General features: G+C 41.3%; 3 protein-coding genes across 4 annotated transcripts in view; 2 read left to right on the top strand and 1 right to left on the bottom strand.

The window, feature by feature from the left end:
- Positions 1-2754, top strand: part of CDKN2AIP (CDKN2A interacting protein) — a 4302-nt gene extending 1548 nt beyond the window's left edge. The window contains exon 3 of one of the 2 annotated variants that reach the window (XM_055567447.1): positions 1-2754. This exon is cut by the window's left edge and continues 113 nt beyond it. In XM_055567447.1, coding sequence (XP_055423422.1) covers positions 1-1227 — 1227 coding nt within the window. In that variant the 3' untranslated portion in view covers positions 1228-2754. The other variant, XM_055567448.1, reaches the window with a different exon arrangement.
- Positions 2755-20967: 18213 nt separating this feature from the next.
- Positions 20968-22196, bottom strand: LOC129643187 (non-histone chromosomal protein HMG-14). The gene has a single exon (XM_055567445.1). It carries the CDS (start codon positions 22065-22067, stop codon positions 21762-21764), a length of 306 nt encoding a protein of 101 aa, XP_055423420.1. The 5' UTR covers positions 22068-22196; the 3' UTR covers positions 20968-21761.
- Positions 22197-37565: 15369 nt separating this feature from the next.
- Positions 37566-44816, top strand: ING2 (inhibitor of growth family member 2). Its single transcript, XM_055567444.1, has 2 exons — positions 37566-38201; positions 42782-44816. The coding sequence occupies exons 1-2, from the start codon at positions 38024-38026 to the stop codon at positions 43450-43452; spliced, it is 849 nt and encodes a 282-aa protein (XP_055423419.1). The 5' UTR covers positions 37566-38023; the 3' UTR covers positions 43453-44816.
- The last annotated feature ends 27273 nt before the right edge of the window (positions 44817-72089 follow it).

Here is a 72089-nt window from a genome sequence, read left to right as displayed (position 1 = left end):
TCAACCTGTTCGGGTTCCTCTTCCAAATCACAGAGTAGTGGGAACTCAGCTCCGAGCTCCAGCACCCCGAGTCAGAATAGCAGCGCCACAAGTGATGGAGAGCGCGCAGTTGCCAGCCAAAGCAGCAGCAGCACTGCCTCTCAGGTGACAGCGGTAGGGTCTGGAAAAGCTTCTGAACCAGAAGTTCCAGAGAAACATGGTTCAGCATCATTTGTTTCTTCATTGTTGAAATCCAGTGTGAATAGTCATGTAACCCAGTCCACTGATTCCAGACAACAAAGTGGATCGCCGAAAAAGAGTGCTTTGGAAGGCTCGTCCACCTCAGCCTCTCAGAGCGTCTCAGAGATTGAGGTACCCTTGTTGGGCTCCTCAGGAAGCTCAGAAGTAGAGTTGCCACTGTTGTCTTCTAAACCTAGTTCAGAGACAGCTTCCAGCGGGTTAACTTCTAAAGCCAGTTCAGAGGCAAGTGTTTCATCATCGGTTTCTAAAAACAGTTCGTCATCAGGCACATCTTCACTAACCCCCAAGAGCAACACCTCAGTGAACACAATGCTGACTTCCAAAAGCGCTTCACAGGTAGCTGCGTCACTGTTAGCTTCCAAGAACAGCTCCCAGACCAGTGGCTCTCTGGTCTCCAAAAACACTGCCATGGCAAGTGTGTCCCAGCTGGCTTCTAAGAGTAGTTCTCAGACCAGCACGGCACAGCTGCCTTCCAAAAGTACTTCACAGTCGAGTGAGAGTTCTGTCAAGTTCTCTTGTTGCAAGTTAACCAACGAAGATGTGAAACAGAAACAACCATTTTTCAATAGACTGTATAAAACAGTGGCATGGAAGTTGGTGGCTGTCGGTGGCTTTAGTCCCAATGTGAATCATGGCGAGCTCTTAAATGCAGCTATCGAGGCTCTGAAAGCCACACTGGATGTGTTTTTTGTCCCGCTAAAAGAACTGGCAGATCTGCCTCAAAACAAGAGTTCTCAAGAAAGTATTGTTTGTGAATTGAGATGTAAGTCTGTGTACTTGGGCACTGGCTGTGGAAAAAGCAAAGAAAATGCTAAAGCAGTTGCATCAAGAGAAGCCTTGAAGTTATTTCTCAAGAAAAAGGTAGTGGTAAAAATATGTAAAAGGAAATATAGAGGCAGTGAAATAGAAGACTTAGTACTCCTCGATGAAGAATCAAGGCCTGTAAACTTGCCTCCGGCATTAAAACATCCTCAAGAATTACTGTAATATGTCCAAAATAGTGTGTACATTATCTGGTATTTGAAGAGACAAACTGGCTTACTTTTGTATATGAAACACAAGCTTTCACAAATTTTGTATTGCTTTTTTCCAGTTTTGCAGAAAATTTACATTCTAGTTCTCTTCACACAGTGGAAGTTGTAAATAATTTGTGAATGACAGTATACATTAAAAGGTTTATGCATTACCGGCATACCAGTATGCTGTTTTATTTGCTGAAGAAAATACCGTCTTCTATTTTTAATGACACATTAGGTACGATGTGTAGTTCTGTAGTCTTGAAATTTTTGTACTACTTTCAATTTGGTGAAAAATGTATAAGTTGTCTACCATGCTTTTTCTTTTCCTAGCTGAATAAACTTTAACATCAAAGAAAAGGGGACCATAGTATTTGAATGTCTGAAAGTGTGTGAAGCTTAAGGTTTTAAGAATGTTGCCCATAATACTGAACGTCTGTTAAAGAATAAGAGAAAATAGTTGCCTCAGACTATTTTTATGAGAAGTTGTAAGCATTTTTAAGATATAAAGCAGTGTAAAATACTTGTTTATTTTATTCTGAAGTTGTTTGAAATTCACCATGATTTTGACCTCTGCAGATTCTTTAAGTGGGTTAATTTATGTTTTGAGGTAAACTACAATTTACCCTTTTTCTTAAAGACATAAATGTGGGTTTCTATATTAAGCATATTTTGTGACTACTATAATTAACGGATTGATTTGTTTAGATATTAAATGCTTTAAGCTATTTTACCTTTTCAAGAAGTTGTGGTTTTGTTTTGTTTTTTTTTTTTCAGCCCCGAAGTCAGAACCAATTCTTACGAATAGGCTTCATGTTACTAGTCATTGTAAGTTACAACTGGGTAATTTTTCACAGCTTGATGCAGTTTTCTATGGATAGTGAGGTTAACAGTTTGCAAATCTAGAAGCAGAACTAGGTGTTGTATTTTTGTTTACAAATCTCAGAAAAACACTGGGCAGGCAGTAGAAAAGCTAAGCTCAGCTCTTTAATGAGCCTATTCAATTGAATTATATTTGTTGGTAATGAAATGAAGTCCTGCTTCTGTGTCCTAAGTGATTCAGACTGGATTACTCTCTGGCCTTCTGGCTTTCTAAAATTGCTGCACTTTGACCATTGATGTGATAATGTACCGAGAAAAACCAGGACATGACCTTTTACATGGCAGTTGGGTTGGAGTAGGAAAATTGGACATAAATAGTAGAATTTAAGTATGCAGAAGTTATTTCTAAATTTTATATTTTAGAAATAATAGAAGACAGTACATATACTTGAAATAATAATTTTTATTTCACTGGATAACTTAAAAATGATTCATTTTTGAGCATGTTAAATTGGATACCAAAGTTTAAAATCTATATTCTGTGAATGGGTTGCTTTTATATATTGTGAGGAGCATTAACATGAGTGTTGTGAAAGCTGTTTTAATTACCTGTTTCCTCAGCCTTGTAATTTGTGGGTCAGTGATTACAAGAATAAATTTCTGTAATGTATCTAAATTAGATGGTTTAATAATTGCCTAAATTGGCTTAATTTCAAGTTAATATAAAAGCAATTGAAAATGTTTTAAATTACAGTAAACTTTATATGGTAGAACTGGAGGAAGCTGCTTAGTGTAAAAACACATCTAATTTATAAACACTTGCTATCACTATTAAAATTTAAAGAATCCCTGGTTTAAGAGAAACACATATTTTACAGTTCTTCATAATAGCATAGGGCAGAAGAAAAGCAGCTTTGGAATCTTATTCTTGAGATAGAATCTTGGCTCTGCCCCTTTAAGTAGGCATGTAACTGGGATTTCAACCTTTTAACGTCATCTGTAAAATAGATGAGCTGCCTCAGAACTTAGGGGAACAAACAAGGTAATACCTGCAAAGCGCACCATAACTGAGGAATTGCCTGGATATGTGTTCTCATTTTCTCAGATTCTGATGAGTAGCTTTTATCATTTGGCCCATTTTCAGATAAACTGAAAAAGTAATGTGGTCAAAGATCAAATTCAAGATCCTATCTGATTCCAGAGTCCAAGCTCACTGTGTTTTATTGCTTAACAATCTTTCTCACTTCTCTAAAGGCCAACATTTCTGAAAATTCCTCAGACTGGTTTCCTACTAGTTTTAAGTGACCACATTATTCCAAAGGCTCATTTCCTTGAACTGAGTCACTTTCAGTTCAGCTCAGTCGACTGCTCAGTTGTGTCCGACTCTTTGCGACCCCATAAATCACAGCACACCAGGCCTCCCTGTCCATCACCAACTCCCGGAGTTCACTCAGACTCACGTCCATCGAGTCAGTGATGCCATCCAGCTATCTCATCCTCTGTCGTCCCCTTCTCCTCCTGCCCCCAATCCCTCCCAGCATCAGAGTCTTTTCCAATGAGTCAACTCTTCCCATGAGGTGGCCAAAGTACTGGAGTTTCAGCTTTAAGCATCACTCCTTCCAAAGAACACCCAGGGCTGATCTCCTTTAGAATGGACTGGTTGGATCTTCTTGCAGTCCAAGGGACTGTCAAGAGTCTTCTCCAACACCACAGTTCAAAAGCATCAATTCTTCAGCGCTCAGCTTTCTTCACACTCCAACTCTCATATCCATACATGACCACTGGAAAAACCATAGCCTTGACTAGACGGACCTTTGTTGGCAAAGTAATGTCTCCTTTTCAATATGCTATCTAGGTTGGTCATAACTTTCCTTCCAAGGAGTAAGCGTCTTTTAATTTCATGGCTGCAGTCACCATCTGCAGTGATTTTGGAGCCCCAAAAAGTAAAGTCTGACACTGTTTCCACTGTTTCTCCATCTATTTCCCATGAAGAGTCACTTTAGGAGCCCTAATATTTGTACTTTTTATACTGTTCATGGGGTTCTCAAGGCAAGAATACTGAAGTGGTTTGCCATTCCCTTCTCCAGTGGACCACATTCTGTCAGACCTCTCCACCATGACCCGCCTGTCTTGGGTGGCCCCACAGGGCATGGCTTAGTTTCATTGAGTTAGACAAGGCTGTGGTCCTAGTGTAATTAGATTGACTAGTTGGTGATGGCCAGGGAGGCCTGGCGTGCTGTGATTCATGGGGTCGCAAAGAGTCGGACATGACTGAGCGACTGAACTGAACTGAATATTTGTACTGCTTCTCCTTAGTACTTGCATGTCTTGAATATTCTTAACTAGGGAATTATCCCATATGGGTGCAGTTGAAGTTTGCTAATAAAATAATTTGCAATCAAATTTACTGAATAAAATGAGATATTGGGATGGGAAATTCTGGTTTTTCTTCTAAATCTGAGAGAAGATGCTGTCCTAAAACTAACTTCCCTCGATGGTGCTAAAGTCCAGGAATTTTTTTTTCTCCCCTGATAAAGTTGACTTTAAAAAATGGTATTGTTACGAGTTTTTAACCCAAATTTTGGGGGCCTTCCACTGCTGCCATTGGCTGAAATAATTGTCATGAGGATAACATGTAATTCCAAGGCTTTTGATACATTAGCAAAAGCATGCTCCATTTTTAATTAGATATAAAAGGGCCATCTATTTTCCTTGGCAAGTACAACTTTCCTTGGTACAGATTTCTCTTTTCTCTTTGATTTCCTGAGAAATGAAAAGGTAACCAAAGCAAGCAGCGGCTGGGAACCAGGCATCTTGTGTAGTTTGAGAGGAATTTGTCGACTTTGTCTTAAAAAGTGGTGCCATCTATTGACTCACTTCCTAGATGCTGACAAATCGATGGGTATCTGTTTAAGCATGACTTAAAAGAAATTTGTGTGGTTGATGATTAAAGGAATTCTTCGTAGCTTTCTGCGGTTTAAACAAATAGATAAAGGCAGGGTTGTCAAGTCACTAATGTTGCTACTCCCTCTGCAAAAGAAAATGGATAGAAATTTCAGTGAATGTAGCTTAGTTGCCATTCAGCTAGAACCATTCCTTTCTCCATTTCTTTCCTTACTACCAGCTTTACTCTCCACTTTTTTGTTTTTCTTTAAAAAGACTACTGGAGAAAGATCATTGTCTTAAAATACTAATTTTTAAATTTCTCTTTATTCCTTTGTGGTTTACACAGCAAGAAAAATAGTGTACTTAGTGGACAAGCTCCCAAACAAAACTGACTTAACTTGGTGGGGGGGGGGGGGGGGGCGGGGCTGGGGGAGGGGGTGGTGGTGCAGGGAGGTGGCAGAAGGTAATACCAAACAGGAAGGGTTAGATACAGGATATTCCTTTGAGTAAAAACTAGAGATTTCATATGCCAATCCTTAAACACTTTATGTGATCTTGAAATTTTCATGAGTAGTATCAGAATTCTTGGAAGGTGTTAGGAAAAACCAAACAGCATAAACAGTAAGCATACATAGCTATAAAGCTGTACTATGATATAGAAGTGGCACTGGTTTTTATATATATATAATATACATAAAACTTGAAGTATAAATACAACTGTGCGAGAAGATGATCACCTAGTGTTTTCCTTATGACTGTTTTCATGTTTGTCAGTTTAGCAGGGCTTGGATATTGAAATGATAAAATCCAAACTCTGAATATGCAATCAGTGGTTTTCAAACTTTTAGTCATATTTCTTAAAAGATGGAATCCTGTGTGTAAAATTGACAGGAGCCGACCTACTTAGAAAGAGGGCAGCCATACCCCATGGCTGAATTCCTCTACCTTCTGTTCTCAATTCCTTGGCATCTCCTTGGACTGAAAAGAAGGGGGTTTAGCAATAGATGAGACCTTGTGTAGATGCCAGCTTCCTTCTGTAACAGGTATTTCAATGGATGGAGCAGAAAGCCTCCAATTTACTCTGGAATTAATCTGTTTTAAAGTAATAATGTGATTAGAATTTGCAATTAGTAGAGACTCAGGCTAAAGGGACCATCACATAAATTAACATTTAGATAACTCCCAAAATAGCTATCATTTTTTTCTTTTTGTGAAATATAATGGCATAAGTTCATATATAAAGCCCAATAATTTATAAATGCCCACATAATGAGATCATCTAGCTCTAAAAAACAAAACTATGAGCACTGCAAGAATGCACCATGAGGACAGCTACCATTCACTGGGTGCCTGCAATACGCTGATGCTTTATGGACAACTTACTTAAGTCAGTCTCCTTACCCGTAGTTGGATTGCTGTTGTTGATCCTATTTCACGAATGAGAAAACTGATGACCATTTTGACTTGTCCTCCTCAAATCACAGGATGAGTAAATGTTGAAGTAGGAACTCAAATCCAGTGTTCTAGAAGACTAAACAATGTTCAGTTCAGTCACTCAGTCGTGTCCGACTCTTTGCGACCCCATGAACCACAGCATGCCAGGCCTCCCTGTCCATCACCAGCTCCCAGAGTTCACTGAGACTCACGTCCATTGAGTCAGTGATGCTATCCAGCCATCTCATCCTCTGTCGTCCCCTTCTCCTCCTGCCCTCAATCTTTCCCAGCATCAGGGTCTTTTCAAATGAGTCAGCTCTTCGCATCAGGTGGCCAAAGTTTTAGAGTTTCAGCTTCAACATCAGTCCTTCCAATGAACACCCAGGACTGATCTTTAGGATGGACTGGTTGGATCTCCTTGCAGTCCAAGGGACTCTCAAGAGTCTTATCCAACGCCAGAGTTCAAAACCATCAATTTTTCAGCACTCAGCTTTCTTTATAGTCCAACTCTCACATCCATACATGACTACTGGAAAAACCATAGCCTTGACTAGGCAGATCTTTGTTGACAAAATAATGTCTCTGCTTTTTAATATGCTGTCTAGGTTGGTAATAACTTTCGAGTTGGTTCTAATTTGAGGCACTGAATGTCAACCAGTGAGACATGCTGTCCCATGATACTTGTTTGTATCCTAGAAAATAGTAAGTGTAATCACACTTGGAAGGAAATTTGAAAAATTTTATTTAAAAATTTAAATTAGGAAGTTTCTAAAGAAGTAAACTTAAAAGGAAGTTGCTCATATGTATCTGAAATAATTGTTAGGAAATAGTTTCTAAACATTCTATTTGTAGAATTTTAAAGGCACAGTCTACAGAGGCAGTGGTGTATAATCAATGATGTAACCAATGGTTGAAACAAATTTCATATGTAATAAAACCCATCCCATTACACTTTACCATTTGTTTGTTAAATCTTTTTCTACACTAGCTGATAAAAAAAGAGGATTCTCATGAAATCAAATCTAACAGGTTCACAGAAGCATCTCTAGTCAATCTTAACCTGTGTGCACTGTGGTGGATTACTTAATGAACACACATGCTCAGTGGCCTCCAGTTTGGAAACCAACATGGGATAAAGTATGTGTACCTTTGTCATCACTTTTCATTTCAAAACATTGAATGAAATTAAGAAGAGAGATATGATACAGGTAAAATCAAAATACTATTTTGAAAACTCATTCCTTTCCCCTGAAATTGGCATTCTCTGGCAGTCATTCCACCATCATGGATCATATAGAAAAGGAGAGAAGGATAAGGGGACTTCAGCAAAGTCCATACAGGACTTTCAAGGAAGTGAAAATGCACCATTTCAGCCCTGGCAGATTTTGAGGAGGGTCAAAAGATAGAATTCCAGCTGAGCTAAAGATGATGCTGTTGAAGTGCTGCACTCAATATGCCAACAAATTTGGAAAACTCAGCAGTGGCCATAGGACTGGAAAAGGTCAGTTTTAATTCCAATGCCAAAGAAAGACAATGCCAAAGAATGTTCAAAATACTGTACAAGTGCAATCATTTCACACACTAGCAAAATAATGCTCAGAATTCTCCATGCTAGGCCTCAACCGTACATGAACTGAGAACTTCCAGATGTTCAAACTGAATTTATAAACAACAGAGGAATCAGAGATCAAATTGCCAACATCTGTTGAATCATAGAAAAAGCAAGAGAATTCCATAAAAATATTGGCTTCATTGACTATGCTAAATAAAGCCTTTGACTGTGTAGATCACAACAAACTGGAAAATTCTTAAAGAGATGGGAATACTAGACCACCTGACCTTCCTCTTGAGAAACTTGTGTGCAGGTCAAGAAGCAACAGTTAGAACCAGACACAGAACAATGGACTGGTTCAAAACGGGGGAAGGAGTACGTCAAGGTTGTATATTGTCACCCTGCTTATTTAACTTATATGCAGAGTACATCATGCGAAATGCTGGGTTGGATGAAGCACAAGCTGGAATCAAGATTGCCAGGAGAAATATCAATAACCTCAGATATGCAGATGACACCACCCTTATGGCAGAAAGTGAAGAGGAACTAAAGAGCCTCTTGATGAAAGTGAAAGAGGAGAGTGAAAAATCTGGCTTAAAACTCAGCACTCAAAAATGAATATCATGGCATCCGGTCCCATCACTTCATGGCAAATAAATGGGGAAATGAAACAGTGACAGACTTTACTTTCTTGGATTCCCAAATCACTGCAGACGGTGACTGCAGCCATGAAACTGCTCCTTTGAAGAAAAGCTATGACCAACCTAGACAGTGTATTCAAAAGCAGAGACCTTACTTTGCCAACAAAGGTCTGTCTAGTCAAAGCTATGGTTTTTCCAGTAGTCATGTATGGATGTGAGTGTTGGACCAAAGAGAAGGCTGAGCACTGAAGAATTGATGCTTTTGAACTGTAGTGTTGGAGAAGACTCTTGAGAGTCCCTTGAACTGCAAAGAGATCAAACTAGTCAATCCTAAAGGAAGTCAATCCTGAATATTCATTCAGTTCAGTTCAGTTCAGTTCAGTCGCTCAGTTGTGTCCGACTCTTTGTGACCCCATGAATCGCAGCACGCCAGGCCTCCCTTTCCATCACCAACTCCCGGAGTTCACTCAAACTCACATCCATCGAGTCGGTGATGCCATCCAGCTATCTCATCCTCTGTCATCCCCTTCTCCTCCTGCCCCCAATCCCTCCCAGCATCAGAGTCTTTTCCAATGAGTCAACTCTTCGCATGAGGTGGCCAAAGTACTGGAGTTTCAGCTTTAGCATCATTCCTTCCAAAGAATACCCAGGACTGATCTCCTTTAGAATGGACTGGTTGGATCTCCTTGCAGTCCAAGGGACTCTCAAGAGTCTTCTCCAACACCACAGTTCAAAAGCATCAACTCTACACCTCTCAGCCTTCTTCACAGTCCAACTCTCACATCCATACATGACCACTGGAAAAACCATAGCCTTGACTAGACGGACCTTTGTTGGCAAAGTAACGTCTCTGCTTTTCAATATGCTATCTAGGTTGGTCATAACTTACTTCCAAGGAGTAAGCGTCTTTTAATTTCGTGGCTGCAGTCACCATCTGCAGTGATTTTGGAGCCCCAAAAAGTAAAGTCTGACACTGTTTCCACTGTTTCCCCACCTATTTCCCATGAAGTGATGGGACCAGATGCCATGATCTTAGTTTTCTGAATGTTGAGCTTTAAGCCAACTTTTTCACTCTCCTCTTTCACTTTCATCAAGAGGCTTTTGAGTTCCTCTTCACTTTCTGCCATAAGGGTGGTATCATCTGTATATCTGAGGTTATTGATGTTTCTCCCAGCAATCTTGATTCCAGCTTGTGCTTCTTCCAGCCCAGTGTTTCTCATGATATACTCTGCATAGAAGTTAAATAGGCAGGGTGACAATATACAGCCTTAACGGACCCCTTTTCCTATTTGGAACCAGTCTGTTGTTCCATGTCCCATTCTAACTATTGCTTCCTGACCTGCATATAGGTTTCTCAAGAGGCAGGTCAGGTGGTCTGGTATTCCCATCTCTTGCAGAATTTTCCACAGTTTATTGTGATCCACACAGTCAAAGGCTTTGGCATAGTCAATAAAGCAGAAATACATGCTTTTCTGGAACTCTCTTGCTTTTTCCATGATTCAGCGGATGTTGGCAATTTGATCTCTGATTCCTCTGCCTTTTCTAAAACCAGCTTGAACATCAGGAAGTTCACGGTTCATGTATTGCTGAAGCCTGGTTTGGAGAATTTTGAGCATTACTTTACTAGCGTGTGAGATGAGTGCAATTGTGTGGTAGTTTGAGCATTCTTTGGCATTGCCTTTCTTTGGGATTGCAATGAAAACTGACCATTTCCAGTCCCGTGGCCACTGCTGAGTTTTCCAGATTTGCTGGCATATTGAGTGCAGCACTTTCACAGCATCATCTTCCAGGATTTGAAATACCTCAACTGGAATTCCATAACCTCCACTGCTTTGTTTGTAGTGATGCTTTCTAAGGCCCACTTGACTTCACATTCCAGGATATCTGGCTCTAGGTGAGTGAGCACACCATCGTGATTATCTTGGTCGTGAAGATCTTTTTTTGTACAAGTCTTCTGTGTATTCTTGTCACCTCTTCTTAGTATCTTCTGCTTCTGTTAGCTCCATACCATTTCTGTCCTTTATCGAGCCCATCATGGTCAAGAAAAGAGTCCAAAATGCAGTACTCGGATGCAATCTCAAAAACTACAGAATGGTCTCTGTTCGTTTCCAAGGCAAACCATTCAATATCACAGTAATCCAAGTCTATGCCCCAAGCAGTAACACTGAAGAAGCTGAAGTTGAACAGTTCTATGAAAACCTACAAGACCTTTTAGAACTAACACCCCAAAAAGATGTCCTTTTCATTATAGGGGACTGGAATGCAAAAGTAGGAAGTCAAGAAACACCTGGAGTAACAGGCAGGCAAATTTGGCCTTGGAATACAGAATGAAGCGGGGCAAAGGCTAGTAGAGTTTTGCCAAGAGAACGCACTGGTCATAGCAAACACCCTCTTCCAACAACACAAGAGAGAAGACTCTACACATGGACATCACCAGATGGTCAACACCAAAATCAGATTGATTATATTCTTTGCAGCCAAAGATGGAGAAGCTCTATACAGTCAGCAAAAACAAGACCGGGAGCTGACTGTGGCTCAGATCATTAACTCCTTATTGCCAAATGCAGACTGAAATTGAAGAAAGTAGGGAAAACCACTAGACCATTCAGGTATGACCTAAATCAAATCCCTTATGATTTTACAGTGGAAGTGAGAAATAGATTTAAGGGCCTAGATCTGATAGATAGAGTGCCTGATGAACTATGGACAGAGGTTTGTGACATAGTACAGTAGACAGGGATCAAGACCATCCCCATGGAAAAGAAATGCAAAAAAGCAAAATGGCTGTCTGAGGAGGCCTTACAAATAGCTGTGAAAAGAAGAGCAGCGAAAAGCAAAGGAGAAAAGGAAAGATATAAGCATCTGAATGCAGAGTTCCAAAGAATAGCAAGAGATAAGAAAGCCTTCCTCAGCGATCAATGCAAAGAAATAGAGGAATATTCATTAGAAGGACTAAAGCTGAAGCTCCAGTACTTTGGCCACCTGATGCAAAGAGCCGTCTCATTTGAAAAGACCCTGATGCTGGGAAAGATTGAGGGCAGGAGGAGAAGGGGACGACAGAGGATGGACGAGATGGTTGGATGGCATCACCGACTCAATGGACAGGAGTTTGAGCAAGCTCCAGGAGATGGGGAAGTACAAGGAAGCCTGGCGTGCTGCAGTCCATGGGGTTGCAGAGTTGGACATGACTGAGTGACTGAACAACATCATCAAAAGAGGGGGAGCGGGAATTTGAGACAAGTGGATCCTGAGGGGCATGGACTTCACCTGTGTCAGTATCACAGCAGGGGAAGTAATGACAGTTTCCACGAGCCTGCCTCATCTATCCCCCGGCTGTAATCAGAGAATGCATCCTTCCTTAGGAGGGCCCAAGAGATTGAAACAAAGAGGGTTTGAGTAAGAAATCCCCATTATCTTATCCTGCCAGAGTTGCTTCGTTTTGGGGTGACTTTTCAAAGTCTGGGAAGACAGTATAGAAATACAGATAATAAAGTAAATTGAATTCATAGTATTAATACTTTGGTATGATTTAGGAATACGTTTTATGATCCTTGGGGTATTTTGTGTGTTTTTGTTTTTCAAGGTGTTCAAAATAAATATGGCATATTAGAGGCGGGGAAGAAATAAACCAAGAACCTTAAATCCAAAGCTGCTGAGTTGCACAACATCGGGGGGCAGCATTCAGGTGGAGTACTGTGGATGTTGTGCAGGACACTGATGTCCTTGGAGTGTGAAACAAGGTGGCCCTTTTTGGAATTTCTGAGATTGCTGTACAAGTAAACTTAGAAAACTCTTACTTAAAAAAAAAATAATTTGAAAGAAACATTGGTGGTTTTATGAAGATGAAAATCCCAACACACTGTTCTTGGGGGCAGCATATGCTAAAGTGACGATAATGCTGGGGGCACTATTTATACTTGGTCAGGTATTACATTGGCCAACACATTCTTCTATGGGAGAAATTATTTCAAGACAGTAGCCTAAAAGATCATACCAGGTGAAGTAAAGGCTACTTGAGTTATGATAAAGAATTGTGCCTTACCACTGAGCAAGACATTGTGTGGAAGGTTGTACAACTTAAAAATGAGTTCTGCAGAGCAGGTTGATAAATTAAGATGATTTACTTATTTAGTGATATTGGATCACAAGTACTTCCTCAACCATATAATCCCAAAAGTCTAATAAGGGAACCTCTTTTTACTCCATGAACCTTCAAATAAGAGACCGTAAGAGTCAAGTAATAGAAGCAAAATGGAAGCTTCAATGGCAAACCAGTTGTTGACAGTTTTTCAAGACTTTGTTTGGAGCATAATAGATAGGGGAGAATTGCAAGTTTGCCCTAAAGAGGCTGGAGGGTGTGGAAATGGATGGAAAGTAAGTGCTCTATGGCTGACTTCATTTACCTGTTGCCTGCTTGACCTCGAAATTGTTGAAAGTCAGCTTCTCACTGTTGAGCAAAATACACCTTAATGTTGTAGCTCTCAAGTAGAGCTGGACAAATGGTCAAAAGGCATGCATAACTATTCTAGCAATCATCTATACATTCTTTATAGTTATATAAGTATATAATAGTTAAATAATCATAGGCATTTGAAAAATCACGTTAACTTTAAACACCTAGAATGTCAGTGCAAGTATCTCAGGGTGTAAAAGGTTCACGAGGAACATGGCAACACACATCCTGCTGCAGATAATATGTAAACGTCTCAAATCAGTTCTGTTTAAAGAAAAAAAAAAAACAAATTTACAAATCCTGATTTTGTGTACTTCAAAGAAAAATTTTATTTGGAAAGACCATCTTTATTGCATTATACTACTACTTTCAAAACATTTTTAGGGCACCTCGTTTGGAATGGCCTTTTGTTCCAGAAGCATATTCTTTTGAATTGCCTTAGCGATTTAGTGGTAGAAAATATTTGTATTTTGTTGATTGACTTGTTTTTTATTTACTTGAGTTTATGGTACAAAGTACACTGATCAGACAGGTCCTCGAATATTCTCATCAAGTTAGAAGATTCCCAAGCCCTCACTTTCGAGTTTAGAGCTGTGGGACCAGAACAAAGGGGAGTTACTTCTGAGTTTCCAGAGCTGGCAATAGCTCTCAGACCAGCTAAAGAGGTGGTCTTGAGCTGGGCATGTTGATTGACATCTGAACTGAGACCATGAGGCTAGAGGGGAGAGAGGTGTGAGGGGAGGTTGGGGGTGGGGATAGTACAATAAAGTTCTCAGGGCCTCAGGGGTCATTCTCCAGAGGGATGTTTTAACCACAGAAAGGGGGGAAGGTATGCTGGTACAGATGTCCTGTAGGTCGACTTAAAGAAAAATTAGCTATTGTGATGCCCAGTGAGTTCTTCCCAGGGCCCACACTGAAAGAGGATGGTCACAGCCACCCAGCTACCCAGGTGGTGGAGAACACCCTCTTCCCATTCTCAGAGTCTTTTCCTCCAACAACATCTCAAATGATTATGCCCCGGAAAGAAAAGAGGGCAAGGGCTTTACCTTAGACACTTCCCCAGACAAGTGATGAGAACAGGCTGGTGCTTGAACCTTTCCCACAAAGCACTTACCTCTTGTTTTCCTTCCTCCTGGATGTCAAGCTGCTACTGCTCCCAGCTGAAGCGGCTCTCTGCTGTCCATGCTGTGGACACCTTTGCCACCAGATGTCTGCGGATTAAATCCACTGGGGAGTGGCTGCTGAACAGCGTTAACAATCTCACTTTGCCATCATCATTGGGTTACGATGAAGAGTTGTGCCTTACCACCGAGCAAGACGTTGTGTGGAAGGTAAGGAAGTAAGTGTTAGTCACTCAGTCATGTCCAACTCTTTGCGACCCCATGGACTGTAGCCCGCCAGTTGCCCCCGCCCATGGGATTCTCCAGGCAAGAATACTGGAGTGGGTTGCCATTTCCTAGTTTTTTGGTCATCACAGACTTCCTGGAGAAGACTGTTCTCATTAAAATAACCTCCAATGTTTTGTTCCATTCTGATAGTTAAGAGATGGCCATCACAAACACAGTACATGCTCTAAAATCTGACATGACCTATAAAAAGAATAAATCATTCAATCAATAAAATTGGCTAAATATCAGCAAAAAAAAAAAAAAGACTTGTGATGTAATAACCAGTGGATGTCACACTAATGAAAAGGGAGAGGAGAGAGCCAGTTCTTTTGGACAAAGTTCATCTTAGGAGAGTCTGATAGCAGCCTAGCTCTCTAAATCTTCTCCCTCCTTCCTTGAGAAGTCTTCGTATTGCACACAACCCTCTGCCTCCAGGAGGCAGCATTAGGGCACTGATTTCTCAGGGAATAAAAACGCAGGAAACACAGATAAACATGTCATTCATCAAACATGTACTGGGCATCTTATCTGCCAAACACCTAAGGAGTTTACATTGACTGGAGAATGGAATGGTGCTAACAGGTTTCAGGAGCAAAGCTGCCTACTTCCAATTCTGCCAGTAGTTCAAGCTGCAACAACATAATCTCTTCCAAATATGCCAGCCTTCGTGTTTTTCTCTTTATTTCTCACTTCCAGCCCCTCTTCCTGTGATCAGCCCTCCCTTTAGATGGATGATAGTTTAGGAAATGCTCTGATCACTTTCAAGTGAAGCAAAAGAATGGTTACTATTAGTTACACTATTTTCTTAAAATTACAGACAGCATGTCAGACTTTTCTCTTCCCAATGTCTTTGTAGGAATTTATTTGTTTTCCTCTGGGCTGCAATGCCTAAATTAGTCATTATCCGATCCTTTACAGAAGAAGTCTGCTGACCCTTCATCTTATTGGTCATTATCCTTGTGTCAGTTCAGTCGCTCAGCCGTGTCTGACTCTTTGCGACCCCATGAATTGCAGTACGCCAGGCCTCCCTGTCCATCACCAACTCCCAGAGTTCACTCAGACTCACATCCATGGAGTCAGTGATGCCATCCAGCCATCTCATCCTCTGTCGTCCCCTTCTCCTCCTGTTCCCAATCCCTTCCAGCATCAGAGTCTTTTCCAATGAGTCAACTCTTCGCATGAGGTGGCCAAAGTACTGGAGTTTCAGCTTCAGCATCATTCCTTCCAAAGAAATCCCAGGGCTGATCTCCTTCAGAATGGACTGGTTGGATCTCCTTGCAGTCCAAGGGACTCTCAAGAGTCTTCTCCAACACCACAGTTCAAAAGCATCAATTCTTCGGCACTCAGCCTTCTTCACAGTCCACCTCTCACATCCATACATGACCACTGGAAAAACCATAGCCTTGACTATCCTTGTTTGAACAAACTCAAAAGATTCCAGACAGTACATGAAAGGCTTCTGTCTGCTTCTTCGATCACCCTGCCTCATTCTCTTTTCCTCTTCAGGACTTTAACACTTGCTGCCTCCTTTCCCTGCAATGCCTCTAAAGGTTCATTCTCATCCTTTGGGTCTTATCTCAAATATCCCTAACTCTCTTTTTCACTGGAGTGGGTTGCCATTTCCTTCTCCAGGGGATCTTCCTGACTCAGGGATCAAACCTGGGTCTCCTGCATTGCAAGCAGACTCCTTACCGTCTGAGTGACCAGGGCATAAATATCACTAACTCTTAATAGAGTATCCCTTACCCCAAGGAATCACAGGTCCTTCTTTATCTTATTTTTTGCTTAGTCATTTTTTCCTCGACTAGTATGGAGCCTTCATGAGACTAGGCATCTTACTGTCTTGTTTATCAGCGACTGGCACTTAAATAGGTGCTTGGTAATTTTTTAAATTGTAGTAAAATACACATAACACACAATAAACCATTTTTAAGTGTATGGTTCGGTGGCATTAAGTACATTCATATTGTTGAGCCAACATCAATACCATCCATCTCCAGAACTTTGCCAGCCCCATGCCTTCTACCCCTGGCAACTATGGTATTCTACTTTCTGTCTTTATGAATTTGACTACTCTAGGTACTATATGTGGAAACCTATGTGTCCTTTTGTAACTTGCTTATTTCATTTAGCATGATACTTTCAGTACTGCCCCTACTGTAGCACATATCAGACTTGCCTACCTTTCCAAGACTTCCTTTTCCTTTCCTTTATATGTACATACCGCACACTTTGTTCATCCATTCACCCATCGATGAACACTAGGAATTTCTTAATTAGAAATCTAAATTAGGCTTAATTGAGTTTTAAAATCACAACAAGCTAACGAATGAACAATTAGTATGTGCTTAATTTTATAGCTAAAATCCCACTTGCAAAGCCAAGAAAGTAATAAGCATGTGCACTGAATTCTACTGGGGACAAGAAAAAGGGTAAGAATATATCACATGTTTTGGAAATATTCATAAGTCCTTTTGCATCAGACTACTTTTATTGTCAAAGAAGTGTTAACCCCTCAGTTGTGTCTGACTCATTGCAACTCCATGGACTGTAGCCCTCTAGGCTCTTCTGTCCATGGGATTCTCCAGGCAAGGATACTGAAGTGGGTTGCCATTCCCTTCTCCAGGGGATCTTTCCAACCCAGGGATCAAACCTGGGTCTCCTGCATTGCAGGCATATTCTTTACTATCTGAGCCACCAGGAAAGCCCATTGATTGTTAAAACAGCATACAAATGCAATTTCATTCCATTTTCTTAATTTAAAAACAGTACCTAGATCGGCAGGCAATGCTTTATTAATTAACAGCAATCTTCTTAAAAAATTATTTTGTGCTACCTAGATAAAATTTCAGTTTCACAGTTATGAAGCCAAGATTAAAGGAAGAACTGAAAGAACAAGTTGCCTGAACATAAGGAAAATGTAACAGAGGAAAACAAAGAGAAATCTGGATTTTATTTATCTAATTACACCAAGGGGAAGTGGAAAATTGAAGAGGATCAGAATATGCCACCCCCAAATATGCCACTTTGGCATAAGGATTGTTTTGAGTTGAGGGCAACTGAGAAGCAGCAGATGCAAGAAAAACTCTCTGCTCTCCCCTTTTCTGTCTAAAAGCAGAGCACAAGTTTCCTTTTGTGAGGCTGTCACCCTCTCCTGGACCAGGAAGGGAAAAACAACTTTTGTCATGGGTGACAGAGATGGCGCCGAGTCCACATAAATAAAACCTTTCTCAGTAACCCATCTACCATTACTATCCTCCTATATTTACTTTCCCACAACTTACCACCCACAGAAGTCCAAACCCCTTTCGCTTTGTCTTGTCACTTCTCTAGGACTTAGCACCCATTGTTAAGATGGTATATAAGCCCCCTGCATTTAATTGATTCTTTGGATATTCACTTTATATGAAGGTCTCCATGCATGTGAAAATATTAAAATATTAACATCAAACAGACAATAAAGAAGGCTGAGGGCCAAAGAACTGATGCTTTCAAACTGTAGTTTTGGAGAAGGCTTGAGAGTTCCTGGGACTTCAAGGAGAGCAAACCAGTTAATCCTAAAGGAAATCAACCCTGAATATTCATTGGAAAGACTGATGCTGAAGCTGAAGTTTCAATACTTTGGCCACTTGATGTGAAGAGTCCACGCATTGGAAAAGACCCTGATGCTGGGAAAGATTGAGGGCAAAAGGAGAAGGGGGCGACAGAGGATGAGATGGTTGGATGGCATCACCAACTAAATGGACATGAGATTGAGCAAACTCCAGGAGATAGTAAAGGACAGGGAAGCCTGGCATGATGCAGTTCATGGGATCGCGAAGAGTCAGAAATGACTTATTGACTGAACAACATCAAACAAAATTTGTATGCCTTTTCTCCTGTGAGTGTGTCTTTTGTCAGTCTTATTCACAGGCCCCAGGCACAAAAATTTAAATGAGAGTTTTCATCCTCTACATAATAATTTGAGAACTTAATCCACAAGGCATTTGCTCAATGAGTTTTCTTTTAATGAGGAAGGAACAGTGGTATAGTAGAAAGAATTTTGAAGCCAGATAAGCCTGGCTTGAAGTCTTAAATATACTGTTTAATATATGACCTTGGGCAAAATATTTAAATTCTGTGCCTCAATTTCTGCATCTATAAAACAGATAAGACCGACTCAGTGTAGTTGTTGTGAGGGTTACGTAAGATGAAATATGTAAAATATTTTAATTTGTATCTGTGTTGTTAAAGATGGATGGGAAGAGCTAAGAGTTTAGGAAGCAGGATAGATGAAAAGCGAACCTTAAGCTTTTCTCTCTTTCTCAACTTCGGGCTAATATGGAAACATAGAGAGGGCCCATTGGGTTAGCTGGCAGTTTTGTGCAAAGAACTTTGCAACTGAAATAGGTATTTGAGAAAAATCCAAGACCTCAAAGAGTACAACATAAAGCACAGAAGGGAAGCAGCTGCTGTGGGTATTGCTGAATGATTCACAGGAGGAAGGAAGAAAGGAAAGAAGAGACTGTCTGGCTGAATATCAATATGTAGCAAGAGCTTTTACCCGATAATTCTGTTTTAAGGGGCCTCTATTAAGGACATAATCCAAAATACATAAAAGCATACAGATGGTCATCTCAGTCTTATGAGATAGAAAACCCCAAAACAACCTGAATGGCCAAAAATTATAATATTTTTATATGGTAGAATATTACTAGGACTTCCCAGGTGGGCCGGTGGCTAAGACTTTGCACTCCCCATGCAGGGGCCTGGGTTCTATTCCTGGTCAGGGAACTATATCCCAAATGCCACAACTAAAGTTTCAGAGTGCCACAACTAAGACCCAACAGAACCAAAAAAAAAAAAAAAAAATTTAGTCATTATATACAAATGAGTATAAATAAATATTATCAGCTCAATTATGTAAAAAAAAAAAAAAGGAACAGGTAAAAAAAGACTGGAAGGACATATAAAAATAGTGTTAGAAGTACTTTGGGTGGTAGATTGTGAATGTGGAAATTCAATGTATTTCTTTTTAGTGTTGCCTATTTTGAAAATTTCTACCCTTAATTAGTGTTATTTTAGATTTTTCTTTAATGTGAACCATTTTTAAAGTTTTTACTAAATTTGTTACAATATTGCTTCTGTTTCATGTTTTGTTTTTTTGGCCTCAAGGCATGTGGTATCTCAGCTCAATTAGGCATCAAACCCTGACCCCCTGCAGTGGAAGATGAAGTCTTAACCATTGGATCACCAATGAAGCCCCCAGTGTCATTTCTATAACCTTCGCTCTCTAAAACAAACAAACAAACAAACAAACATCAGCACCACAACAAAAAAAATTATTCAAAAACTATACACAGAAAAATATCTGTAGTACAGGCGATCTTTGATATTGATTAAAAGGAGATCCAGTCCCTTCATGTTTCAGAATTGTAGGTGGCAAGATGGAACTTAAAGAGCCTCAGACCAGTGTTTCCTCCAGAGTAGGGGCATCTCTTCCCACTTCATAGAGAGAAGGCCCGCAAGAGAGAGTCTGCATACTTTCAACAGTAAATTGAGAGTCTCAACGGAAGCCTCAGAACTTTGTACTGTAAAGCATGGAAGAGAGAACCCTGGTGAGACTTTGGGGACTATAGTTCCCAATATTCCACATTACCATAAAAAGACCTCACCACAACTACTGGAGAACATTTGATCTGGAATAGGACCATGTGCGTATGTTTGATCACAAGAGATTTAAATCTGATAACTAAATCAGACAGCTTCCCATTCCCCGGTTACAGCAAGAGTTTAAGACTATGTTTTTATATCACAGGCGCTTTTGTCCTTCTGAGAAGGCGACTAGGAACAGATGACTGTACCGAGGCTCAGACAATGTATTTTCCTCTTGCTGACATTTCACTGCAAATAACATTTTCCATGGTCCATTCCACAGGGACTTTTTTCTTTTTGGAGTTCCATGGTTCTTTGAGGTCAGACTTTTCGACATTTATAGGCTCTGTGCCCCTCATCTGATTTGCAGGAAATATGTGAGCAACTTCAGGCCAAATGCCAAGGATACCAAGCTGATCCCAAAGTGTCAGCAAAGCTTCCTTCAATCCTACCTTCACAGGAGCTACTCATCTCTTCGTTTTTAAGATTTTCTAGGTGAGTCAGTTCGGAGAAAACAATGGCAACCCACTCAAGTATTCTTGCCTGGAAAATCCCATGGACGGAGGGGCCTGGTGGGCTGCAGTCCATGGGGTCGCTAGGAGTAGGACACAACTGAGCGACTTCCCTTTCACTTTTCACTTTCATGCATTGGAGAAGGAAATGGCAACCCACTCCAGTGTTCTTGCCTGGAGAATCCTGGGGACGGGGGCGCCTGGTGGGCTGCCATCTATGGGGTCCCACAGAGTCGGACACGACTGAAGCGACTTAGCAGCAGCAGCAGCAGGTGAGTCAGTTAATGAACTGTGTCTCCTTGGTTTATAAGCAAACATATTAGACCTTCTTGACAGTTCTCACTGAAATCACTCTTGACTTCCTTTTTTTTTTTTTTTTCTTTTATAACTGAGATTTTATTGGTTGTTTTGAGGATCACTACACAGACATTTCCATTTGTACACAATTCTTCACATATGTACCAAAAATCTAAAATATCATGTAGTTATTATTCTTAACAGTTATTCCAGTGACTTTCCAGCTTAAAATTTGGAGCAAACTTTTCTTAACAGGATATCAAGTACCAATATCTTCAAATATTGATACGTTGTTACATCATAAGTCCCACTGATTCACAATTTAATATCATATACACTACATACCCAAACTGTCAATCGTTCACAGCACATTAACCAAGTTACTAGGAAAACTGGACTACCACGACCAAAGATGTTATAGTATAGTGCACAAAATTCTGACCAGGAGAGCCAAGATCAAAAAGTGGTTTGCTGTAGGAAATAATTCTACCAAAACAATATGGGAAGAGAAGTAATTTAAAGTGTTCAAGACATTAAATGCACAACTGACTCCAACTGTCATTTAGTATGCTTTTGTGTTACAGGATATAAAAGCTACCCCCATCTATGGAATGTTAAGCTGACACCCAAGACAATCAAAGCCTCCCGTATCCAATATCCCACTATTTTCTGGTTGTACCAAAAAATAAACAACCAGCAAATGATTTCACCTCTTAAAAAAAAGCATTTACACTTAAAAAATGGGATGAGGTGGGATTCCCTCCTTTTTAAAAATGTTTCTAGAGCTACTAAAAAACTTGCATTTACAAAATAGTTGATAAAAATATTCCTCTGGATTGTACAAGAAGGGAAACAGGGACCACTGACAGGACTCGGTGTGTGGTTATTAATCAGACTTGGCTTCTTTCTCTTCTGCTTCATCAGAGGCTGGGCTCTCCTCGTTTTTAGTCTCTCCATTTTCTGCAGGTAAGTCTTCTTTAGTCTCCTGGTTGGCCACTTCCGCCTGTTTTCCCTTTGCTCCTCTTTTCCCTTTTGTTTGCACTTTTTTGTCTGAAGATTTATCCTTTCCCGCCGCCTTTTTTGGCTTCGTTTCCACTTTTACAGGAGCCGGTTTAGCTGACAACCTCGCCGACCTCCTCTTGGGCTCCTCCTTCGCTGCCCCCTCGGCGGAGCTGACCTTCCTCTTGGGCATCGTGGCGACGGGGCGGGCGAGAGCCGGGTGCCTGAGGGCCGCGGCGCGCCGAGAGCCTTCGCGAAGCGGAGTAGCCTGACCGCTGCCGCTCCTCCCGCCGCCCGAGCTGCTGGGACCCGCGGCGGGGGTGGTCCACTCTTGACTTTCTGAATGACTCCACAGCACAGCTAAGTTTAAAGTAATCTTCACATAGCTTCTTTCCTGTTTTTAATCTTTAATGTGGATAAGGGGTCAAGACTCATGTATTCACTCTGAAATTTTTGCATCGTGGTCTGTTTAGAATAAAACACGTAAAGAATTCTTCTCTCAGCTAAAATGTTATATTCTAACATACATATGCATAGAAAATCTCTGGGAAGACTGGTAAGAAATTGGCTTTCTTTGGGAAGAGGGGTGGGGAGACAGGCATGAGACTGTACATACTTACACCGTATATCCCTTTTTACTGTTTGGATTTATCATCTGCATGTATTTTTTAAAGATGTTTGAAAAAATTTAAAAAATCATAAATGAAAGATAAGAAATCCTGCTTAAATTGCCACTTATAGCATGTTCTTGGTTGGGACGACTCATCGTTGTAAAACTGTTTAGCCCCCCCACAATTATCGATGAATGTACTGCAATTCCAATAAAATTCTAGCAAGATTTTTTATGGGAATTTGACAAATGAAGGTCAAAATATCTACGAATAAATAAACCTCCGCAAACTCCCTAATTGAGAAAGAGGACGGATTCACCTATCAAATATTAAGACGTGGTATTGAGCCAACAAAACTTAAAAACTGTACTTCAGGTAAAGGACAGACAAAACAAGCAAGGAAACTCAATAGGAGTATGCATGAGGGTTGAGTCAAGTCATAGCGGAAAAGAAGGATTATTTAATGGATCATGGAAAAATGGTTTGCTTCAGGAAGAAAAAAATAAAACTTTGTCTCTACCATACACCATATACAAAAATAAATCCCAGTTGGATTAAAGGTGTAAAAGATTAGAAAATATTAAAAAGAGGAAAGTTTCTTTAAAATTTCTTAAAACAAGCCTCTCAATTCACAAACGGATACATGAATACACCAAAATTAAGTAGTTTTGTTCAAAGAAAACATACTGGCAATGTTTACACATAGCTAACAGACTGGTAAGAGATATTTATAGTATTTAAAATCAATAAGGGGAAAAATAGCTGCAGAGAAATTATGCAAACCAGTAAGAAAAAACAGGAAACCCTACAGGAAAATGGTCAAAGAATTTTCATAAAGAGATTCTCAACCTCACCAGTAATTAAATCCAAAGTGAAACAGTTATGTGTGTTTTTACCCAGTAAACTGACCAAGATTAGGAAGTTGGATAGAACCAAGTGATGGTGAGGATGTACAGAAGAAACACCCCAAATGTTGTTAAGTGGTGTTAACTGAGTGTCAACTGGTGAAGCCCTTTCCAAGATCAATTCGGAAGTATTACATGAAAGTGATAAAGTCCACATGCTATTACCTAGTAATTTCATTCCTAGATATACCCTAGAGAAAATTTTAAATGGTTCACAGGGTAACTTCACAAGTACTCACTGTTGTGTTGTTTGTGGTGGCAAGGTTGGCAGCAATTACTATTACCCAATAATGGAGAATACTAAACATTTCTCATAACTTGTAAAAATGCTGAATACATTGCAACAGTTAAGCAAACAAGTGTCACTTCAAGAAAAAGACTCTTCTCTAAAAATCTAAATTTATACAACAAATAACATGAGAATTTGTATTATTAAAATATTCTTTTAATTTATATCAGGATAATGGAAAAATTTTTATTAGAAACCAGAATACCTGACTCTACCATTCAGGAGCTATTTTACTTGGGGCTAGAATGTAGCCTAGATACTTAATCTATTCAAGCCAGTTCCTTCATCTGTGAAATGCTGTCTGCTTCAGTGTCAGTGTGAAGAATAAGCATGAAAATATTTTGTGAAATATGAAATGTTATAAACAAAAACCTAAGGATTCATTAAAATTACCCTTTTGATGTAAAGTAGCAACTCCTTTAATATATTTTTAAATGGGTTTATAAGAACAGAATTTACACATGACTCAAAAGGAAATGTGCGATAATACAGAAAACTCTATTTCTGGGTTAGTTACTCTCAAGCACAGTAGGAGGTAGAATATATATATATATATTAAAACATTCTGGATAAAGTAAAGATAGAATGAAAGTAGGCTATGGGAAGCTCCTATTTTCTCTTTAGAATAAACTCATTACTTCTTGAACAATTTTTAGAATTCCATTTTAATTGATTAATTTTAGCAAAACTTTTAGGATTTTGTGTGTGTGTGTGTGTGTGTGAGTGGTTGTCCTAGGGTTTACAATACACATCCTTAACTTTTAGGTGTTTCCTAAAAAATATTTACTTATTTATTTAGCTGTGTTGGGTCTTAGTTGCCACAACTCATGTAGGATCTTAGTTCCCAGACCAGAGATCAAACCTGCATCCTCTGCATTGCATGGCAAACTCTTAACCACTGGACCACTGGGGAAGTCCTAACTATCCGGTGTTTTTAAAGTTAATGTTGTAGCACTTTACATAAAATAGAACACTAAAAATTGCATGCCTCATTCTCTCTTTTCCTTCTAGAACCCTACATGTTAGATCTTTTGGTATTATCTTATATAATAGGTCCCTGAGGTACTGCTCATTATTTCATTTTATAGCAATTTTCCTCTCAGACCTTCAGAGTGAATTTCTATTGATCTGTTGTCAAATTCGCAAATACCTCCTTCTGTTCTTAAGGTTATGCAGTGTAAATTTTATTTCAGACATTATACTTCTCAGTACCATAATTACCGTTCAGTTCTTTTAAAATTTCTTTACTCTTCTGAGATTTTCCATATTTTCATTCATTACAAGTGTGCTTGGAGTCCTGAGCATAGTTGTGACAGCCACTTTGAAATCCTTGTGCTGAATTCCAACAACTGATTCACTGTGGGGCTAATTCACCATTGAACTAGGTTTAGAGGGTACATTTGCCTACTTCTGTGTATGTCTAGTAGTTTTAGATACTATCCTGGACGTAGAGAATGATGTACTTTAGAGCTCTCACTTCTGTTATGTTCTCTAAAGAGCAGCAATGTCTTTTTGTCTTCGTATACAGTGGACTTGACTGAACTCAAGTCAGTGCAGTGTTCTTGGGTTTATCTGGGCTGCTTGGAGTCCACCTTGCATTTGGGTAGTTTAGGAGTTACCTAGAGACTTGGGCAGTTTCTACACAGACTTTAAGGCTCCCTCTCTGTGGCTTTTCTCTTTCTGGGATTTCTCCTCCACTTTCCATTTTTTGTTGTTTTAATTGCCTCTTCTTCATCTCTTTGGTGAGGCAAGGATTCCCAACCTAGGGTTATGGCAAAGGCCTGACACATGACACCAAGCACTAGTCATGAGACTCATGGCAGTTTACAGTCACACATACTCAGCCTGGGGGAGGATACCAGACACCATTCAGGGCTTGCAGGGATGTACCTGGTCCTCAAAACAAGAAGGGTTGTTTGGCTACAGGACCTTTTAGGACCATGGGAGCAGAGTGGGGAAGGGAACTTGGAGTTAGGCCATTCATAGCCTTCCTGTTTCTACCCAGTGTCAAAGCAGCACATGATATTAACTCTAGGCCCTGTATCACACTGTGGTTGTGCTGGAATCCACTCTCTGGCTCTTCAAGCCAGTACATCTGCAAGTTTCCAAGTTTACATCATCCTACAGAACTGGGTGCTGCAGGCTAAAAGACATAAAAATAGGAAACTTCTGAGTGCCATTTCATTCTTTTAAGTATTGACTTCCCTCCAGAATTTGCCTTCTTTTGCTTGCTCTCCAGTGCCTCTTGGTATTTTTAAAATATCTTATCCAGAATTTATAGTTGTTATTTGCAGAAGAGTGATTTGATGGGAGCTCTCTGGTTAATACCAGAAGCAGAACTTTTGAAGTTCATTCTTACTCTTTGGCTGAAAGCAGTTTAACTAAATAGCTGAAGAAATGACCAGATACAATTTATTGATTATAAAAGGAATTGGGTGGAGTCTTTGGAATGATAATAGTAAAGCATATTAACTCATAGCTGTAGTTAATAACTGTAGGGCTCAAAAAGTATCATCCCATAAGATATGTACATTCTGATTTAGTGCAAATTTTGATTCCACACAGATAATTCCAAGTTTAGTTGGACTCAGCACTCATCAGATAAAATCCAAGAAAAAAAATGTGTTTTATTTCATATTTTTTTACATACTGCCATAATAGATATGAAGGGAAAAAAGCCATTATTTGACAACATAGTCCCATATTTCTTCTTGAATATGCACCATCTTCCATAAACCATGATTGACTTCTACCAATTTTCTCTTATTCTGCCTTGCTTCTACATTTATTCCTAATTTGATTTTATTTATACTTATAAGCAATTCCCTAACACTCTATATTCATTCTTCTGTATCCCTACAAGACTATAAATGTCTCCTGGACATGGATCAAAGATTTGATTCTGTTTAAATCCATACACAGCACATACTTGCATATGTCAATTATTCTTTTTTCAGTGAATCCTATCAAGACTTGAATGGATAAATTGGGTTTTAAATTTCTTCAGAACTCTGGATGTGGCTGTTGTCTTTGGTGAGCCCAGAACCACTCACAAGAGTCAACAGCAGATTACGAACACGGCTAAGACTTCTTATGGCAAAGGATAGAGAGCAAAGTAACCGGAAAAGATGAGCTGGGAAGTCCAGAGAAGTTACTACAGGCTTCCAATGTCCTTGGTCTGAAGCTGCAAAGAATCCTCTCTCTCTCTCTAGCAGCAAACTACAGGCATATGTTAAATACCTCTACCTGTGGAAGCCCATTTGAGTCTCAGGGTCCAAGATTTTTATGGGGAGCTGTTAAAGTACACACATTATGCAGTATAATCAGCTACAGCAGCTGAGACTCAGGTCCCCAGCCGTGAGACCAGGTGACCATGTTGTGCAAAGGAACCTGACAAGCCAGTATGGTGTGTTCCATTTCTCTGGGTTCACCACAAAATCGTCACTAAAAAAAACATTCCACAGGCCAAATTCCCAGGGCCTGCCAGGTCAGTCATGGTTTCCTTGGAGACATGCAAGAAATAAGCAACCAGACCCGCTGCAGAAACTTTTTCTCCCAAGGGTCTGTACGTCCTTGCTATCCGTTATTACCAACTCCCAGCTTACTGACAGAAGTAATACGAAGCTAGCTAAGTCCTGGCATGTGGGAAAATGTTTTTAAGACTACTGCACATCTAAATCATTTCCTCTAGTCTATCTACCCTTCCCAACACATTCCCAGACTCCAATTTCTACAGTGGGCTGTTCTTTACAAACAAGTAGGCTACATTTAGGAAGCAACAGTTAATGCTGTTTGGAAGAAGGATACGTGCTCAGTTGTGTCTGACGCTTTGCGACCCCATGGTCTGTAGCCCTACAGGCTTCTCGGTCCATGGGATTTCCCAGGCAAGAATACTGGAGTGGGTAGCCATGCCCTTCTCCAGGGGATCTTCCCAACCTAGGGATCAAACTTGGGGTCTCCTACATTGTAGGCAGATTCTTTACCATCTGAGCCACCAGGGAAGCCTACTAAACCCAATTGATATTACCACCTGGAAATTTTCTATATCTAGCTCCTTTATTTCCTATAACCTCACTTCCTTGTTAATTGCTCCTTCCTGGCTTCTCCATCTCTCTCTTCCCAGGTCATTATTCATTACAGAAGCGCTGTCAGCCCCATTCTTTCTAGAAAGCAACGTATCACACACCGAAGAATAGTTTCTGAAAAAGATCCCTTACATGAGGTATCATAACCACTCAAGTCACTATATTCAGTTATTTTCCTGTGTGTTATATATGTAACACATATAATATCAATTTTATTAAAAAATTAATTGATTCCTATCCCAAACTGAAAAATATGCCCAGTGGGATGGAATCTATCTCTTGGAACCCTTTGAACCATGGAACAGAAATAATAATAACTGCTTCCTGTACCTCATCCTCTCTTTGCTTTATGACATCTGGACTCTTCTCCCAATCTTTTTCCTTTTTCAGCTGCTATATTCAGAGTCCTCTTCATTAGGTACTTCTGCTTAAATTTCAATCATGTAAAGACCACAGCTCAGTAAGGGACAGCAGGGACGGACTCCTTCTGTGGTAGACACGGTTCATAGGTCCCTTCTGTGGTTGTAGGCACAACTTATACGTGGCATGAACACAGAACATCAGCCTGAATATGGACTTTCAAACATTTAACGCATAACAATGATAACCTAAGGTATTCAAGTAAGATTGCACAAAAATTAAGAAAGCTTTTAACAAGTTGAGGGCTATACTAATGAGGAAAAAGCTAACAGAACTTCTCCTAAACTGCTAAAAAAAACTTCACACACACAAAAAATGTACTTCTGAGTGAAAACTGTCTAGATCAGTTTCTAAAGGGTGATGTCTTCAAATTTTCAAACTTAGTAATTGTGGTATTTCTTAATGTTAACTTTGTATAACAATATGTGCACAATTAGAATGCTGGTATGCAAAGTACAGACATTACCAGCAATAGTAGTAGAAAAATCCTCATTAAAAGTGAACTGAAGCTAAACACTATGTGCTCCTTTTCCAGTGAATAGTATACATATACATTTTGTTATTGTAGGATGCACGGACATCTTTTTGCTTCTTTCATATTAAAAATAAAGTTTATATTTTGTTAAAGCAATAAATATATTTAAAAAATCAAATGTACAAAATAATATTTGTGAAAACAGTGCTCCCTCCGACTCCAGATCCCCAGGCTCTAAAGCCAAGGCAACTATTACTATAGATTAACACTGGACTATTCTTCCAGAGATACTTAATGTGAATGGTAAATAGTAATAATTCTAAAGCTAACATCAAGGAACTATATTCAGTATCCTTTAATAAACCATAATGGAAAAGAATATGAAAAAGAGTGTATATGTATAACTGAATCACTTTTCTGTAGAACAGAAATTAATATAGCACTGTAAATCAGCTATACTTCAGTAAAATAAACTTAAAATAATAATAAAGCTAACATGTAAGGAAGTCAGTAGGCTCTTTTGAAATTATTTTTGAATCAACATGCCACTTTTCAAAGATTACATTAGATAGACTATTAGTCCAACCCTGAATTACAACTGTATTTTTTGTTATACATAAGTGTTATGAATAGCTCCTACAGATATAATTTAAATGTCATGATCCCTAAATCTTAATTCTCATGTTATACCTACCACCATGAATGGCTCAAATAATCATTCCTTTCTCTGATTCTTCTATTTTTCCTATAACAGAAAGTTTTTCAGCCTCTAATACTTTCCACATAAATTTCCCCCCATATCTTTTATATCTTTGTTCTTTTAATCTAATTCTAGTATTTACTTTCAGCAGATAACAGGAAAAAATATTTCTACTGTCACTTCAGGCATTTCTTCAAGGTTGTCTCCCTGATGATGTCATTTCCATGACCAAAGGGTATTATGCTAAAGGATCTGGAATGTACACCAGAGTTAGAACATGCAAAAGATGCCACACCTCAGCTGCAGGTAGGTAATGAAGAACACAATCTTGTGTTTTCTCCAGCAGAATGGAAAAACTGAGGGCAGTCTAGAAGACAAAAGAAAATGAGATAAATTATTTGTTAAATAAATATTTCCAAAATGTGGCTATTTTATAGAACTAGCCCATTTAAAAACACTTGTAGCAAAATATGGTTATAATTTTCCAGAAACATATATACTGAGTAAATCTAGATACACTGGTTTCCATAGATTAAAGAATCAAGAGAACCCCAATTTATGGAAATAAATTAGATAAGCAATTTTTAAAAATCTGTTACCCTCAGAGGCTAAATCAATATTCACTGAAATGCTGCATTAAATTAACCATGCCAAGAGCAATTAATGAAACAATAGCTCCAATAAAGCCTCATTAAGTAATCAATTAGAATCATTACAAGGAACAAAAGATTTAGCAGAAAGCTCCTGGCCAGTAGCGTGAAAGTGAAGCCGCTCAGTTGTGTCCAACTCTTTGTGACCCCATGGACTGGAGCCTACCAGGCTCCTCCGTCCAAGGAATTTTCCAGGCAAGTGTACTGGAGTGGGTTGCCATTTCCTTCTCCAAGGGATTTTCCTGAGCCAGGGGTTGAACCCAGGTCTCCTGCATTGCAGGCAGATACTCTACCATCTGAGCCACCTGGGAAGCTGGGCCAGTAGCATAAGTTTTATTTTTAAAAGACCATTTTTATTTTAACCAGAGCTGAAGGCATGAGGCATTTGCCCTTGAAAATAAGTAACAGTCTAAAGGAATATAGGAGGATTTCTCATAATTTTGATTTTGTGATTATTTGGATAATTACCATTCAGGAAATTCTAATTTTCCTTTAGAGGTGATTTTGTCAAATTTGCTGCAAGACTTCTCAGAAAAAGTAATTTTATAATATCGCAAGTTCTTAATTTTTTACCCCCTCTATGGGTACTGTTCTCCTTTCCAAAGATTATGAGCCAAGATTAACTAATATTTGTTTTACTCTTAAATTTTTAGGTGTATACTTATTTCATGTATCACAGTGTGACCTTGGGCAAGTTACTTAACTTATCTGGGTCCCCATATTGAAGTGAAGTGAAGTGAAAGTCGCTCAGTTGTGTCCAACTCTTTGCAACCCCATGGACTAGCCCATGGAATTCTCCAGGCCAGAATACTGGAGTGGGCAGCCTTTCCCTTCTCCAGGGGATCTTCCCAACCCAGGGATCAAACCCAGGTCTCCCGCATTGCAGGTGGATTCTTTACCAGCTAAGCCACAAGGGAAGCCCGTGATCCCCATATTATCACCTGTAAAAAGAAGTTAGTCTAGAGTTGATCTTTAACAGGGATTCTCAACCTCTTCACCATCTTTCCCTACAGACATTGTTAGGGGAACCATTGGCTGAAACTGCCTGCCCTGGCCAGGCCACAAAGTAGCCATTTGCATGAGTTATCTTAAACAGGAAGTCCTACAAAGGAAGGCAGAACTAACAAGCTACCACCAACCCGAAGAATTCAGAAAAGTTCTAAAGCAGAGAAGAGAAGCCAGTCCCTGTCCTACCAACCTCCCAGAATCCCCCTTGCTGGAATCCATCTTGGCTGAGCAATGCTCACACACCCAGGGAGGACCCAGAGTCAGAATGATTGGCCAGAGACAACCAGGAAGCTAATCCCATCACCATAAGATCCAAGACTGTGGGCCATGCACGTAGCAGAGCTGGTCTCCTGGGTTCCCTTACCCCTTTGCTCTCCACTCGGGCCCCCCTTCCCAATAAATCCTCTTGCTTTGTCAGCATGTGTCTCCTTGGACAATTCATCTCCCAGTGTTAGACAGAGCCCACTCTCAGGACCCGGAAGAGGTGCCCCTTACTGCAACAACACAATGGTTACGATGAATTAACATCAGTAGTGGCTCACCCAGCTACTGGGTGAGGGCACCTGTTGCCTGTCCTGTCTTCCTTTGGGGGACATCACTGATCTAAGATTAGTGTTAACTATACAAGTCTGTGGAGAAGGAAATGGCATCCCACTCCAGTATTCTTACCTGGAAAATGGGGTTGCAAAGAGTCAGACATGACTGAATGACTTTTACTTATACAAGTCTATAGTGATCAGATTAAAAATGACCATCTGAAATTGTGTAACCTTGAGAGCAATTTTTTTGTTTTTCCTTCATTCAACCTATATTTACTCAGCACTGTGCAGGGCTCTGAGACAACAGGCAGTTCTTAAATAAAATCATCTTTTTTGAGGTACTTAGTAAAAAAGAAAAAAACCACATAATTTAAAGAGGGTTAAGCCTATGCTACCATGGCTTTCAATACATTACCTCTTCACCACACTTCTTTGTCCATTTGATGAAATTAATAGGAGAATCTCTACAACAAATTAAGCATAGCATATGTCAAGCACTGCCCCAAGCTTTAATCTCAAACTTGCAAAAGTAAGAGGTCAAAACTTCAGTTTACAGATTTTGGCTACTCTACGATTCTAGGCTATTGTTGGGTTTATTGCATATCTGCAAAAACATTTTAAGGTACGGTACCACTCACTGAGATAAAGGGGTATGGACAAGGACAAAATGTGCTGGCATCTCTTTTACCACACTTATGGATCAAGCTATTTCATTATTTGTACAGGTTAAATGATTTACACCTGCAATTATCAACCATTTAATTTTGGACAGATTTACTAAGTTTCCCCAGCAAAATTAGGCCAGAGTTTCAATTTTGAACATGAGTATAAATCTCTCTTCCCTAAATTTTAAACCCTTTCCCCTGCTTTTAGGAAACATAATTGCATAATTCAAACTCCTTCAATACTGTGACCTAGTTCCCCCTCTTGGTGTTATAAATGGCTTGTGTAACTATGGTAACTATCCAGGGAATATTGAATGTTTTTCTGGTCAGCAATATGCAAAGCATACCATATGTTTTATTTTTCTCTCTGGGATAACCAAAGTGGATAATACATGCTTGCTTTTCTTCTTAGTTATGGGAATGACATTTTATCATACTGAATTTTCTATGACGATAGACCAAGTCATTCACAGTAGCTCCGTTAAAAGGTTTTAGGATCGTCTCTTGCTGTTAGTGGTCATTCTAATTGCTGCACAGCACGATAACCCACAGCAGGATTGATTGTGTACACCAATCTGTGCTGTCTACCTCATAAACATACAGGATAACAATACTAACATTAGCAATATTCCATCCTGAGAATCTGGTATTTTCTTAACTTCGTCCTTTAGTCCTAGACAAAGTGTTTCCTTAAAGCAAAAAACTAAAATGGAATCATCTTGGGGGTCTGCTTAGATACCAAGAAGACTCATTTCCAGTTTTTAGTGATTTTATATGTCTTCTTTTTTGCTCTGTTTTCCTACAATTAAGGTGTGCTCTCGTGCTCTGTCGTGTCTGACTCTTTGTGACCCCATGGACTGTGTAGCCTGCCAGATTCCTCTGTCCATGGGATTCTCCAGGTAAGCATACTAGAGCTGGGTTGCCATTTCCTCCTCCAGGGCATCTTCCTGACTCAAGGATTGAAACTCCATCTCCTGTATCTCCTGCATTGGCAGGTGGATTCTTTACCACTGAGCTACCTGGGAAGCCCCACAATTAAGGTATGCTACTTACATAATAAAGCAATCAAAAATGCTTTAAAATTGAGCTCACTGGAGATGTAGATTCTTAGTATTTGCGGTTATTGTTGTTGCCTATTGTACTAATGAACTGATTTCAAGTTTTAGGTTTTTTTCAGTATAATTAAAATGCTTCATTTGGACTTCTAGGACAAATTATACTCTAAAACAAATGCCTAGATTTTTAGAAGATTTATTTGCAATAGATACAGGGGGCTATCAATTTGCATTTCTACAGGGGGCTATCAATTAGTAAACTTTCAATATGAAGATTTTGTTTAAAAGTGATTTCTTTGAATTTCACTATATTTTACATAATGCTTTCCAACAATCCAAACATCTTTAGAAAAACACTGCTATCTGCTTCACTGAATTAAATAGGGAATTAACTGCCTCTTAGTGGTTAGAATGGAGAAGGCAATGGCACCCCACTCCAGTACTCTTGCCTGGAAAATCCCATGGACGGAGCCTGGTAGGCTGCAGTCCATGGGGTCTCGAAGAGTTGGACACGACTGAGCGACTTCACTTTCACTTTTCACTTTCATGCATTGGAGAAGGAAATGGCAACCCACTCCAGTGTTCTTGCCTGGAGAATCCCAGGGACGGCAGAGCCTGGTGGACTGCCATCTATGGGGTCGCACAGAGTCGGACATGACTGAAGTGATTTAGCTTAGCTTTAGTGGTTTAAAAAAGGCCTCACTAACCAAATGCAGTGTGGAACAACTGTGCCAAGTACACTCGTCAAACAAACCAAGTGTGAAAGGCATCAATTAGACAATAGGGAAATTTCAATTGTCTGGATATTAAATGATAGATAACTTTTGAATACGATAATGATGTTGTAGATTGTGTTCATATTTAAAGTATTTATGGAGAAAAATAATAATGCATAAAGGATAAGGGAGTGAAATATTATGGTCCATATATTGATAAATGTTCAAGCTGGTGAATGGTATATTTGGATTTATTGTACTATTACCTCTATTTTTGTGTGTGCTTGAAATTTTCCAAAGTTTTTAAAAATATTAAAAAGTAGAAAAAAAGAAAAGGATTTCAAATTTAATTGGCCTAACTCAAGCAGTAGCTGAGTTTTCTCAAGAGGTGTCTTTAGGAAACCTTCAGCACTGCTTGCTAGTTAATAGTTTTCCATCAGTTTGCAGAGAGTTGTTTTTTGTTTTTTTTTAAGAAGAGTTGTGTGTGTTCAGTTGCTCAGTGGTGTTTTTAGTTGCTCAGTGTGTGTTTAGTTGCACCTTTTTGAGACTCCGTGGATTGTAGCCCACCAGGTTACCTGTCCACGGGATTTTCCAGGCAAGAATACTGGAGTGGGTTGCCATTTCCTTCTCCAGGGGATCTTCTTGACCCCAGGATTTGAACCTGTGCATCCCCTGCATTGGCAGGTGGGTTCTTTACCACTGTACTACCTGGGAACCCTCCTTCATAGTTTGAAGGGGCCTCCCGAATACCCTGCCAACCCTTTACAATATAAATAAGGGCCTCCAGGGACCTCCTGGGCTTCCCTTGTGGCTCAGCTGGTAAAGAATCCACCTGCAATGCAGGAGACCTGGGTTCGATCCCTGGGTTGGGAAGATCCCCTGGAGAAGGGAAGGAGTACCCATTCCATATTCTGGCCTAGAGAATTCCACATGGACTGTATAGTTCATGGGGTGGCAAAGAGTCGGACAGGACTGAGCAACTTTCACTTTCACTTTTTTCCAGGGACCTCTTAAAAATTTCCTACCAGGAACCTCTTACAGTAACAGATTTATAAATTAATGTTAACATCAGACAGTTCTACTAATTTGAAGGTGTCAGTAACTTATCTTTTTTAAGGTTACTTTTGTACTTTTTCACTTTCATACCGAAAAGCAAATAAGATGCCTTTTTTCTTTACTCATACAATTAAACGTCACCAATTAACTTCTATATTTTGGAGAATTGGGGACTTTTAAATATTGCATTTAGCAGGGTAAAGGAAAAGGCCCCAAATTTCCAGTTAAGTGACTATTGAGAAGAAAAGGACATGATAAATAACCAAGGTCAAGGGCTGAGTTTGGGGAGTAAGTGATTTTTTTTTAATCTCCCCCTACACTCTGCTTTCACAACTATGGTAGGAATAAATGTTGATTATCTTTTATAAATCAGCATAGCAAGAAAGCACATCTCTAACAATTCACATACACACATATATTACCATATCAGAGTGTTCTTTATAGGTTTAAAGCAACACAAGCTGAAAAGTCATTATTTAGATTTTTTGCTTCCTTTCAGCCTGTTCAACAGAATTGTGAAAGGTGAAACTAATGTTTTCATTTCCATATTCATCCTTCCTTCCTCGCATGCTGTTCATAGTTCCTGGAGGGAGTGCTTTAGGTATTATGAATCATTGCTTTCTCTCTCTCACTTCTAGTTTCTAACAATGTGTCATACCAGCCTGCAAATCACTTCTTAGGCTGAATAAAATCTATAGGCGCATTTTGTGTCAAATCTGAATCAGTAAATTATAGGGCATCTTGTATTATTTGGGTCCTTCATTAAAAACTGGCTGATTTAAATATATTAGTACACAAATTAGCAGAGTTTAAGAAAAAGGTGATTAAAATTCAATTCTTAGCAGTGACTTTTTTGACAAGACCTTGCCACTTAATCTGAAAGACTTCCAGAATGACAACAAGAAAATCCCTACGCAGTTCTCAAAAATATCAACACAATACACTGTACTGCCTAGGTTGACTTAATATTAGAGTGATCAAAACCTTGAAGCCTCACAGCACAAACACACGACAGTTTCTGAGTCCTGAGCCATGTTATCTTGTTTCCAAGACTCAAATTTCCAAGAGTGCTTTTTTTTCGGTTTGAAATTTAAAATATCCTCCAGATCAAGGTCTAGATTGCTCTTTGCATATCAGTGGTTATGTACTATTAACAGCTGTTTCAAAAAGGCTCTAAATAGGTCACCAGACAGGTGGCCCACCATTGCGAACCAACTGCATATAAGGAGAAATTCAAATTTATCGCCCATTCAGGTTTTCTTTTTAACGCAGAGGTACTACTCACAATAGTGCTTGTTTACACAGGCAATTGTTAAAGTTCCCCGTGTATTTGTTCTCTTTACACCCATTTCTTTGAAAAGATACACGCTGTTATATATACACCGAGTCCATACGGAATTCAAATCAACTCCTCTGCTGGACATTTCATTTAACACCAGACAGAAATTTAAACCGTGAGTGTCGATCACGTAAGACGAGGGTAAGTGCCTGACTCCTCATTAGGTTTATCCTGGCGTCTCCATCACCCCTTCAAGCTGGGCCCACAGTGGTTTTGTTTTAGGTCGAAATGTTAAGTTGACCGTGCCCCTCTCGCCGCCAGGAAGCTGTCACCTCCGATGTTTCAAGTTTAAACGTTCTGATCCCCGGGGGTAAAACATTAAAAAAAAAAAAAAGTTGTCTGTTGGACAAACAGGTACAGGGCAGAATCTGCCTAACATAAACGCGAGTCTTCAAAAGTTGGAGGGCGGACCAAACCTGCAGGTCCTGGGGCGGCGGGAGACCCCCCGCAAGGGCGGGCGCCGGACGAAGCCGAGAGGGAAGATCCCAAAGGCGGGCGGCCTAAGGCAGAAAGAGACGCAGGGGGGCCGCGGGGGCGCCACCGCCCACCTCCGCGATCGGCCCCCGGTGCGCCAGGAGCCTGAAGGCCGCGGCGGGAGGAGGACGGGGCCGGAGCGCTGCGCCGGCCCCGCGGACACACCGCCGCCGCCGCCGCCGCCGCCGCGCATGCCCGAGAGCCGCGCCCGCCGCGTCGTCCCCGCTAGCCGCCCTCAGGGTCGCGGCGGGAAGCGGCCGCCCGCTGCCGCTTTCTGAGGCTCTCCAGGAGCCGCGATAGGCCCCACCAGATGGGGGCGGGGGCGGGGCGGAAAGTCGGTAACACCGGGCCGAGGGAGCGGGACCCAGCTTCCCCCTCCCTGAGGGAAGGGCGGAAGGAAAGCAGTCGCCCGCCCTCGCGCTACTGTCCCATTCAGACACTGAGCGGAGAGAGGCGGGCCGGGCCGTGCTGCCCCTTTAAGAGGAGGCGGGGCGCAGCCTGCCGTTTGGCCGCCCTCCGCACCCTCCCCCCGCCCGGGCCGAGAGTTGACAGACCAATCGCCCGGGTGGCGGAGGGAAGGCGGGAGAATGCGAACCCTGCGGTAGGGCGGTAGGGGCGGGCCCCCGGGCCTCCTCTGGAGGGAGCCCTGCGCAGGCGCAGAGGCGGCCGCAGCCGGAGGGGCGGGGGCAGCCCAGCGAGAGACACTCTTCGGCAGGCGCGGGAGGGTGATTGGGGGAAAAGCGGGCAGCGAGAGGCTTGTCATAGGGATCCGAGTTACGGGGCGGCACTGGTAGCATCTGGGGCCTCCCGGGGGGACCGGAAGTGTCAACGCTCGGGACCCCGGCGCCAGCTCCGCTAAGGGAGATCGGGAGTGGGAGGGTCCCCGCTGCTCTAGTCCTGGGAAGGGAGGGGGGAAGGAGGGAGCCGCGATCTCGCCCCGCCCCTGGGCTTGTTACGGCGGGGGCGGGGAGTGAGGGCTTCTTTCGGGGGGGAGGGAGCGGAGATCGGGGGACTCAGCAGTGCCCTCCCGAGCGGCGGCCGGTGTCCCCGCGGCGCCGGGCTGCCGAGCCGAGGAGCCGCGGCGGCCGTGGCTGTTGCATGTGTGGCTGCTGGATGCGGAGGCGGCGGCGGCGGTGGCGGCGGCGGCGGCAGCAGCGGCAGGATGTTAGGGCAGCAGCAGCAGCAGCAGCAACTCTACTCGTCGGCCGCGCTCCTGACCGGCGAGCGGAGCCGGCTCCTCACCTGCTACGTGCAGGACTACCTCGAGTGTGTGGAGTCGCTGCCCCACGACATGCAGAGGAACGTGTCCGTGCTGCGGGAGCTGGACAACAAATATCAAGGTAGGGGCCGCGGGTCCTCCACCCCGACTCGGGGCCCGGGCACGGTCGCTCGGAGCCTGCCCCAGGGAAAGTGCCACTTTTCCAGCTCACCCCGAGTGTACACAGTGTGTGTGGGGGTCTGGCATGTGGGACCCGGGGCAGCGGGCCCCCGCAGGTGGGGTTCGCGGCCCTCCCCCTTCCCCCGCTGCGGACTTCTTGTGTGGGGGGGTCTTGAGGGTGGAAGGGAGCGGTGGCCGCTCGTCAGCCCCCGCTGCAGACCCAGCGGCTGTAGCCGCTGTGAAGACGAAATCAGCCATTTTTAAGCAGCAAGCTCATTTGTTCCGGGTGTTCGCCCGCCGGGTGCCGCAGACCCCTCGGCGCCCCGGCCCGGGGAGCGTGCAGCCGGGCGGTGGAGGGAGGGGTGCCGTGGGGAGTGAGCGGCCGGCCGCGGCCGGACTCCCGCGGGCCCACAGGGCCGGGCTTCCTTCAGCCCAGCCCGCCTCAGGCCCCCACCCCCTGAGCGCAGATGCACTGGAACGTGCTGGGGGGGAGGGGGCGAGGGCGGACTGCGAAGGCGGCCTCCGGGGAGGTCCCTCCCCCGGCGGTCCGGAGCTCCGGGCTCGGGAATCGAGTCTTCCCCCGTCTCCCGCCCCAGGGAAAGTTCCGGGCCGCAGCCTTTCCCGGCTGCTACAGCCGAATGGTTGAAAGGCTAGGGGGCGCCCCACGGGGGAGCCGAGGGGTGTGTGTATGTGTGTGTCTCTGTGTGTGGGGCGAGGAGGACCCCTACCCCCCGCCTGGGGGCGGGGCTTGCAAGGTGACGTAGATGTGGGCGGGGCGCGGGCACGCGCGCTCCCGCCCGTCCGGAAAATGGCTCGTCGCGGGCAGGCTCGGGCGGCTGTGCAGGACGTTAGCTCGCCCTCGGCGCAGTCAGCGTTGGGATTCGGGACACGTTTGTCTGTGAATTTTCGACCCCCACCCCCCACCCCACAATCACTCAAATCACGACAGAAACAGTCAGCCTCCGGGACCGTCGCCGATCCCGGCACCGCGTAGGTTCCGGGCCCTGCGTCACTTCCGGGTCCCCGAAGGGTGTGAGCTGGTTGACTGGGCAACCGCCTGGCGTCCCTCAACTCCTGGGTCCCTCCTACGCCGAGTTTAAATGCTGTGGCAAAAGCCGCCCTTTGTGGTCAGACCCAGACAGCTAGGACAGGGAATCGACCTTTCTTACAGAGCGTGTTATTTGTTATTTATCATTGGTGACCCTTTCGCCTACAACTGCAAGGGGAGGAGTTAACTTAAATGGGGAGCCGTTTGCGGTTAATAATCCCGAATCAAGCAACAGACCTTGGACCTGATGTGGAACCAGCTCTCTGAACTTTAAAAAGATAACTTCTTGGACCCATTCTCAGTTTTTCGACCCGTCGCTAATCCTACAATTTAGTGTCTTAACGCATTTCTGGGGTGGTATTTTAGGGCCTGCAGCCTGATAGAATATTTAGTTGTCTCTGTGTCTTGTTTTTTAACCTATTAAAAAACAGTTTAAAGGCAGTTTATTTCTGCCTTTTGAATCCATATTGATAGGACTGGTCTCTTTTGGGGTGGGGGGAGTGATTAATACAGATTACTTACTGGTTGTCAGTTGCTGCACTGCGTTCAGAACATTATCCCATTTAATCTTCACAGCTCAATGAAGTAAACATTCATTTTTCAGACAAATTTAAATTTACAAGGAGTTTGAGTAACTTGTCCAATTAAGCGGGGAATGTTTGACTCCACAGCGGGGCTTCTTCAGGTGCACATGGTCGTTTCTAAAGTATTTAAATCTTTTTTTTTTAATGCTCTCCAAAAGGTGTTTTCTATAGAAATGGAACACATACCTGAATTGTAACCTAAAAATATTACATGTGTGCTTAAGAGTTGTATGTGGAACCTTTTTAGTTTTTCAAATGATAACTCTGAAGTTTGTAAAACTTGGATGCTTTTACATTTCTTTAAAGACCTGTTTGAGTTCACAGAAGTTAAGATACTTTAATTTGAATTGGCGAGCGATCATTTGTTACAGGAAATATGCAGTCTTGACCATCTAGAATTGACAGAAGTAGATTTGACAACGTGAGAAACAGTATTGGGCCTTGAAAGACTGAGAGATTATAAAAAGTTGTAGCTCCCTTAAGACGATCAGATCAGATCAGTCGCTCAGTCGTGCCGACTCTTTGCGACCCCATGAATCGCAGCAGGCCAGACCTCCCTGTCCATCACCAACTCCCGGAGTTCACTCAGACTCACTTCCCGTCGATGCCATCCAGCCATCTCATCCTCTGTCGTCCCCTTCTCCTCCTGCCCCTAATCCCTCCCCAGCATCAGTCTTTTCCAATGAGTCAACTCCTCGCATGAGGTTCGTTTCAAAAGTAATACAAAAACAGTGATCTAGTTTTTACTCTACGCACATGCTTCCTAAGCTCAACCTTTCAGTTTTCTATTAGCTTTGTATACTTGTGTGTTTTTGGTTTTTCATGTCTTTAATTTCTTTGGTAGTTCTTAAGTATTTTCTGCTTTTTTATTTCATATTTACAGTAATAGTGATATGTTTATTTCCTATTTTATACATTTTCAGAAATTACTGAAGAACCCTAAAAGTAGACTTAAAAACTTTTAAAGATAGAGGAATGAAGAAAACAATTGCATAATTGAATGAAGTCTTTATTATGTGTGTGTTAGTCGCTCAGTCATGTCTGACCCTTTGCGATGTCAAGGACTGTATCCTGTCAGTTTCCTCTGTCCATGGAATTCTCCAGGCAAGAAAACTGGAATGGGTTGCCATTTCCTTCTCCAGGGGATCTTCCTGACCCAGGGATTGAACCCAGGTCTCGAACCCAGGTCTCCTGCATTGCAGGCAGAATCTTTACCATCTGAACTATCAGGGAAGCCCAATTTATTATGGGGTATTGTTATTAGAGAACCTCAATTTTTGTTCCGGTATTCTTGTTCATAATTTCCTTCATAATCAAAGGTTATTTACACCTTTGAGCTAAAATTTCGAATTTAATATCCAGTGCCTTCCATGCAGGTGTGTAGAATGTGCTTAAAGGGCAGAGCCAAATTGACAGGTATGGTGCAGTTCAAAGTCTAGGGTGGTTACCTGTTGAGTTTCAGTGTCTTCACATGCAGAAGTGGTGGCTTGCTCACAGGATTGTGATCATGAGAAAGTTGCATGGAAGGGACTCAGTGAGTGTTAGTGGCCTTTCTTCTGTCACTGTGTAATTAAGGTGTCTTGCAAAGGTGAATTTTTACCTCATATATAGTATCTGTGTTGCTATAATTAGCTTCTAATTCCTGATTATTGGATAAGGCTTGCCTTTATTTTTTAAACTTCAATTTTTGTGTGTCTGAGGGGAAAATATATAACTTATTTTTCCTGGAAGAAAGTTGAGTTCTAAAGAAATCCACGTACATATCTAGCTGGGAAAATGAGCAAGATGTGAACATTATTTAAAAATACGCTGTGCGGGTGTGAGTACCCTCAGACATGTGGGGGCACATTGTCCAGTAAATAGTTGTCCTTTGTGTGAGTACCTACAGTTTCCAAGGAGGTTCTATTTCATAAGTTGTGTTGAATACATGCTCTATGTTACCTTACTTGGAGACACCCCCCAATGTATGTTACTCATCTAACATTTTTGTTCTTGTCGTTAGAATAATGACATTAGAAGATCAAACAGTGATATGGCATGTGGTGTGATAAATTCCAAGTTAATTTTTGTTTCTGCGCCGTTTCTAAGAACTCTTTCAGATAGCATTGTATCTCATAAGAACAAGAAAGAAGACAGATTTGAATAAGACATTTATGTAAATTTGGTGACATCTGGAACTATATTTTCAGATTTTTGTATGTCTTCTAATGACTCAGCCATTTTTAGTTGATTTAAGTGTATCCCACATTTTCTAAAGTACCTAAATCAGCAGATCAAAAAACTGAGGACCAAATGCTGAGTTATCTACAAAAGCACAGTGACCCATTGCTGACTTAACTATAATTTTGTTAATAGCTTAGTCAGTTGATGCCAGAACCTGAACCTAAACCTGTTCTGGAAATAGTTTGATTTTCAGAGTCTCCCATGTGATGCAATAAAAGAGCCATTCAAGCTAATATCATGGAAAGCTAAGAGTTATTTGTGTCTGCTTTGCTTAATCTCCAGGGGATGATATGAAAGTCGAGGTGGAGAGTGCCTCTGGGGCCATGTAGCAAGTCACGGATTGAACTGTCTAGCCTAGTCCCGGTGAAAGACTTATTTTTAATTAGCCACACATCTTTTGTCCTTTCTAATGTAGATTAATGAATATTAGCGAGGGCTCATTCTTTTTATTAGCTTATTTCTAAAAGTACTTTCATGTTGGATAATGTGTGGTCTTGGTAAGGACAATAAAATGTTTTTAATGTATTCATACTATGCAGGAATGTGGTTTTATGGTTGAGTTCTTTTTTTTTTTTTTTTGAGTTCTTTCTTACTGTACCGGTTCTGGGAAGAATAACTAACTTCAAAAATGTTATATGTGCCAATGTGCATTTTTTTTTTTCTGATTTTTTTCTTTTCTTTTTTTAGAAACATTAAAGGAAATTGATGATGTCTATGAAAAATATAAGAAAGAAGATGATTCAAACCAGAAAAAACGCCTCCAGCAGCATCTCCAGAGGGCATTAATCAATAGTCAAGAACTGGGAGATGAAAAAATTCAAATTGTCACACAGATGCTCGAATTGGTGGAAAACCGGGCAAGGCAAATGGAGCTCCACTCCCAGTGTTTTCAAGATCCGGCCGAAAGTGAGCGAGCTGCAGATAAAGCGAAGATGGACTCCAGCCAACCAGAACGGTCTTCCAGAAGGCCCCGCCGGCAGCGGACCAGTGAAAGCCGGGACCTGTGCCACATGACGAATGGGATCGAGGACTGTGACGATCAGCCCCCCAAAGAAAAGAAATCCAAGTCCGCCAAGAAAAAGAAACGCTCCAAGGCCAAGCAGGAAAGAGAAGCTTCCCCCGTTGAGTTTGCAATAGATCCCAACGAACCTACATACTGTTTATGTAACCAAGTGTCTTACGGGGAAATGATCGGATGTGACAATGAACAGTGTCCAATCGAATGGTTTCACTTTTCGTGTGTTTCACTTACCTATAAACCAAAGGGGAAATGGTATTGCCCAAAGTGCAGGGGAGATAATGAGAAAACAATGGACAAAAGTACTGAAAAGACAAAAAAGGAAAGAAGATCGAGGTAGTTAAAGGCCATCCACATTTTAAAGGGTTGTCTTTTATATAATGCTTTCAGAATTTACTTTCAGAAAATGTTTTAGGGTAAATGCATAAGACTATGCAATAATTTTTAATCATTAGTATTAATGGTGTATTAAAAGTTGTTGTACTTTGTCTGTGACCTTAATTTTCTGCACTGAATTACCAAATATTTTAAACCAGGTAGTCTTCAGATCGCCTGATGAAAGGAGCAGGGACTAGAAAAGGGTGGCTTGAACATGATAAAAACTTCACACACCATGCCTATTTCATCTTCACTGAAACTGCAATGCTAATTTGGGGGGAAACACCAAAGTTTTGCTAGCATTTTAGTTCTGTGTGCTTAAAAAAGTTTAAATACAGTTGAGAGTTCTCTGTAAGCCTTCAGGTTATCTTGGATAATTTAAAATATGAACACTATACCATTCAGAGCTTCTTTCTCCCTGGCCCCATTTACACATACACTTGTTGATCTCTAGTCTTCCAAGAATTTAAGGAACTAGAGATAAGAATTTGGGATTCCATGTGGAATAATGTGCTCTTATCAGAGTATTTGCTGCTGTATTTTCCATAGTAGCGTTTTGATACACTGTCAGTAGCCCATTTATAAATATCTTGCTGCTGCTTCACAACTACATTCAGTCTAGTGCTTCATAAGGGAGTTGTTTTGTTTTAATTGAGGCTGGTAGGAGCAATTAGAATACCAAAAATGCTGCCATGGGCTTGTATTGGCAAAATTTGGGTTATGCAGTATCATGGTTCAAGGCGCTTGAGCAATTTTAAAGAAGCATCTTTGTTAACTATTTTTCATGTTGACCCATGGCTGGGATGCCTGGTCACAGGCCTATCAGCAGGAAAAAGGTGTATACTAGTCTTTAAATATTGCCTTTATGTCAAACAGTAGTTTAAGTAGTTTTGCTAGTGGCTGTAGTTTGTTTCTGTCCCAATCAGAAATTATATATTATTTTAAGTAGTAGCGTATTTACTTTCTTAACTTTCTGGAATTGGTGCTGTTTGGTGTCTTCATGTTTAATGAACTAATTTCATTATAACAATGCAATTAATAATGTATTTGTAAATTGAATTTTCCAAGATTAATATTTTAAGGGTAAGCATCTTGATGGATACATATCCATATATTTGGAGAATTTTTGGTTTTTCAGGGGTGGGGGCAGTGGATTGACTAGTCCTTAAATCTATATGTAACATACTTTTTAGTCCTCATTTCTTCCTAATCTGATGATCTGGATTCTTTTTGATTAACATGTGAAAAATCCTGTTTGCTTGTTTGGAAAAAAGAAAAAAAAAAAGAAAAAAGTGTTTTTCTCTTCTAGTTCTCGTGTGTGACTTTTAGGCATAACGTTTCAGCTCATCTGGGTGTCAGGCTGCTCATCTGTAGTATGCAGTTGACTTAAGTATCTCTATGGTTCTTTTGAAATCTGTAGAGTATTTTCTATTGTAGTAATGGGCTTCCCTGGTGGCTCAGAAGGTAAAGAATCCGCCTGCAATATAGGAGACTCGGGTTTGATCCTTGAGTCAGGAAGATCCCCTGGAGGAGGAAATGGCAACCCACTCCAGTATTCTTGCCTTGAAAATCCCAGGGAAATCCCGTTCACAGAGGAGCCTGGTGGGCTACAGGCCATGGGGTCACAAAGAGTCAGACACGATTGAGCAACTAACACTCAGGGATTTAAATAATCACAGGACTTGTTTTTCACTAATTTTGTCCTTCATTCTGAGGTATGAGGACAGTTCAAAGGTGAGCTTAGAGGCGGGTAAACACACAGTATTTGATTAGCTTCTGTCCTAAGGATATTTTGATTGATGACTACAGTTGATTATGTTGAGCAAGAAATATTGAACTGTGGAGAAATCCTTTTCTCTTCTGAGATACAGCATTTTGTCTTAGTGATTATGTCCTTGTGACCCGGATAGAGCTGCCTACCTGCCACTGTTGAAAATAGCAGTATGTGCAAAGCCCCCCAAAACTGGCAGGTGTGACTCATAGAGGTCAACACTTCTGTGCATCAATTTGCCTCAGCATTTGGGGGAAAAGAACTTACAAATAGAAGTCCCCAAATTTGGATTAAGCTTGACAGGAAAAGCAACGGAAAGTCCTGAAAGGTGTGTTCTCTTTCAGACCAAATGTTTGAAACACTTATTTTTATGAATTTCTTTTTTGTTTTCTGTACCACACAGGAAATAGAAGCCTTAAGTTTGTATAACATTATGACTGGCATTACTTTTTTTAATTAGCAGATTTCATATACTATTTGAGTGCATGCTTACCAACTCATACTATGTACCAGTGGTTCGCCAACTTGTCTCACATTGGAATTAACCTCAGGAGCTTCACAAAATACTGGTACTTGGGGCCCACCCTCAGCAGTTGTGATTTAACTCATCTGTTATTAAATGTAGTTTTAATATTAGAATTTTTAAGACCCCTAATGGACAGAAAAGTAGAGCCTCGGCCATGCTATGAAACTCTGAGCCGATTGAAAACCGCTAGTGGATTCTCTGCATCTAGGTTTGTGTGCCTGAAGCACAGGTAAGTGTGGATACATACCTGGGAGTTTTGACCCTGGACCCCTAAAGTTCCACCAACAATACTTGAGGAATCAGTATTTGGGTGCTTCTTGTTTTCTCAATAGTGATTGTTAAAAAAAAAAAGAAGAAATAGTTCCTATTCATGGACCAGACAGTCTAGGGGCGAAGGGATATATATATATGATATATACATATATATCATATATGTATATATATGAGAGAGAGAGTATAGATAGTTCCAGGTACTGGGAATAAAGTGGGCTTCCCTGGCTCAGAGGAAAAGAAACCACCTGCTGTTTGAGGAGACGTTTGATCCGTGGGTCGGGAGGATCCCCTGGAGAAGGAAATGGCAACCCACTCCTGGGAGATGTTGCTTGGGAGATCCCATGGACAAATGAACCCAGCAGGCTACAGTCCATGGGGTTGCAAAGAGCCGGACAGGACTTAGTGACTTGAGCACCCACGCACTGGTGTTAGATCCCAAGAGGAAAGGACAGTAAGGAGATGGAAAATGAGTAGAAAGGGAGGTGAGTCTTATAGTTATGTAGTTAAAGACAGTCTCTAAGGAAGTGATCGTTAAGCTGAGACCAGAAATAAGGAAGTGAGGCAGGCAAAGAATTTTAGAGGAGGGAGAAATGGAACAGGCATGTCAGTTTGATTAGAGCATTTGACCCAATGGGGGAGGGCCTTCCTGGTAACCATGGTAGAAAATGTGTGCAAATTTATCATAGGGAGCCTTGGTGAAGATAGGGAGATACAGGAGATAGGTCCTTCTGCCAAAAATTTTACTGGCTTAGACTAGGGTGGGAACAGTGAAGGTGGTGGTGGGTGGTAGGACTCTGTGTTTAAAGGTACAGGTGTTCGGAGCACTTTGGCCCAGAAGCATGACTCGAGTTTTGGGCTTGAGAGATCTAGATTTATGTTTTGCACTTACGTTCGAGGTGCCTGATAGAATTCTAGTGGGATTCCATCATGGAGTTGGGGGTCTGACACTAGGGGAAGATACGGGAAATTAAACACTGGGGAGTTTGCCTAGGAAGGGAGTTTAAAGTCATGTGACTGAAATCACTCATGTAAATACATCAGTGCTGCTCAAATTTTAACAAGCTTGTGAGTCATCTAATTTTCTGCAAATGCAGATCCTGACTCAGCAGGCCTGGCGTGGGGCCTGAGATCCTACATTTCTAGATGCCTACAAACTCCTAGGTGACACCGCTAGTTCAGGAGCCCACATTTTGAGCAGCGACCATGTACATCCAGAAAAGGGAGGCGTGGACCTGCCTGACGCTACCACAGTGTTTGAAAGGGGCCAGCCAAAGGAGACTCCAAGTTCTGGGTGAGAGAAACCGGAAACATAACGACACCAGAAACAAAAGTGAGGAAAGTGTTTCAGGAAAGGAGTGATCTTTCAAGTGTTGGTCAAGTTAGTTGAGGACTGAGAACTCATGGTTAGGTGGGGGAGACTGTTAAGTTTAACAGGCTGCAGGGTTTGGGGTGAAGGCTTGGCTGGGATAAATTGGGCCAGCTCCATTACTTCTTGGGGGAGCCAAGCTCCAGGGCAGGTGAAATGTCCTAGCCCAGGGATCAAACCCACACCCCTGGCATTAGAAGCGCGGAGTCCTAACCACTGGACTTTACCAGGGAAGTCCGGAGCAGAAGATTGCCGCAGAGCTGGCAACTCCAGTTCTCACATCAAGGGCATAGCAGTGGGATGAGGGGCTGGGCAGCTCAGGGAGGGTTCTAACTGAAGGAGACAGCCACATGATTACGTGCCATATGGAATACTGCATTAGAAGGGGACAGATGAGACCTCTGGAGAGCAGCGGGTTACTGCAGGTGTGGAGTCCGAGTGGGCAGGCAGGAAGGAGCGAGAGCTAAGACTGTGAGGGCTTAGCCTCAGGCCCAGGGAAAGTGCCAGCTTCAGGCGTCAGAAGGGAGGGTGGTATTTTTACTCATTAATTCAAATATCTATTGCATACCCATTAAGGTGGTGATGGTTTAGTCACTAAGTCGTATCTGACTCTCTGCGACCCCTGGACTGTAGCCCGCCTGGCTCCTCTGTCCTTGGGATTCTCCAGACAAAAATACTAGAGTGGGTAGCCATTCGCTCCTCCAAGGGATCTTCCTGACCCAGGCATCGAACCTGGGTCTCCTGCATCACAGGCAGATTCTTTACTGACTGCATACCTGTTGTACCTGTACTGTATTTACAAGGCACTATTTTCAGTACTAAGGATTTCCCTGGTGGCTCAGATGGTAAAGCGTCTGTCTACAATGTGGGAGACCTGGGTTCGATCCCTGGGTAGGGAACGTCTCCTGGAGAGGGAAATGGCAAACCACTCCAGTACTCTTGCCTGGAGAATTCCATGGATGGAGGAGCCTGGTGGGCTACAGTCCATGGGGTCTGTACTGAGGCTAAAGCATTTTCAGTACTGAGGCTAAAGCAGTGACTGGAATGATAAGTCTGTAAAGCTAGAGGTGCTTAAGTTCTGGAGTGAATGGGCGTTAGCGCAGAGAGCTTGCTAGATTTAGTCCTGGGAAAATGGGATTGTTCTCACAGCTTCCGTGTTGCCCGTAAAGAGCTGAGACGGGAAAGGTGTTGGAAGTCTGCAGACATTGGTGGGAGGTGTGTGTCAGCTCTCACTGGGGAGACAGGGCAGGTGATTGGGCCCGGAGTGCCGGTTGGAGCACAAGGGCAACTGGAGTCTCTGGTCGTAACCTTCAGATGAACTCATTTTGTTGCCTGGATGCGGGTGTGAAAAAAGAGGTGGACAGGAGAACTGAAAATTTCAAAATCTCTGCACAGTGGGTGGTTTAGTCGCTAAGTCGTGTCTGACTCTTGCGACCCCATGGACTGTAGCCCACCAGGCTCCTCTGCCCATGGGATTCTCCCGGCGAGGATACTGGAGTGGGTTGCAATTTCCTTCACCAGAGGATCTTCCCGCCCCAGGGATTGAACCCAGGTCTCCTGCATTGAAGGCAGATTCTTTACCTACTTAGTTATGAGGGAATCCCTCTGCACAGTAGGCACCTGGGGAAATGGCAGCTCCCCCATCCTTTTACATACCCACAGGTGGCTTCCTCTGAGAAATCTGTCTTCCTCTCTCCCACCTGAAATAAGAGGAGCAATTGGTATTAATAAACTCCACAACCCTTCAGCCCTTAAATCAAGTCCTTAGGGTTTGATATCACTCAAAATCTATTTTAAGTAAACTACAAGTTATCTCGAAATTGCTAGGTTGCCTAAACTTGACATCAGTTAGAGAAACCAAACCTCCATTGCTGCTGCTGTTTAGTCGCTCAGTCGTGTCTGACTCTGTGACCCCATGGACTGCAGCCCGCCAGGCTCCTCTGTCCATGGGATTTCCCAGGCAAGAAGACTGGAGTGGGTTGCTGTTTCCTTCTCCAGGGGATCTTCCCCACCCAGGGATCAAACCCTGGTCTCCTGCTGGGCAGGCAAATTCGTTGCTGATCAGAGCCACTTGAGGAGCCCACAGCGTGCAGCTAGGGCTCTGGACCGGACTCCTGCTGTGGGCTCCTCTGGGATCCCCGTCAGACCACCTGTCTTTGGCTTGCAGTTTGCTCAGCTGTAAAATGAGTGAAGAAATGGTTATCTTGAAAATGTGGTTATTGTTATCCATGCCTCAGCATTACTCGTAGGAGAGAGTTTTGGTCACAAAGTTCTCTAACTGGTTAGTTCACTAACTAGTTTATAATATAGCAGGATTTCTTGTTGTTTTGGCCATGCCACAGACAGGATCTTAGTTCCCCAAGCAGTGGTGGAACCCGCGCCCCCTGCAATGGACTCACCGAGTCCTAACCACTGGCCCGCCAGGGAGGTCCTAAAATAACAGCTTTTAATCCATGTATATGGTTCAGTTCAGTTCAGTTGCTCAATTGTGTCTGACTCTTTGCGACCCCATGGACTACAGCATACCAGGCTTCCCTGTCCATCACCAATTCCTGGAGTTTACTCAAACTCATGTCCATCGAGTCGGTAATGCCATCTAACCATCTCATCCTCTGTTATCCCCTTCTCCTCCCCAGCATCAGGGTCTTTTCAAATGAGTCAGCTCTTCACATCAGGTGGCCAAAAGATTGGAGTTTCAGCTTCAGCATCAGTCCTTCCAATGAATATTCAGGACTGATTTTCTTTAGGAAGGACTGGTTGGATCTCCTTGCAGTCCAAGGGACTTTCAAGAATCAAGACCTTTTAAGCAGCACCAGACACTAGAATGAGCCTGATATGTTTTTGCCATTTCCATAAACCATTCTAATTTTGTGTTTCAACGTCTTATTTACTCTATATTTTTCTTGTAAGAAAAAAAAAGACTCACTTTGTGATGTCAATTTATTTTTAAAAGGGAGCATATCACTTCGGTAAATGGAAAATTAGTATCGTTTTCTATGAGTGAAACACTATAAAATATAATGAAAACAAAGCTGTGTTATTAAACTCCAGCTCTATAGTATTACCTGTGAAAGCAGAGGCCCAAATCACCCCTCTTTTTTGGGACCTTTTTCTGTTTTTTTTTTTAACATGTGGATTTTTTTCTTCCCTGTTCTTGACTGTCTTCAGATAGCAGCATTTTGCTATATACTTGGCTTTGAACAGCAAGATTGAATTATTTGACCAGGGCCCTTAGCTTATTTTTACAGGGACACTAATCTTAGAAACTCCCCACATATAAACAGTGGTGTTGGGCCAACTGGCTGGCTTTCCCCAGGGGCTCAGATTTTCGATGCGTGATAGAGGCTGATGGCCTCAGTGGGAAGCAGTGGTTTTGGTAGTGAGAGGAGAACTTGCCGTTTTACTTACCAAGGTTGTAACTTGGTAGCAGATAATCCCAAGCCTTGAAAACAGATGGTTTTGTACTTTCGTGCCTTCCTGAAACATAACATCCTCCAAACGGCAGAAAGTTTCTTCACGGGTTTTTAGAGTGTGTTTGCCTTTTGGCTTTTGTAAATTCATATTTCCTAGCAATTTGAAATTCTCACAGATTAACTGATTGTAAACTCTGGCAAAATAGTAATTGAAAAGTTACTCAGTTTTGACTACAAAAAATTTGTAATAGCTTTGGGTCTGAATTCATGGTGCCTACATATTGCCTTGAGTATTTTCTACACCCACATCAGTTTCGTGTTACTTCAGGGTAATTCTGACTAAATTTAAGGTGTAATTTAGTGGAATTTTTCTAATTGTACCATGAAAAACAAAGAAGCTTCCAATGGCTGGTTAAGAGAAGAAAAAAATGATGAATCTAAAAAGAAAGGATCTAAATACTTTTCTTTCTACTTAACTCTTTATTAAAATTCATCTTAAGTAGATTTCTCTTTCCAGTAGTAGATTAAATTCTTAATTATCTGGAACTGAGATTTTAAAGCTTTTTTAAAAATGTCACTTTCACACCTTTTGAAGATCTGAAACTAGGCATGGCTCCTTTTGAGCCGAGAGTACCTTTAGGATTGTGGAAAAGCACTTTTGTGCAGAGCTACTTTATGTGTGAGAGAGTTTGTGGTACCTTAACAAGCGGTTGGTTAATTTAGTGTGTTGTGAAACAGAAGCTAAAGGCGAATTTTACTTCTTTACATGCAGGATTAAGGTAGATGATTTGTTGCAGGTTTTTGATTTGTTTTTACCAGATCCTTGAATCTTTGTTTTACTTGTAAAGCTCCACTGAGGTCAGTCCTTCTGAGGGTATAGGATGCAAATGGTAAGCTATAAAAGGGAGTATTATTGCACACAATCGTTTGTAAATGATCCCCAGGCATAAGCTGAGTGTCATTTGTTTCCGTAACATATTTTCCTATTTCAGACCTACTTTGTCCTGACTCTTGACATTAATAAGACAATTCAAAGATAATCTAAGTAGCCTGAAAAAATATTTTGCCAAAGCATATCACATAGAACTGGAAGAGCATTCCTGTGGTAACTAAGCAACATTTTCTGTCTTGGGGGTGGGATTATGCTCCAAACCGGAGTTTCTCAAAGTGTTCCATGGATCCTGGAGTGCTAATCTGCCCGACAAAACTGGGGTAACCTGCATGTTATGCCCCACTTCTTAGAGATTCTGGAGAAGGGAATGGCAGCCCACTCCAGTATTCTTGCCTGGAGAATCTCACGGACAGAGGAGCCTGGCAGGCTACTGTCCATGAGATTGCAAAGAGTTGGACATGGCTGAGCAACTAACACTTTTTCCCTTTCTTAGAGATTCAGAAGGTACGTATTAATGTGTGTGTGTGTGTGTGTGTGTGTGTGTGTTTTGGCTGCACCATACAACATATGGGATCTTAGTTTCCCCCACCAGGGATCGAACCCATGCCCCCTGCACTGGAAGCATGGAGTCTTAACCCCTTGACTGCCTGGAAATTCCAAAAGGTACATATTAGAGGTTCTGAGAAATCTTGCCACTGTAATACCTACTCAAACTCATTACTTGCTTCCCCTATAATACCTACTCATATCCCAAGGAAGTAGGGGGCATTTCATACTTGTTGAGAATATTGCCCTAAACCATCCATCAAATATTCTGGATAATTGTACTGTATAGGGAGTTACACCCAAGCCCCTGCCCTTGCTATATATCCTCAGTATTGATACCATTTATACCATTATTTAGGAGATATTCATCAGGGGTAGCAGCTTACACATTCTTTCTGTTAGGCAGTAATACTTAATTGCGTGGAGGAAGTCTACATGTTTTAAGCCTTCCTAAATGAATCTGATGCAACAAATAACAATACTGTCTAAATAAGAATTATCTGTAGCCTGTTATCTCAACCTTGAAAATAATTTAACTTGTTCAGTTTCTTGATAAGTAGAACTGGCCTAGATTTCTTAGGTACACAGGGATTTTCGCCTTCCTATTTTAATCGGAGAAATGCTAGAAGAAACTACTTTTAATAATCTTGTATCCATTTCTGGAAAAACATGCACAAAGGGCCAGTAATACTGAAGATCTAAACTGAAGCTGCCTTTTATATTACCACATGGCTCAGGTAGCCATGAGACCTGAACTCTGGCTTATTACAAAACATTAAGCAGAGAGTTCCCTGTGCTACAGAGCAGGTTCTTGTTGGTTATCTGTTTTACATACAGCAGGGTGAACGTGTCAGTCAAACTCCCAATCTACAGTACGTTTTCTATTTCTTTTTACATACCATCACTAGAGAGGAGGTTCCTTTCACATTAGGAACAGATGAACAGGTCTGTTTTTCCACAGGTCTGACTCCTCTCCCATGATAAGGGGCAAAGCCTTGTTTGTAGTATCAAAAGTTATTTTATTGCTGCGCTAAGTTCAACCATGGTGTGCACAGCATGTCATAAATTATGCACCGATTATCTGGCTGAGTTCATTATCCTCCTTCTTAAAATATGCGGTCGTTCCCAAACAATTAGCACTTAATTATGTGTCTATTTTGTTTCTTAATTTTTCCATATGTTGGGATTTTATTTCTCCACCACACTACATGCCTCTGGATGGCAGAGATCAGGACTTAAACTTTTTGAAACTCCCAACACAGCAATCCCAAGTCTATCCTAATGCATGCTGTCGCTGGCAGGCTTGGTGTTTTAAGAGAATGTTGGTAGAACAAGTATCAACTAATTCTGGAAAAACGGGCAATTTCTCCATAGTACAAAGAGTACGTGCTAGTTATCTGGCAAACCAACAATGAAATCGTTGGGTAAGAGTTAAAACATAAGGAAAATAGCTTCTCACCCTTGTAAAGTCACAGCACCAAGCATGTTTCAAGGAAACCACTGGATTGTGTGTATCAGAGTCATCGGTCTTTCTGCTATAAGCAGCTAAATCCATTCTCAATTCTGTCTCTCAGAAGCCCCTTCTGTGCTCCATTGTTGAACATTCTCCCTCTCGCTGACAACTTTTCTGCAGGAATGTTTATACCATTCATCGGCTTTTATTATCCATCTGCTTTTCTAGCTCCTGGAAGATCTTCTGATTCCTAATTCAGAGACAGGAGAAAAAGCAGGGCTGTCAGAGCCAGGCAGACCTCAGTCCTAACCTAGGCTCTGACCATTTGCTGGCTATACACGTCTTAGCCATTCTGTCTTCAACTATTAAAATATAGGAATATTAATATTACATCTCAGGGTTAATTGTGACAATTGAAAGAAATACGATCCTCATCTACATTCTAATCAAGCTGGTACCCAACAAATGCAAGATTCCCTCACTTTCTATCTCTGTGAAAACATAATACAAAATAATATTGCAATGATGATAACTAATAGTTTATTTCTACTATGTCACTAGGTACTAGGCTAGAAACTTGAGTCTTTTGTGGAGTATGCAGTGTTGAATTCAACATTATCACTTAATCCTGTTTCTTCTCCTTTCTGCTGGCCTACGTAAGCCTTTGTTTTCTATGAAGCTAGAGATTTTCGATAGCTCAGAGAGCTCTTGATGCTGTTGAAAACCGTTACATCCTGTTCCTATCTTGTAATTACGAAACCTCTCATCTCACCAACTGGATTCTTTCTGAAGCACCCTTTCCATTATCTCTCTGCTCTCATCGTGAGTTTATGGCTCTTCAGTCTACATCAGATTGAGGGATTAACCCCCAATTTCCCAGCTCCACAGTCAGCCCTCCAACCAAAGTTCTTGCTGTGTTTTGGGTCATGCCTGGCAGCATGTGGGATCTTAGTTCCTCAACCAGGGATCAAACTCATGTCCCTTGCATTGGAAGCAAAGAGTCTTAACCACCGGACGACCAGGGAAGTGCCCCAACCAACATCTTATTAGGAGAGTCTGCCTTCTCTTTCTTTTTTTTTTTTAATTTAAATTTATTTATTTTAATTGGAGGCTAATTACAATATTGTATTGGTTTTGCCATACATCAACATGAATCCGCTACGGGTGTACACGTGCTCCCCATCCTGAACCCCCCTCCCACCTCCCTCCCTGTACCATCCCTCTGGGTCATCCCAGTGCACCAGCTCCAAGCATCCTGTATCCTGCATCGAACCTGGACTGGCGATTCGTTTCTTATATGATATTATACATGTTTCAAAGCCATTCTCCCAAATCATCCCCCCCCTCCCTCTCCCACAGAGTCCCAAACTGCCTTCTCTTTCTAACTCTCCATTTGTGATCTCTCTCCATCTTGCCCACTTCTGGTCATAGACACTTCCATATCTCATTCCTGATTTATTTTATGTAAACTTGGTTTATGCATTTCCATTGTTCAAACAAGAATTCTTTCCTCACCTTCCTTCATCTAAATCCTACACTTCCATTAAGGTCAAATTTTAAGTTCATAGAACCTTCCAAAGTCAACCAAACTTCAAAACTATATAATTAATATTTATTTTGCTTCAAAAGAGTTTTTTCCTAGGTTATATCTCCTCAAACACTACGGATTATAATCCTTCAAGGAAAAGGAAATTATATTCGACTACTCTAATGTTTCTCTCCAACTCTGAGCCTATTCAGACCTCGTGGAAACAGTAGGCACTTAATAAGTACAGAAGTAAATCACTGTTACAATAATCAGTAAGCCCTGGGACTCTCCACCCCAAAAACTTTTTGAACACCAAAAAATTTCAACTCTAGTCTGTGAAGAAACTTTTGTTTAGTTGATATATAGTAAATGTAGGGTAGTTTTGTTTTTAAAATGCAAGCCAGCCTACTCAAGAAGATTCTGAGTTTGCAATCAAAGCTACATAAAGGATGAAAAACACTGTGGATAGTTTAATAAGAATCATGCTGTGAAGAAAGGAGATAATTATGCCTAGAGTTTTGTCTCCAGATTGTTGAATGGTTACTTTCCTGAATGTGACCTTTTTGTCTTTGGAAAGATAACACTATTTTGTGTATGAATATACACTTTGAGCAAGATAATAGAATAACATTTAACTAATATTTTGTTTGTAAGCATCACCATTGTTCCTCGTATCTTAAAAAAGCATGTATCATTCTAAGTATAAATACATTATGTAGTTTATTTTTAATATAATTATAAAGCACAGTATCATATTGCATACCCTCTTATGCGTGCTGACTTGTATAAGTTGATGGGACAACAGTTAATGAATATCTGGTAAGAGACTAAAGAAAACAAAATAGTTGTTACCTGGAATCTTCCTGGAGCTCACTATTTCAGGTATATATATATATATTTTTCAGATTATTTTCCCTTATAGATTTTTTACAAAATATTGATTATAGATCTCTGTGTTGTACAGTAGATCCTTGTTGGTTATCTATGTTATATAGAGTAGTATGCGTGTTGCTGCTAAGTCACTTCAGTCGTGTCCAACTCTGTGCGACCCCATAGACGGAAGCCCACCAGGTTCCCCCATCCCTGGGATTCTCCAGGCAAGAACACTGGAGTGGGTTGCCATTTCCTTCTCCAATGCATGAGAGTGAAAAATGAAAGTGAAATCGCTCAGTCATGTCCGACTCTTAGCGACCCCCATGGACTGCAGCCTACCAGGCTCCTCCATCCATGGGATTTTCCAGGCAAGAGTACTGGAGCGGGGTGCCATTGCCGTCTCCGAGTATGTGTGTGTTAATCCCCAAATCTTAATTTATTCCCACTTCTGCCCTGGATTTTTTATTTTCATTTTATTTATTTATAGGAACTCCTGTTATCTTTTTTTTTTTTTTTTTAATTTTGGCCACACCCAGGGGGATGTGGACGCTAGTTCCCTGAACCAAGGATCGAACCCTGTGCCCCCTGCATTGGAAGCTGTAGTCTTAACCTTTGGACCACCAAGGAAGTCCCTCAGGCTTTTATTTTGAAATGACTATCCTCTAGCTCCAAAAAGTTGGCATTTTGCCACCAGCCTGTCTTTAGCCCTCAAAAGCTATTCTAATGCTTATCTTGTCTCCTAGACTCAACACTTTTCTCTTTTCAGATATCATTGCCAAGAAGCCCTCAATTTCAAACGAGTCAGTGACCCAGTAAATTACCTAATGCAGCCTGTAGCTCCAATCAGCAATCGCTGGTACCGGCTCAGAATACTCAAGTGGAAAATATCACTTGGGGCAGGTGACGACCAAGGACTTGGAAATGAGGGAAATAACAAAACTTCGAAGGGATCCGAAGAGAAATATGCAAATCTCTTTGATGACTCTCAGGCTGGTTGAAGACCCCAACAATACAAGACTAGGTGTTTGCTTTTCTGAACACAAATCACTGTTTCTTAGCAGAGACGGCTCAAAACAGCAGTCAGATCAGAAAGGTTCACAGTGGTGGTATCATCCATGAACCAGATGCAGAGTCTTTACCTGGCAGGTGTCCCCATCAGTTAAAAAGATGAACGCATCAGGCAATTAATACCTAATGTCATAAACATTTAAATCATAACTTCCCTTTCTCTGAATCTATGGTAATCAAAAACTATTCTATGATTTGGTTTCTCAAATCCACAGAGAAAATAAGAGCTACATGAACTCTAGGCCTATGCTATGCTAAGTCGCTTCAGTTGTGTCCGACTTTGTGCGACCCATAGATGGCAGCCCACCAGGCTCCCCCATCCCTGGGATTGTCCAGGCAAGAACATTATTCTGTGATTTGGTTTCTCAAATCCACAACGAAAATAAGAGCTACGTGAACTCTAGGCCTACTTGTCAGTAATATTTCTTACTGAAATGAATAAATTCAAATTTTGATTAATATCGTTCATTGCCTTGTCAGGCTTTCCCCCCAAATCTGATCAAACCTGGCACACTGACTCAGTTTAGTTTCTAAATTCCAAAAAGCTGTGGGCTGCCTTGGAAATTCACTTGATCATTTCTTCATTCGATTGAATATTTTTGGAAGCTTCTTAAAGCCCAACTACTGTGCTTAGGAATATAGCTTTGAGCAAAACTGATGTGATACTGACAAAGAGCTTTTAACCCAATAGGTATAATAACGCACGACAGGGCTTTCTTGGTAGCAATGTTTTCTAAAAAAAGAAAACTTTTGAGTCTAGAAGAAATGATTAGATTCAGGAAGGCTTTCTGGAGTAAACAATACGTAAATAGAGATTGGAATTAAGAATTAGAAGATCACAGAGGAAAAGAGGGAAGGGGAAGCCAGATGAGGGCAATAGAGAGAAGTTGTTAGGCGGGGCGTTTTATTTTTAAATTATTTTTTAATCTGAATTTTTTAATCGAAGTATAGCTGATTTATAACGTTGTGTTAGTTTCTGGTGCACAGCAAAGTGAATGAAATGCCATTTGCAGCTCCATGAATGGACCTGGAGATTATCATACCAAGCGAAGTTAACTCAGAAAGAGAAAAACAAATATCATTTATTAGTGCATATATGGAATCTGGAAAAATGGTACAGATGAACTTATTTATGGGGCAGGAATAGAGATGCAGATGTGGAGAACAGACATGTGGGGGAAGGGGAGGGTGGAACAAACTGGGAGAGTAGCATTGACGTATATACACCACCATGTATAAAGAGTCGTTCAGTCGTGTCCGACTCTTGCTACCCGATGGACTGTAGCCCGCCAGGCTCCTCTGTCCATGGGATTTTCCAGGCAAGAGTGCTGGAGTGGGTTGCCATGTCTTTCTTCAAGGGATCTTCCCAACCCAGGGATCAAACTCGGGTCTCCTGCACTGCAGGCAGATTCTTTACCAACTGAGCTACCAGGGAATTCCCAGGGAGGGGATATGTGTATACATATAGCTGATTCACTTTGTTGTACAGCAGAAGCTAACACCACGTTTCTCTTCTCACCTTTGTAGCCAGATTTCTTGATGGATGTGTATAGATCGGCTGCCATCACATCCATGAAGCTTATGTCAGGGTCCGCAGTGCCCTTGATATTATTTCCTACTCGTTTTACCCTATTTAGGAGTACCATTGATACCAGGGCTATTTCTTGTAACACTATCATCCTTTGGCATTAATTATCAGGACTCCTTGAGTCTTTATCCTTAGCGCTGTTCTCTTTCCATACTCTTCTGGGTAAATCTCAGCTTTTCCAATATCTTTAATTGCTATCTGTATGCCAATGGCCCCCAAATTGACTTTTCCAAGCCTCTCTTCTCAACTCTAGACTTACTTCTCCACTTGAATATCACGAACATTTCTCAAGTTCACCATGTCCAAGACTGAGTTTGTTGTCTTCCTGCTCAAAGCAGATCCGTTTCCTATATTTTCTACCTTCATGATTAGAATCACCAAGCAGGTTACACAAGCAGGAACCTACATGTCATCCTCAATCTCTCACTTGTCATTATCTTCCAAATGTAATACAACACACTTCCACTAAACTCCTAAATAGTGGATTTTTCCCTCCAGTGTCAAACACTAGTCTAAACAACATCTAAGGAACCTTGGTGAAACCAGGGAGCATACAAATTTTTTGAGGTCTCCTTCTCTCAAAAATACCCTTCTACCTTCCCTTTAACTAGTATGCTAAAGGTTATCAGTTTCCATAGGATCTAAAAATGAACCATGGGATAATGATCAAGTCATTGCCTAATGACTTTATATTATGAACATTTATACATGAGTACTTAAATTATGAGCAGAATGAAAAATTATAAGCCTATAATAGCTAAATCCTTGCATTATTCATTGGTTACATTCTGCTTAAATTATATTCGGAATAAGGCTGACATTTGAAAAAATGAGAGTATAAGGGACAACAATTCATTATTAAGTGGTAAGTGATATGAATTGTAAAAGATGAAAATAAGCTGAAAATTATACACAGAGCAGATTTTTTTTTAAATGGAAAGCACCAGTGAATGGAACTTGAGTGCAATATCCATTTTACATATTCTCAATTTAACACTAAGAAAAACATAAATACTAAATGAAAACTTAGTACAAAGCAAATTCAAATGAGAAAAAAATATTTTCAAAGTGGCTTCATCAGGCAATGCTAGTACAATATACAGCAATGAAAACAATTAAATTAGTCTTTTCCAATCTCAAAGTGCTCTCTTGGAGACAAGCTATCAAATGTGAGGGAGTATTTTTAACACGAAAAAACCCTCTCTCTCCCCAAAGTACAGCCTGGCGACCAAACACTCTCCAATATTGCGCTGAATGGCCAACCCTGAGTAACCATGACAACAGCCTCTGGAAAGGTTAGCACCGTGCCTCTTAGGGAAAAAAATGTAGTTCAAGGTCAAACTCTATGTTTGTGAAGAAGCCAGATCCTATTTCTCTCACAAAGTTGTCATTGAACAGCTGCCAAAATTTGAGCCTCCCTTGGCCAAATGGCTCTGCTGGCTTCCTATCGTGGGTCCCACCAGGACTGCCCATGTCTGTTCCTTCTATCTTAGATAAGTGGGGTTCCTCCATTTCCAGGAAAGTCCAGAGTTGGGGTGGCAGCCTTGAAACCCTCTCACTTCCTCCATCCTGGGTCCTGGTGCAGGGTGAACAGGCTTGGGTTGCAACCCTTCTTCCTGAAGGCCGGATCAAATCTACCAGGAGGTAAGAAGGAACTATCTCCTATGCGTCCTTCCAAGTCATCTATCCGTGGTCTCTAAATGGACCTCTCTATCAGAAAATGTTTTGAGCATGTATCCCCGATATGTTCAAGTTGACCCTTGAACAAGTAGGTTTGAACTGCAAGTGTTCACTTATACTTGGAATTTTCTCAACAAATACATGCTACCTGATCCCTGGTGGAGTCCCTGGAGGCAGACTAGTGACTGGGAAGTTATCCAGGGATTTTTGACTGAGTGGAAGGTGGACAGAGGCTTCCCAGGTGGCGCTAGTGGTAAAGAGCCTGCCTGCCAATGCAGGAGACATAAGAGATGCAGGTTCGATCCCTGGGTTGGGAAGATCCCCTGGAGAAGGGCATGGCAACCCACTCCAGTATTCTTGCCTGAAGAATCCCATGGACAGAGGAGCCTGGTGGGCTATAATCCATAGGGTCGCAGAGTTGGATGTGACCAAAGAGACTTAGCAGGCATGGAGGGGAGTGTTTACACCTCTAATCCCAAGTTGCTCAAGGATTAATCATATTTACTTCTAAATTACAGACACGATACTATGCTAACTGTTATATATTAAACTTCAGTGAAGCTTAATATTTTCCTTTTTTAGAAAATGGAGAGCTAATATTTTCTTCCTACTCTTCAGCAGACCGTATTACACACCTCATAGAATCCTTTGCTGCTCTTTGAAGATCTTTGGGGTTCATGTTCACCAGAGTTACCATTCTGAAACTCACGTAAATCTCTCCCTGATTAAAATCCTTTAGCTGCACCACACTCAAGATAAAGTCCAAATTCCTTGACATGCCTTTGAGAGCCAGTGTGGCTTTTTGCCCTTCCATAATTTTGAAATATACCCCTTGCCTTCTCTCTACAGCCCATTTCCCCCCTACTTCCAGGACTTGGCACAGACTCTCCCCTCTCTATTGTAATCATTTCTCCCCGCAGTCTTCAGGGAGAACTGTTATTTCCAGAAAATTCCCGGGACTCTCCTCCTTCACCCACCACCTCGTCAGGATTCAGAGCCCCTTGCGCTGCGGGGTTTGTTCTCTATGCAGTGTCCCCCAGAACCCATTGCAATTGTGAACTCACCAGTGAGCTCGCTGAAGGTTGGAATGGGTTTCTAAGTAAAAGGCTTGGGTATAGCAAGGTGAGAAAAGTGAAAATCTCCTGCTCTTAGATGGTGTTTTACATCAGCCCAGGGATGGGGTGAAAGAGGTTTCCTTGTTGATTTGCAGGACTTTCTAAAATAGTTAAGATATGAATACTGCAAACATTTTCTTCTAATCTGTGACCTGTCTGTTTTATTTTTGATGTTCTTTGTTGAACCAAAAACTTTAATTTTGATGTCACCAGTTCTATTGATTTTTTTTGACTTATGGTTTATGCTCTTGGAGATTTAAGAAATTCTTTCTCATCTCGAAATCACAAAAACTTCTTCTACTTTGTCTTGTTGACTGTATAGCTTTTATCATTTACACCTAGAACTAAGGTTACAACACAATTTCATTTATAGATTCCCTTTTGTTTTCTATGCAATATGCTGCCGCATACACCAATTTCTCAGCCCTAGTTTCATTCTCTCGTAATAGTTTAAATACTGAAGGCTCCTTCTGTCTCAGGAGAAGAATAGTCAGAGACAAGTCATGCATGGTCAGGCTTGGAGGCGATGAACTGTCGCTGTCTTTCAGAGTGAGCTCCTGACCCTTAAAAATAAACAGCTGGCTTTAATAACAGTGATGAAATACTATTAGAACTTTTCCTCTTATTTGGGACACTGGGAGGACGGCCCACTCTATTTTCTAGTAAAGGTACTAGCAAGACATGCTTACTAGGTGAAAAAGTTTTGCAGAGATTAAACATAATGGAAAAGAATATTTTAAAATACATATATATATACATATATAGATAACTGAATCACTTTGCTGTACAGCAGAAATTAATACATTGTAAATCAATTCTACTTTAAAAAATAAATAAATCTAAGCTCTGTAGAATTAAAAAAAAAAGTTTTGCAGAACCTCAAATACATTGTACTCCTTTCTTTGTTACAAGTTCTATTTATCATCTTTGGGGAATGGTACAGCCCAGGCCTTGAAACATCATGTTCTTACAACTTTAGCAACACTTTATGAAGCCATGGTTTTTCCTGATGAAGGAGAGGGTGGCAGATGGCACATGGCTTAGAAGCCCCTACAAGAGGTTTTCCATGGGTTCCTTGGCATACACTACCTTCTTTTTTCCTCATGCAATAGGACATCTAGTCAATATTTTTAAGATACAGCAAATTCTTGTATTTGGCAATATTGGGTGCAATATTCTTAAGATACAGCAAGTCCTTGTATTTGGCCTTTCCCATGGGAAAACAAAAAATGGGAGTTTACATCTTTCTGTCTTAGCAATATCATAGGACTGATATAAATAAAATAATGACATTCAATCCACTAATGAGAATAGTGCCCAGCAAGCCAATGTTCACAAATACGAAGCAGATGTTCATATTAAATTTTAAATTAATACTAGATAAAATTGTTTCAGTTCTGTTGAATCTTGATAAAAATGGTTTTCAAGCTAAACTAGCTCCCGACTTGTCACAGCTCGTTGAGTCCAAAGATGACAATTCTGGTCCTCATGAATTTGACCTAAGTGTTATATTTTGATACATGCTAATTTTCTTCAGCCACCACCCCCCAAAAAAAAAACCTTCAGAGGGGCACTGTTTAATTGGTGCAGACACTTGCTTGACCCCAACTTGGAATCGCCTGGTCTTTTCAGAATGTCTGGCAATGAGCTAACAGGGTACCCCACTGTTTCCGCAAAACAGGTAGATGTCTTAACTGAAGCTCAGTGAATAGGATTGCAGGCTTGGGGGTATAGACTCTAAGACACATCGGTTACAGATTTAATGTAACTAGAAGTGCAAGGCTGGGGACTTCCCTGGCGGTCCAGTGCTTGAGACTGCCCTTTCTACACAGTGCCATGCAATGAGGCCAAGAAAATAAAGGTAAAAAAAGAACAAGGATGAACTGGCCCCGTGGGTGTATCTCTGGGTATTGCAACTCTCCAGGAAGAGCTTGTTTCTTAGCCGGAGTTTGGGCTCTATAAACGTCATTAAGCCGTAAAGCTTGGGGGTTAGGTTTCTGTCTGGTTCTCTCTTAAGAATTCTCTAGCTATTACCTATTCTTTTCCTTCCTAAGACTTACGAACTATATATTCACCAGGACCCACATATATATAAATGACCAGAGGTCATTTATACCCAATACCCAGTCCTTTGTCCTAACAGGAGAAACCTTAGCTTGTCGTGTCTGATACTAACTAGAGTCTCCCACATCATCCCACTGTCCATAAGACAAAAGTGAATACATATTTTATATTGAATATTTCCCTTGCTAATAAAATACTTAATTTGTACTCATGGGTGGCTGAAGATTTTCTGGGTTTTATCCATAAAATTCCACCATCAATCATTTGAAAATGTGCTATCAGATAAGGTAGCCAATAGTCTCCTGTGGCCATGGCGTGCGCGCGATGGGAATGGTCCCAACTGAGACGTGTTTAAAACATAAAGTACATACCAGATTGGGAAGACTCAGTATAAAGAAGGAGGGTAAAATATCTCACGATGGTTTCTATATTGATTACATGTACAAATGGTAATACCTTGGATGTACTGGATTAAATAAAATATATTGTTTAAATTGATCTTGATCTATTTCTTTTTACTTTTTCAAATGTGGCTCCTAGAAAATTTAGAATTAGTTTTGTGGCTCCCATAGTTCTAGTAGACAGCGCTGATCTAGAAGCTGGCTTTGGGTCTCTTGGCATGGGTTCCTTGCCCCATTCCCTCAGTCAGAACACTTGATCTCATCTGCACTTGTGGGAATTCTTTCATGTGGCTTAATCACCTCCGTCAAACATTGTCCAAGCAAGCAACCGGGCATTAGGAAAGATTAGAGCCGATGACGAGCTTCTGGTTACAGCCTTCCTGGCAAGAGATGCCAGCTGCAAAAGAAGTTACTGGACGTGCTGTAAGTTATGTAACTTCCTACCAAGGGGACAAAGTGAAATTCCAGGACTTGTGCATGTTGGACTCCAAGGCATTCATTCCACTCAACCAAAAGTATGACTTTAGCCTACAGCAGAAAGTGTCATTGTCAGAAAAGTAACAGGAATAGGGAATCAAGGTGAAAAAAATCAACTAAAAATCTCTTAATTGTACAATTCCAGGGTTAAAATTATATTTCCCCTTCTTCCATTACCCTACACAGTTGGACTTCTTAGGCTTTCAGTCATGACACCTCTTTTTCATGGCTTGATCACTGGGAGTTTTTCTGTACTTTGTCTTTCATTTAGTTGGAGGAAATTTTGTTTTATTTGACTCTTTCAGTGACTTGTAGAATTATGAGTTCTTATAATATTTAAGTCAATGAGTTAACACCAAATTATCTCCCCAAAGCAATACAAAAAAATAACAAATAGGGAAATGTATGTTTAACCACCCCCATTCAATGTCCCCCCCTAATAAACCATGTAGTGTAAAATTTGAATCTACCTCTGTTTCCTAGGAAGAAAACTTATTTTATTTTATTATTTAACCTTTTATTATGGAATCTTTTAAACATACACAACAGGAAAGGGAATAATATAATGAGTCCCCATATACCCGTCATGATGCAATTTCAACAGTTGTTGCAATATTCCCAATCTTACATCATCTATCTCCCCATATATTTCTGTTTTTCTTTTTTCTTGAGCATTTTGAAGCAAATCTCAAACAATTTGTCTTTTTGTAAATACTTCAATGTGCATGTCTAAGTGACAATTAAAAAGGAATTAAAAAAAAACTGGTTTGACATAATCACTCTAAAAGATCAATAATCATTCCTTAGGAAAAAAATTCTGTATTATATATGGTGATGGATGTTAACTATTAATAAAGTTATTGTGGTGACCATCGCATCACAATATATGCAAATTTCAAACCACTATATTGTATACCTGAAACTGATAAAGCAATATATGGCAGTTATATATCAATTAAAGAAAAAAGAGAGAGATTTCCCTGGTCATCCTGTGGATAAGATTCTGGGCTCCCAATGTAGGGAGCTAGGTCAGGGAACTAGACCCCACATGCTGAAATTAAGAAGTCCACATACTGCACAGAAGATGGCTCAAGCCAAAAATAAGCAGCAGTGCAGCCTAAATAAATAAATAAAAAAAAAATCCCTTAATATAGTCTAAATTCAGAGCACATTTGAAATGCCCCCACTTTATCTTAAAAATGCTTTTTTCAGATTATTTTTTGAGTCAGGATCCAACCAAGTATCACACCTTACATTGACATCTGTCTTTTATTGTATAGCCGTCTCTTTTATACATGCTACGTACAGTATGTAAAAGAAAATGACTCATTTGACAAAAGACTCTCCTACAATCTATCCTGGCTGTTTCTTGGTGGTGTAATTTGATTTGTTCTGCAAACTCGTGTATTTCCTGTACATGAAGTTAGTTTCAACTTTACGGTCAGGAACCCTTTACACGAGGTGCTGTGTGCTTGTTTTGGCATCACATTACGGGTCCATAATGGCTTATTGTTCCACTTTTACAAAGGCCAAGACCAACCATTACGGGCCAGATTGTCAGACTGATTCCTCCTTTATGAAGTTTCTCACCAACGTTTCATTTAATGGTTTTGGCTTCTGTCAACAAAAGACCGACTTGTACTCAGATGACAAGGATTAAGCAAGGCCAATGTTTTCAGCACAGAGCTGCGTGAGGCAGAATAGAGGTATCTGCAGGAATACTCTCCGCTCAGGTGTGGACCGCCTCCATGGCCTCTCTGTTCACTCACACCTTTGCCTGCCTCCGGAGGGGTGTCCTTGTCAGAGACGGCATCTACCTGTGAGTGTATCAGCAACATTATTTTTGGTTGCCTAACCTGTGGGATCCTAGTTCTCCCACCAGGGATCAAAGACACACCCCATGCATTGGAAGTGCAGAGTCTTAACCACTGGACCACCAGGGAAGTCCCATGAGTTATATTTTTAATTTTATGACCAGTTTTGTTTTTTTTTTTTAAAGAGGCAGGGGACTTCCCTGGTGGTCCAGTGGCTAAGACCCTGAGCTACCAATGCAGGGGGCCCAGGGGTCAATCCCCAGTCAAGGAATTAAGATTCCACATGCTGCAACTAAGACCTGGTATAGCCAAATAAATATTTAAAAGAGACCGAAGAAGAGAAAGGGCTGTGGATATAGAAGACAGGGAGACAGACGGAAGAAGAGGGTTGTTGGAATCCTGAAGATTCCAGTGTTCATCAGACCTGAAAATACCCCTTAAAATACAATCGAGTCAGGCTAGAAGGAACATGAATCTGTGAAAAAGAGTTCTCTTCAATTTCTCACCAGAGAGAGTATATAAAGGAAGTAGACTGTCCTACGAAATAACTCAACCTAGTGATTGATAGCATAAAAGCATAAACTATTTTAAACTACAGAAGTGAGAATTTGAAATGCAGTATATCAAATCCTAAGACTTTTATGTCATGAATTCAAGATGCAGGATTGCATGAACAAAAATAGATCTGAGATCATTATTCAAAACAGCAGAAGATTCAGAGGGAGAGGCAGAAAGTTCCACGGAGGCTCTTTCTGATTTAGGCAGAACTGCTGCTTATATGACTCTTGATTATCATGAAGGGAGGCCTGGCATCACCAAAAGATACAAAGGCTTTACTCTACAGATGGAACGGAAATCCCCTCAAAAGTGAGCCAGAAATGAGCAGAAACCCAGAGGATGTAGGTTCATAGCCAGTCATGAATAGCTCATCACAGAGAGAGTGCCTGCCTTCTTGACTTATGATTGTGTTTGTTGTTGTTGTTGGGTCACTCAATTATGTCCAACTTTTTGCGACCCCATGGACTAATATATCCCTCCGGGCTCTTCTGTCCCTGGGATTCTCCAGGCAAGAATACTGGAGTGGGTAACCATTCCCTTCACCAGGGGATCTTCCTTATCCAGGAATGGAACCCTGGTCTCCTGCATTGCAGACAGATTCTTTATCGTCTGAGCCACCAGGGACGCCCTATGATTAGGAGATAAAACTTGCCCAGGAAATGGGGATTCCTGAAATTTGGTTGAAACTCCAGCTTCTTCAAGAAGCAGTTTCAAATGTTGTAATTTCCATTAGAGAAACAGAAAGGGGGAGTAAAGAGTGATAGAGGAAGACGTTGCAATTCCTAATTTGTTCAACATTCCTAATTTGTGATCCTTTATGATCGTGTTCAAAAGATTTTAAAGTCAAGTTATGCTTTCCTAAGTAAAGGCGTATGGAATCTTTGCATATATTCTAAAGGGTTCTATGAAATTAAATTTCAGGACAAAAATTTCCATCACTTTTTGATGACTCTGTGAATTCAGTTTTTCAAATCCCTTCCACTGTTTTGGCTGAAGGTGTGTATTGGAGGCTCTGCCCATCTCTTTTGCAAGCTCATTAGAGATCATTTCGAGCTGGTCTGAAAGGGCTCAGTTGAGTGGCCAGAGACTCTGTTTCCCTCGAACGTGCTGCAATAAATTCTCCCAAAGACAGCCTGACAATTTGAGTGGTGTTATGTAAGAAGACGGAGGCCAGTTTGGTGTGGTATCAATTTGCAGTTGAGTTAGCGTATTTTCCCATGAGCCATAAATCTTGTAGATTCACCAGGTTTCAGCTTGATTTATAAGCTTCAGTTGCCAGGCACATGTCACACTACACAGGTCCCCCTTCCTCCCACGTCCAACAGCTTTCATGAGAGCCTAACATCAGAATTCAACAAAATGTCAGAGAAGAACAGAAGTAAAGTTCCAGAGAGGGAGGAGCTTGACAACCAGCCTATTTATAAATGTGCCCTTTTTATTCTTCACGTCCTGTAGAATGAACATGGCCTTAACCCAAAGCTCTTGGTCTAAAGGACCCAGTTCTGAAGTGAGACTCTTCTAATATTTACAGTTAAATTATACAGGCAGACCTTGGAGATAAGGCAGGTTTGATTCCAGATCACCGCAATAAAGACAAGATGTCATTCAAGTGGGGCCCACACATTTTTTTTGGTTTTCCAGTGCAAAAAAGGTATGTTTACACTATATTGTACTCTTTCAGGTGTGCAATAGCATAAATAGTCTAAAAAAACAATGTATGTATTTTTAAAAATACTTCATTGCCTATAAATGGTCATCATCACCTGAGCCTTCAGCAAACTAATTTTTTACTGGTGGAGGGTCTTGCCTCGAGAGACCCTTAATGGCTGAAGACCGGTCAGGATGGTGGTTGCTGAAGGCTGGGGTGACCGTGACAATTTCTTAAAATAAGACAGCAGTGAAGTTTGCCCCACTGATTGGCTCTTCCTTTCACTTGAATACTTAGAGGCCACTGTAGGGTTATCGACCGGTCTAATTTCAATATTGTTGTGTCTCAGGGAATAGGGAGGCCAGAGGAGAGGAAGAGAGATGGGGGAACACCTGGTTAGTGGAGCAGTCAGAACACACACAGTATTTGTCGATTGTTTGCTGTCTGATATGGGTGAGGGTCATGAGACCCCAAAACAATTACAGAGTAACATCAAAGAGGACTGATCACCATCACACACACAACAGAAATGAAAAAGTTTGAAATATTGGGAGACTTACTTTGTGAGAGACACAAAGTGAGCAGTTTTTACCTGATAATGCTTCATCAATGATGTTCTAAATAGTCAGGTGCTTCTAGACTCTCCAAAACCAAACCCGTTCTCTAGATTCAAAGCTTTCAAATGTCTGCCCTGCTCTGACTCTGGTGAGGGAAATTTGGCGTGGCCTACTAGGCTGAAGAGAGATGCCGGGTCCAAAGGGGACTTTACAGAAGTGATGAACTCACCATCTATAAAGGACACTTTGGGGCTCATTTGCAAACATAACCTCAAACAATTTTTGCAGAGATGTGTAGCTGACCTGCCAATTATCATTCTGGGGAGATGGTGAGGAACAGGGAGGCCTGACGTGCTGTAGTCCGTGGGGTCTCAGAGTCAGACACGGCTGGGCGACTGAACAACAATAATCATTTTCACAAATGATACTTCTTCATTGCCTGGAGATTCATATATGTACAATACTGGCTGTAGCAGCAGTAGGAGAGGCTGAGTACTACCTTTATAATCTCAGGGTAAATGGTAGGGGCGAGATGGCACCCTCAAAGCTGTTCAAGGCTGCTTGAACTAATTTTGAAGAACTTATTAAAAAAAACATTGTAGCCTAGGCTATAGAGGCAAGCGTGGGGGGCAGCCTAGCAGCTCTCAGACACAGGCAACGAATCCCCTAGAAACTCAAGTGCTATGTGTTCATGCTTGTTCTGCTAATGACATGATGACACCAAGCTGTCGTGTCTATTTACTCCACTGTACACACAGATGGTGTACTGACTGCCAGAATGGTGAGCTGAAATTATATATGTAAAAGTGCCTGAAATCTGGCAGGCATTCTATAAACCATTAACTAAATCAGACAAGAGCTACATGATTCCAATTTGGCTTGTGCAAAGACCAATATAGGACTTCCCAAGTGACTCGAAGAATCCGCCTGCTTCATGTCCCACCTAGGGAACCAAAAAAAAAAAAAAAAAAAGAATCCATCTGCCAATGCAGGATGCAAGAGACACAGGTTAGATTCCTGGGTCGGGAAGATCCCCTGGAGAAGGAAATGGCAACCCACTCCAGTATTCTTGCCTGGAAAATTCCACGAACAGAGGAACCTGGAGGGTTATAGCCCATGGAGTTATGACAAGTTGGGCACAACTGAGTGACTAAACACGCATGCACCCAAAGAGCAATATGGCAATCTCTGCCTTACAAAATAATTTCTAAATCCTGATTACTACAATCGTTTCCAGCAGAGTGACTTCTACACAATCTATCACATCATTTAGAGGCACTCATGAATTTCACTAGGAGTTGATTAGTAGAGAACAATCAGTACAAAAGAATATGGAACTAAGGACACAGAATAAGCAAAGCAAACAAAATTCCTATTGTCAAGAAGCTTATAGGCTTATAGGAAGTCAGGGTTATCCCTACCATGCGCACATTGTGGGCAAAAAAAATTTTTAAGTCCCTTGTTTATATAAACAATGTGATTTTTAAAATGTATTAGAAAATCTAGGGATTCATATGAGCTAAGAAATCATTCACTGATTTATTAATGAAGCTTGAGAATAATGGTTGGAGGAGAGGTATTAAAGTATTTGCTTACTGCCGATCAGTGCAACAGGGTGAGGAGGGGGATGTTAAACGGGGTAGACGATGCCTGCCTCCAGCCCCTCTGGCACTGCTGTTGAAAGGTGGGACCACACTAAGAAAAGGGCATATGGAAGCCAGGGCTGCCTTCCCGAGTCTGTGACTTGGTTTCATATGAACGGAGTCAGGTATCGTGTGGTCTCTGACTCAGTGTGTGTGGTTTAGGCTTTGCGGTTGCCATCTTGAAAGTTTTGATAATTTCATCTTTGCACTTGCGTTTTGTAAGCAAGTCCTATGGGACGATGGAAATAAGCGTATCAGCAGCAGAGATAAACCAGGGGCCTGGCACTGAGCAATTGGCCCGATGGCCACACACACATACATAGGCGTGTCTCCTGGACAGCCTGGGCTCCGCGGGGCCTGGGACCGGGCCCTGATCAGTGGTGGTGAGAGCTGCAGTAGCAGAAGCCGCGGTGGCGGAGACAACAGCTGCGGCATAAAGCGTGGTGCGGTACGGGGGCAGTGCCAGCATCCGGGTGCAGAGTCTTGACCCTCTGTCCCCAGAGCCCATCCTTTAGTGTCTCCACAAACACTCTCTGGCCTGAGCACAGGGACAGGAGCTGCGGGGGCTCAAGTGTTAAAGTTTGTCAGTGAGTTATTACAAAAGGAAAGCGTACACACGGGAACTGCAGCAAAGCATATCAGGGAGTTATTAGAATTCTCAGAGTTTTGGATCTCCAGTTTATAAAACTGCTGGAACATTGCAAAGCAAAGCAAACATCTACAGGCCTGGAAATTAAATTTAAAGGTCATTGCATTCAATGGAAAAGAATACTACTTTCATAAGATGCTTCAAATAAACCAATTATTAATAAGGGAGAAATTCTTAAAATTAAATTTTCATTGTAATTGAAGGTGTAATTATAGAATGCATAAATAAGCATTTTAAGTTATGTGAGAATCATGAAGTCAATTTAAAAAAACCTCCATAAGTTAGAGAAAACCTTAAAATGCCAGGATATAATTTAAAATTTAAAAGAATTCAGACTTACATAAAATATATTTTGTATTGAGTAAAATCTTTTTTAGAAAAATTATTCTGTGAGAATAATCTCTAGATGTGCTAAACTTTAAATTTCAAGATAATGTATCAGAAATTTATGTTGTTACAGACCACAAATGCTCAAATGGTTTCGTCTCTTTCAAAATTCAAAATTATAAAAAATTATTGTTCCTGTGGTTGGAACAATCAAACAGGTCTTTAAAATAATTATGATTAACACTTCCTTGATAGCTCAGTTGGTAAAGAATCAGCCTGCAATGGGGGAGACCTGGGTTCGATCCCTGGGCTCAATCTTCCCCCTGGGCTGGGAAGATCCCCTGGAGAAGGGAAAGGCTACCCACTCCA

This window comes from Bubalus kerabau, chromosome 2 (assembly GCF_029407905.1).
Source record: "Bubalus kerabau isolate K-KA32 ecotype Philippines breed swamp buffalo chromosome 2, PCC_UOA_SB_1v2, whole genome shotgun sequence".
Lineage (NCBI taxonomy): Eukaryota > Metazoa > Chordata > Mammalia > Artiodactyla > Bovidae > Bubalus > Bubalus kerabau.
The sequence above is the reverse complement of the archived record's forward strand: the minus strand, read 5'-3'. Positions and strand labels throughout refer to the sequence as shown.

Coding starts and splice junctions, on each gene's coding strand:
- LOC129643187 (XM_055567445.1), bottom strand. CDS start 22,067: ATGCCCAAGAGGAAGGTCAGCTCCGCCGAGGGGGCAGCGAAGGAGGAG.
- ING2 (XM_055567444.1), top strand. CDS start 38,024: ATGTTAGGGCAGCAGCAGCAGCAGCAGCAACTCTACTCGTCGGCCGCG. Junction 38,202..42,781: donor GCTGGACAACAAATATCAAG/GTAGGGGCCGCG, acceptor TTCTTTTTTTAG/AAACATTAAAGGAAATTGAT.